The sequence below is a fragment of the Rutidosis leptorrhynchoides genome, chromosome 9 (genome assembly GCF_046630445.1).
Source record: "Rutidosis leptorrhynchoides isolate AG116_Rl617_1_P2 chromosome 9, CSIRO_AGI_Rlap_v1, whole genome shotgun sequence".
NCBI lineage: Eukaryota > Viridiplantae > Streptophyta > Magnoliopsida > Asterales > Asteraceae > Rutidosis > Rutidosis leptorrhynchoides.
In genome coordinates this window covers 162,609,110-162,681,198 of record NC_092341.1, presented here as the reverse complement: position 1 = coordinate 162,681,198, position 72,089 = coordinate 162,609,110, and positions in this window count along the sequence as shown.

Sequence of the window (72,089 nt, the reverse complement as noted above, 5' to 3'; positions counted from 1 at the left end):
GCCACTCATGTGAGTGGGAAGCAGTGTTATCAATAATTTTATAAGCATCAGTTTCGGTTTTCTTCATAATAGAACCACCAGCTGCTATATTTATGTCTTTTCTTGTAGTGATGTCGCATCCTTGGTAGAATATTTGTACTATTTGACAGATGTCTAAACCATGTTGCGGACATCCTCTTAATAACTTTCCAAATCTTGTCCACGCCTCATATAGAGTTTCATTCGGTTTCTGTGTGAACGTAACAATTTCTCCTTGAAGTCTTACGGCTTTAGATGCCGGAAAGAATTGTTTAAGAAAATTTTCAACTAATACGTCCCATGTATCGATCGCCTCTTCAGGTAACGATTCCAACCAATCTTTGGCTTCTCCCTTTAAAGTCCAGGGAAATAACATGAGATATATCTGTTCATCCTCCACTTCTCGGATTTTAAATAGAGTGCAGATCCTATTAAAGGTACGAAGATGTTCATTTGGATCTTCCTTCGGCGCACCACTAAATTGGCATTGATTAGTCACCATGTGTAGAATTTGTCCTTTGATTTCATAATCTGGCGCATTAATGTCTGGATGAGTAATTGCGTGACCTTGGCCAGTGCGTTTAGCTCTCATTCGGTCTTCCATACTTAAAGGTTCAAGATTCTCCATAATTGAATTTGTTGAATCGGAATCACTAGAGGATTCTGATTTAATGGTTCATTCCTCAACAATCTCTGTTTGAATGATTGGTGGTTCCGGAGGAAAATTTAATGGTTCAGGATCTATGAATCGTCCCTGAATATTCTCCGGATTCTCAATTGTGAGGTCGGGTTCAAAAAATGGATTATCGGAAATTTGAATTGGAGTACTTGGTCGACTGGATGACGATTCTAAAGAAAAATCAACGGCGGTAATATTTGCTAGATGTCTTGATCGAGTTACAGGTGGTGAACGTACAAAAGGTGGTGAACGTCTTGCTCGGTGCATTCACTGAATATCCTATTAGTTTTTAAAAGGAAAGAAAAAAATTATATAAGTTATCCAATTAATAGACTTTTCTGATTTTGCCCACGTTTCGAATAGCCAAAAGATGCAGCAGAGGGGCAGGATTCGTTTGGTCTCAATATAATTGAGGACTGTTTGGCTCCAATAACCCGGTCCACGTACAAATCCAACTATTACTACGAATTAGAAAATTTTGATGTCTATCAATTTAACCACTTAAAATAAATTTTCGTAATTTTAAGAAATTTAGATAAGAAGTAGAATAAAAATCTATGTCCTAAAACTAGAATGGCGAGAAATAAGAAAGAAAAAGAGCGCGTCGAAAAAGGTCGAAAAAGAAAAGATCGAAAAATAAAAGCCGTCGAAAAATAAGAAAGAAAAAAAAATGACTATAAAACTTAAAAAAAAAACTCGACTAACCCAACCTTATTACTATCACTAACTTAAAATTATAATCGCAAATTGAGATTACTAATTGGAATGATAATTGATACATAGGTAAAAGGCGTCTAAAAATATTAAAGCTTACAAGTAAAACTATATCCCAAATGGCAATATCTTAAAAAGGTACTAAAACTTAAAAAGGCGTCGCAAAATTCTAAAGCACCTAAATCTTAGTCTAAAAAAAAAGCACTTAAGGGATTTTACGGCAAGGCCTAAAAATCTAGAAATAAAAATAACTACGGCAAAAACTATGAATTAAAACTAAATACGAGCGAAAAATACAAATATTACGCTAAAAACAATTAAAAAATAAAATATAAAAATATACTAAAAGTTGTAAAAAGTACAATTTTTATAAAAATATTATTTTTATACTATTTATTTTATAAAACTATTAATTTTACAACTTAATTAAACTAATTTAACTAAATATAAAATAAATTAAAACTAAAATTAAACTAAATAATAAAATATTAAAACTTAATTAGGGTTTATTAAATAATAATAATAATAATAATACACCGTAATAAATGCAGTTTTAGGGTTGCAGTTGGCGTGTCAGACACTCTCATGCGATTGCATGAGTTTATGCCTTTGGGCTCATGCGATCGCATGAGCTGAGGTTTTGGGCCAGGTTACGGGCTGCTACTGTAGCAGGCCCGAGTGTTTTTATATTTTTTTTTTTTCTGTTTTGAATTTTCTGTTTTATATATTTATGTAAAATATTTATATAAATTAAATAAAACTTATATTTTTATAAAATAAAGATAAAGAAACTTTTATAGAACTTAAATATTTAACAAACTCTTAAAAATATTTATATTTTTGTTTTCTTTTTATATTTTCGAATATTTAAAAAGTATTTTTACAAAAGCGTATTTTTTTAATAAAAGTAAACTAAAAATAATTTTTTTTTTTTGTTTTTTTCTTTTTAGCGTTGCGCTTCCGGCTTTTAAGCTAGATGGTTTCCCCAGCATCGGCGCCAAAAATACTTGATATGCGCAGAGGTGTATATAAAATAGCTTATATTTTACAAGGAAATACTATTAAATACGATACAATTTTACACAAGATATTTATTTATTTATTGAATGGATATACTTAAACCTTGCTACAACACTTATAGGCAGTATACCTAATCATACAGTAGTGTAGTTTTTAGTAAGTCCGGTTCGTTCCACAGGGAATCTTTTAATCAAAGCTTAACGCTATATTAGTTTAATTTATAAAAATACGAATATATATATATAAGTAATATTATTATTTTAAAGGGGGGTTTTTACAGTTTAATGACCGGTTTGTCGATTTTAAAACTTTAGTCGCAGTTAAAACCAAATGTAAAATATTAAATAAATAAAAGACTTAATTTAAAGCGTAAAGTAAATAACGATAATGAAATTGCGATAAATAAAAGTGCGATAAAATAAACTTGCGATAATTAAAAAGTACGATAATTAAAAGTGCAATTAAATACAATAACAAAAAATAAAAGTGCGATAATTAGAAGTGCAATTAAATATAAAATAAAGGAAATTAAATATGAAATAAAAGAATTATGCTTATTTAAACTTCCGTAATCATGATGTTTGACGTGTTGATTTTAGTTTTATGCCCATGGGTTAATTATCCTTTGTCCTGGATTATTTAATATGTCCGTCTGGTTTTTGTCCATAACAGTCCATCAGTCATAAATATAAAGTGCGAGTGTCCTCGTCAAATTATCCTTATACCCGAAGTTAAATATTCCAACTAATTGGGGACTTAAACTGTAACAAGATTTTAATACTTTGTTTAATAATTACACCAGGATGTCGACTGAGTGTAACCCAAGGTTTTAATACTTTGTTATCAATTATGCCAAGTGTCCTTGTACATAATTTCACCCCTGTTTTAATAATTCTAGTGGCTATTAATCCATTCCCGCGTCCAGTTAAATGAACGATTATTTGTACATATAAATACCCCGCCCATCGTGTCCGATCGAGTGTAAATGGTTATTTATAGGGACGCCCAATTGTAAATATTTATATTAACATTAACAAACTATCATTTAGTTAAATAAATATAAAGCCCATTAATAGCCCATAGTCTAATTTCCACAAGTGTCGTTCTTTTGTCCAAACCCCAATTATGGTACAAAGCCCAATTACCCAATTTTAATATTTTTAGCAAAACATCATGATTACTTCGGATTAAATAAGCATAATAATAACTTAGCTACGAGACATTAAATTAAAAAGGTTGAACATAACTTACAATGATTAAAAATAGCGTAGCGTTACACGGACAGAATTTCGACTTACACCCTTACAACATTCGCTAACACACCCTTATTATTATAAATTAAAATTAAATTAAAATTATAATATAAATATAAATATTATACGTTGAATGAGGAGAAGAAAAAGATGTGTTTTGATGTTCACCAAGCTGCGAATTTTATAGGCATGTGGGCTGGAAAAGTGGCTCATGCGATCGCATGAGCTTTACCCTTCAAGGCCATGCGATCGAATGGCCAGCTGGGGAGACTCAAAAGTCTTTGTTTTTTTATGCCGACGGTTTTTAAATATAATATAATATATATATTAATTATAAGAATTAATTATATATTATATTATATTATATTCATGTGCATAGTTGACTTGAAATTTTTAGTCCGTTGCGTCGAGCGTTGAGAGTTGACTCTGGTCCCGGTTCCGGATTTTCGAACGTCCTTACGTACAATTTAATATCTTGTACTTTGCGTTTTGAATCTTGTACTCTTGTAATTTTGAGACGTTTCTTATCAATAATTGGAACCTTATTGATTGTATTTTGTACTTTTGAGCTTTTTGGTCGTTTGCGTCTTCAATTCGTCGAATCTGTCTTTTGTCTTCACCTTTTATTATTTAAACGAATATCACTTGTAAATAGAACAATTGCAACTAAAAGCTTGTCTTTCTTGAGGGATAATGCTATGAAATATATGTTCGTTTTTAGCATTATCAAGTATACATATATAATTCTTCGGGAAGAATGAGTCAATACATCTTAACTCATTATTACTAATATTCCTCGGTATTTATGAGCGTATGATGTTGATATTCAAGGTACCGAGTGTGATGTTGAGGCGCAGAATGCGGATGTTGTTGTTGAAGCTGATGTTGTTGGTGGTGATGCTGATGGTACTGGTGGTGCTGGTTATGCTGCTGTTGCTGTTGATGCTTGTAGATATTGTACCATATTCTCCAGAGCCACCACTCGAGCGCGAAGCTCGTTAACTTCTTCTATTATACTGGGATGATTGGCGGTTCAGACAAGGGGACGAATAAGATCTAGAATTCTAGATATTATATAATCGTGGCGAGCTGTTCTGGAAATGATGGTTAAAATGGTGTTTCGGATCGGTTCGCCGGTAAGGGCTTCAGGTTCTTCGCCAAGTGGTGAATTCGGTTGGTGGAAGGGATCACCTTCTTCTTGCCTCCATTGATTGAGTCGGCTACGAACCCACCCCCAATTCATCCAAAATAGATGATGGTTAATTGGTTGGTTCATTCCGGTTACGCTGCTATTGGAGCTCGAGAAATTCGATGAATCCATGTTATGTGTTTGGAATTAGGGTTTGATATGAAATGGGTGTTGAATATTGAATGATATATTTGTCTCCTTAAATATGTATATATAGCAAAAGATTTTCGTAATTTACGGAGAAATTTAGGAAAAGTGTCAGACAAAGTCTATTGGGATAGATATGATAAGATATGATTTGTCTATACTCCAATAATGGCAGTATGACGTGTCTAGATCATAAAATGATAAGTATGTAATCTAATAATCTTTCGATTAAAGACTTTCAATTCGTATACTGTGATAACCCAATGACATTTTTCCAGTTCGCAAACCGATGCATAAAGGCATAAGGCATATAGGTACGTGATATATAACAGGGAGTTATATACGTTTGAGTATGAATAGTAACAAATATATGAGTTTCAAAAATCATGGATAATATTTCATGTAATACATATGTAATACACAAAACCATGATAGATGATATAGGAATGTCGAGAATTTCATAAATCTTGGTGTCACATTTAAATACGGTGGCGTAATTGGATAGTACTTAGGAAAGTGAGCAGAGTTCTTAGATTGGCTCGACATTCTAAGATAAGTAAAGTTTCTAAAGTATAGTGTAGCATTTAATAGTTAAAGGCAACAATTAAAGGCACTATGGTCAAGGAAAGTTGTAGTCCTACATTGCTAAGGTACCTAATTGTATAAGGAACACTTAAAATGCAATCCTAGTTCTCTACAACAACACTGCTCTGATTATGTTATAATTCAGTAGGCTTATAACTACCTTTAGTGGTTTGATTATGCTATAATTCAGTAGGCTTATAACTACCTTTAGTGGTTTGATTCTTGATTAAGAATACTAATAATGAAGTGTAAGAACAAAGATGATAATGGAGAGAAAGAAAGAAATACCTTGTAAGTGTGAGAAATGGTGCAAGTTAATGCTTGCATTTATGAGTATTTATAGTCTAAAATTTCAATATAAAAATACATACTTTATGTACTAAAATTGACTATATGTATACTAGTTTATAATTTTATTTTTAGTCAACATAAGGATGTACTAGTTTATACTCTTTTGTTTATTTTTAGTCAACATAAGGATGTATTTGTTTAGGATTCTTTTTAGTCTCATTATTATTATTATTATTATTATTATTATTATTATTATTATTATTATTATTATTATTATTATTATTATTATTATTATTATTATTATTATTATTATTATTATTATTATTATTATTATTATTACATTTACTACATGATAAAAATTATATTCTTTTTTACTAATTCATTACATTGAAATATATATATATATATATATATATATATATATATATATATATATATATATATATATATATATATATATATATATATATATATATATATTCATTTCGAAATATATATTTGAAATATTTATTTAATATTTAGTTTTTTTTTCAAAATCAATTATATTTTAAAATCGTTTAAATAATAGAAATTATTATAACACGTAATGTTTTTACTTAATATATATATATATATATATATATATATATATATATATATATATATATATATATATATATATATATATATATATATATATATATATATATACATAAAATTGTTCGTGAATCGTCGGAATCATATAAAAGTTAGGTTTAAATTTAGTCGGAAATTTTCGGGTTGTCATACATATTAATTCAAACATTCCTCTAATAAGTATGTATTTAATTCTACTAATCACACAAATCCAAGTAATCACCATTAAATACTTAACGGACAATTAACGATAGTAAACGGAAAAAGTCGGGTTGTTACATTAACAGACCACAAGATTTTTATTTTCCGTTTCAATATACATCTCATATCAGGCATTTCGCACAAACTTCATAGAGATAAAATCATTCATATGGTGAACACCTGGTAATCGACATTAACAAAACGGGTCTAGAATATCCCCATCATTCTAGAACTCTCATCGGACATGATAAAATCGAAGTACTAAAGCATCCGTATCCCGGATGGGGTTTGTTATGCCCAATAGATCTATCTTTAGGATTCACGTCAATTAGGGTTTTTGTTCCCTAATTCTTATATTACCAGACTAAAAGGGTGATATTCGATTTAATAATCCAACCAAAGAATGTAGTTTCGATTACTTGTGTCTATTTCATAAAATATTCATAAAAGCAGCGCATGTATTCTCAGTCCCAAAAATATATATTGCAAAAGCATTTAAAAAGGGAGCAAATGAAACTCCCTGTACGATATTTTATTGCAACAATATGCATACAACGGAACTTAACAATGCAAGATTGACCTCAGATTCACGAACCTATATCAGTTATATATATATTAAAACATATAATCGTAATAGAACAAGTGAATTTTAGGTTATATCAAAAAATAATTGAAGTATATTTACTTTTATATATATTTTAAATAAGAAATATTTATTATTTAGTTACCATGATAAGTATTATTTTTAACATATGACATACTTGTTAAATAGTTGTTTATAATTATTATAATAAATATAATATATAGTATTATAATATATTAATGTTTTATTTGTAAGTATTAAAATTAATATGTTCATACATAATCATATTAATATCTATATATATTCATAAAAATGTTTATTTGTTATAATAATGATAATATTAATAATAATAATAATAATAATAATAATAATAATAATAATAATAATAATAATAATAATAATAATAATAAAATAATGATAATAATAATAATAGTAAAACTATTAATATTGGTGATATTGATAATAATAATAATAATAATACAGTTTTTATAATGGTAATCACGATACCAGTAATAATTAAAAATGATAATAATAATAAAAATGTTAAAAATAATAATATTTATGTTAGAAACAAAATAATAATAATAATAATAATAATAATAATAATAATAATAATAATAATAATAATAATATTATTATTATTATTATTATTCATAAAATTAATAATGATAGTAATATTCATAAAAATAATAATAATAATAATAATAATAATAATAATAATAATAATAATAATAATAATAATAATAATAATAATAATAATAATAATAATAATAATAATAATAATAATAATAATAATGATGATGATGATGATGATAAAAATAATTATAGAATACAACCTTTGAAGAAATAAGCACGTAAAAGAGACGCCATTGCCCGGACTCGAACACGAGACCTCTCGCTAACCCGAATCACACCCAAACCATTATGATGCCTAATACTTTCTGACTATAACTTGCATTTTTAATTATTTAACCCATATATTTCCATCGTCATCATACATTCGTCTTATACAATCACGATAATAATCATCATTGTGTTATTCTCTTCTCTTTTAACATCAAGATTATCATTATCATCTTCAACACTTGGCATCACCATTACCGTCATTCTCCACCATCATCATCTCGTTCATATTACCGTTCATCATCATCTCCATAATTCATAATCATCATAATCTATTCGCTATAATTTCATGTATTATATCATCATCATCTTTATCTCTATTCCATCATGGGTTTTTTTTTTTAAAAAATAAACGAAACAATGAAGCAGCTTGATCAAACAGCTCGACATAAATCTTGTTGGCTAGAAAAAAATGCTTGGGCCTAAAATGATCTCTGATGGGCCTTTAACTCTTCGTATACGGAGCATATATAAGTTTGTTGGGCCTGTGTAAATTGTTACCGCTAATCTCACCTCAATGTGTTCACTAGTACATGTTGGAATGCACTAGAGGAGTATTATGTCCATGTACGTCACCTCTTACCATATATATAATTAAAGGCATTTTTTGAGGTCCACCAATATTAAAACAAGTTGGACCGGCTGTTGGGGATGTAAATAACAATTCCATATTAGATCACATGGTATCTAAAAAGTGGTTTTTGCTCGATTAAATTAGAAATATGCAATAGCAGCTATACTTTAGTGAAAAGTAAATTTATGGCATTTTGGGTGGTTCTTGATGATCGTTTTAAAACAGAAAACAAAACAGCGGTAGCAGTAACAATTAAAGAGAGTAACTGGAGATTAATGAGGATGTTTGTTGTGGTGGTTGAGTGATGTGACAGAAACCAAATGGCAGAAACTGCTGTAGCAGTTGGCAGGGTGATTGTAAAATGGTGGAGGTGATGGAGGCGTGGTGAAAGTCTCGGTGGCTCGAAGAAAAATAGAAAAACAGAAAATAAAATCGAGCAAGTGATGTCGGTTGTGGTGGGTTATGGTGGTTCTCGGTTTTTTAATGATGGTAGCGATTCAAATTTAATAGAAAGAGAGGAGAACATTGATGGAAATGGGGTGGTGATCATCTAGTAGCAAGAAAATGAAAAGTGGTGATTTAATGAAGTGGGTGTAAGGTTATCGGACTAGTTGCAGTAGTAATCAAGAGTGGTTTGGGTTGGATTGGTAACAGAAGAATGAAACAGGAAGAAGGTGGTTGATCGACATGGTGAACCAGTTTGAAGGTGATCCGATGATGGTTGCTCGGTGGATGGAAGTGGTGAATGAATTTTGTAAGAGTGTGAAGAGGGAAGAGGTAGAAGGATAGTTAGAATGGTGATGTGTTTTGATGATTAGATAGATAACCAACTGGTAGTAATCAACAAAGAAAACAAAATTTGAAAGTGGTAATTGAAATCTCATAATCTAAAAGAGATATGGTAGTACAAATAACAGTAACATCTTTTAATAATGATGATTCTTCAATTCATTCACGGGTGAATTAATAAATTAAATAATAATATAATAATAATCTAAAGTTTGATGGATTGATATCGTGAAAGATTTAAACAAACAAACACAGTAAATTTCAATTAAATCATGTATGCACTGAATCAATTAGGTATAGTGGCAAACAAATTACTTTTCTTTTCAATCATTTAACGGATTTAATCGAATATAATTATATAATATAATAATAATTATAATATAATTTAAAATATAAACGTGTAAATTGTTAGCCGTCGTCTACTATTTCATTAACGGACTGAAATTCGTACTCTGTTGTTACTCAGTGGCGGATAAAAGTCTTTGGAAAAATTTCAAATTAAATATCTTTATTTATTCAAATTAATATTTTATAAAAAAATGATTATTAATTGTTTAAACTTAATAAATAAAAATTAAATCAACTGTCCTCACTCGATTTAGGGTAAAATATAAAAAGTGTTAAAATTTATTATTTAGCTTCTAAATATATTTTTAATGGGCCTATGATTCATATAACTCATTTTCGGATCACTGTTTATTTTAATATTATATAAATTTGAATTCAACTTGTTCAAATAACCATTGAGTGCTACAATCGTTTATTAAATAAATTCGAAATCATATATATATATATATATATATATATATATATATATATATATATATATATATATTATACTTCAATTATATATATTGATATATTTTATATAATATTTATTATAATATCCTATTTTTATTTTATTTTACATAATTAATTTTAATAACAACAACATATAATACTTCTAATTATATTTTAAATTATTATTTATATTTATATTTATATGCACACATATGTATTTACAATTAATTGCTCGTGAATCATCGAGAATGGTCGAAGGTCAATTGAATATATGCAACAGTTCAAATATTTTGAGACTCAATCTAACAGACTTTTCTTATCACGTCAAAAAATATTACACCGTATCGAGAGTTTGGTTTAAAAATAGTCGAAATTTTCCGGGTCGTCACAGTACGTACCCGTTACAGAAATTTCATCCCGAAATTTGATCGAGGTCGTCATGGCTAACAATAAAAAATGTTTTCATGACGAATATGAGTTGATAAATAGAGTTTTATCATTATTGATTAATATAGATAAAACGATTCGATTATGTGAAACGTACGAGTCAAGCTGTCACAAAAGAGTGAAATGAGAAAATAAAGTTTCGTCTTAACTTTTGACGTAGTCACGGTTGAATTCTGAAATTCAAGGGATTTGAAGGAAATCTTCGTAATCTATATAAAATCTGATACTTCCGGATTTAAGGTGAAGGTTTTTTGTATGCCCGAGAGACATATTAAATTAATGTTGCTAATGTGTTATGATCCAAGTCGGGTCATACCCATAACAAACTTACCGACAACTTACAAGTATTTAATCTTAACGATTGGATCATTGATTAAATACGCGACACTTGGACTTTAAGAAAAATGGTTTTCTGAAAAATTACTTGATGTGTGTATAAATTATGGAATAATTTATATAATATAAATTTAATTATTTATAGGCTAAATAATTAATTTTATTATGTTACATTTTATATAAAATTGGTTTTATAAATAAAATGTACATAATAATTATATGGAAGTTTTATAAAAATAGTTTTATAAAATATATCTTTTATAAAACTTATTTTATTTAACTTATGGACTAGTGGCCTTGGAGTTATGAGCAAGAGTGCTAGAGATTCCTTTTCTTGGTCAATTACAAGTCCTATTTTCCATACATGCATGTGCTTGACTCATTTTGAATGTGACTAGCAATTACACATCAATTAAGCAAAAAAAATTCTGCTCTTTTTCCCCATTGCTGGTCGAAATATTTGAGTAGTAAAAGAGGTTTCTTTTCTTTTTTTTTTGCAAGGATTTTTCAAGTGTCATAAATCCTAACCAAAGCTAGGGTGTTGGTGCATAAGTTTGGGGTATTACAACTTGAGGTTTCATACATTTTGGAGCTCCATTCATCATCATCATCATCTTCATCACTTAACTACAAGCTTGGAGTAGGTATAATTCTCTTTATTTGCTTGTAGTTTGTAAGTATGTTTCACAACTTGATCCTAATTGGGATTTAACTTTAATTGGTTAAAGATATACAAGTTTTAAATGGTAATATTTACATGCTTCCGCTTTCATTTGATTCTTAAAATGTTTTACACATATTGGAACTTGTTAAATCCCAACAATGGTATCTAGAGCCGAAGTTGTTGAAATATGCTTCGTAATGATCTTTTAAACCCACTAGATTTTTGCATTTTATGAACATGCATGATAATAGAATGCAAAAAATTTCGGTTTTGGATGGGTGCATGTTATGGCCGAATTTGGAACACCCAAAATTGGGTTTGGGTTCTTCCATTTTGGTCAAATTTTGGTTGTATGTAAATGTTCACAATCTAAGCCTTGACATTGTGTTTGGTTGCATGCTTTTTTGGTTGATTTAATTCATTCATTTGGTATGTAATATTAATTCATTCATTTGGTTTGTAATATTATTATCTTGGTTATGTAATGTATTTTATATTTGGTATGTAAAATAGATTAGATTGTATTTTCATTTTCTAGAAAAAAATGTATTAGGATATATTTTTGTAAAAATGAAGATACAAGAAGGTGACAATGAAGAACACAAGGAAGGATGCAAGATTAAGTGGGAGATTATGAAATCTCCTACTTTGTGATTTGACCCTTAACCGGTGGCATTTGTTTTCGGCTAAACAAATGTCTACCAAAATGGCTTGATTGTGAACATATTGTTTTGCATGCTTGGTTGTTTATTGTATGTTTGTATGCTACAAGTTAATCACACAAGTTAACAACAAACAAAACTAAAATTTAATTGGGTAAATTAGACGTTATTAAACACATGCAAAACGACAATTTAAATGGTTAAATTGAAATGGCAAAAGGACATTAATAAATGGTTATTAACAACACCAAAAGGATTATGATAATTCGTTATTAAAACATAATAAAATGGTTTATTCCAAAGTAATAAAATTGGCTTTATTACATGACATGAAAAATGGATTTTCAAATAAACCATACACTAAATGCATGTTAGTGTATGGTACAATAGTTTTCTTAAACTAGAATTATTGAAAACTTAAAATCCCTTATTAACAAGGCAAACAAGTTAATCGCCATCCTTCTGTGTAACACTTAAAAATATTAGGGAACTCATAATGGGATAAAGGTCACCTAACCGTTATTAGCAAACTAATACGATTAAGGTAAATTTCGCACACTTGTGGGATAAAGGTCACCTAACCACTTGTATTTTGAATTTACACGTTTACACAAGTAGGACGACTTGATTTGGGAATCATGAACTTAGGGTCACCGAAGCATGAGGAACAAATAGGCGTTGATGGGATAAATATGCCATGCAAAAGGATTGCATGATCCCATAACTTAGAAGTTGTAAAAGGATTGCAATTGTCATATAATGACTACCTAGCTAAATCAAATTACGGGATAAAGGTCACCTAATCGAAATTTGGTTTACCGTTGGATTCTAAAATTTAATAAATATCAATTGGATTTAAAGGGTATTGATTGTTAAATTAAAATTGATACTTAAACAACTTTGTTAAATTTTGTAGACGGCCGCCAATAACAACAACATTCCAAACGCACCAATAAACTTTAACAACCTATCATTGAGTTCAATCCTCGAAAAGGAAAAACTCAACCATACGAACTTCATGAATTGGTTTCGCAATCTAAGAATTGTCCTCAAACTAGAGGACAGGGCGTATGTATTGGAAGACCCCATTCTCGATCAACCGGACGAGGATGATACGGAAGGCATGGCTTATTGGGAGAAATATTGCACCGATTTGTTGCAAGTTTCTTGCCTCATGCTTGGGACTATGATACCCGAACTCCAAAAGGATTTTGAGCATCATAGTGCATATGACATGATCACACAGTTGAAGGAGATGTTCCTTCAACAAGCTCGTGTCGAGCGCTTTGAAACGGTCTGAGCGCTTCATGCATGTCGGATGGACGACTCCCAATCCGTTTCATCTTATGTCCTTAAGATGAAAAGCCTAATTGATCTAGCGAACTGTCTAAACTGCAACGTGTCAAACGAATTAGCCACTGACCTTATCCTTAATTCCTTGTCAAAGAGGTTTGACACATTTGTAATGAATTACAATATGAATGGATGGGATAAAAGCATTGGCGAATTACATGCCATGCTTAAGACGACAGAGGCAAGCATGGGTAAAAGGGCTTCACCCGTGTTTACGATCAATGAAGGCGGGTCCAAAAACAATAACACTTCTAAGCTGAAAGCGGCTAAGAGGAAAGGACCCGCCTACCTAGGCAAGGGCAAGGGAAAGGGGAAGGTGGTTACCCCAGCCAACAACAACAAGAAGCAAAAGGTTGCCGGAAAGGCTAACCCCAAGGAAGATCCGTGCTTCGGTTGCAGTGAAATGGGTCACTGGAAACGCAACTGCCCGGTCTACCTCAAGGAGTTGAAGGAAAAGAGGGATGCAGGGCAAACCTCAGGTAATGTATATATGGTATACATTGAGCTTAGTATTACTTCTTCTAATACATGGGTATTAGACACAGGATGTGGAACTCATATTTGCAATACTTTGCAGGGGTTCAAAAGAAGTGATCAAGATGCGGGAACAACAAGTCTCTTCATGGGAAATGGAGCAAGGGTGCAAGTGAAAGCTCAAGGAGACTTTGTTTTAAAGCTACCAAGTGGTTTGGAGCTTATTTTGAAAAATGTTTTGTATGCACCCGATTTATCTCGAAACATTATTTCTGTATCCCGTTTGAAACAATATGGTTTTAATCTTAACTTCATTAATGATGATATCCATGTTTCTTTAAATAATGTGTTCTATTTTAAGGCTTGGCCTTCGAATGGTATTTATGAATTGGTTCCTGATGACACATCATACAATAACTCAATGTTCCATGCAAACACCAAGAAACTCAAAAGGGATTTGAATGATTCCTACTTATGGCATTGTCGCCTTGGTCACATAAACAAGAACCGAATGCATACACTTCAAAAGAATGGACTTTTGAAATCAAATGAACTAGACTCGTTTGATGTATGTGAGTCTTGTTTACAAGGCAAAATGACTAAAGCACCTTTCAAAGGGACCTATGAAAGGGCTAAAGACTTATTAGGATTAATACATTCGGATGTATGTGGACCTTTTAAGCCCATGACTAAGAAAGGTGAAAGATACTTCGTCACTTTCATTGATGACTTCAGTCGTTTCGGATATGTCTATTTATTAAGGCACAAGGATGAAACTTTTGAAGCATTCAAAGAATATCAAAACGAAGTACAAAATCAACTCAACAAGACAATCAAGGTACTTCGTACCGATAGAGGAGGTGAATACCTAAGCGATGCTTTTCAAGATCATCTTAAAGGTTGTGGGATTATCTCACAACTTACTCCTCCTGGAACACCCCAACTTAATGGAGTTTCCGAAAGGAGGAACCGAACCCTAATGGATATGGTTCGATCTATGATGGCTAGAAGCTCGTTACCTCTATCATTTTAGGGTTATTGTCTATGCTCTGCGGCTCGTATTCTAAATATGGCCTCAACCAAGAAAGTGGAATGAACTCCTCATGAGATGTGGTTTGGAAAACCTCCATCTCTATCATACTTAAAGGTATGGGGATGTGAAGCTTATCCTAAGCGTTACGTCCCTAATAAGTTGAATGCTCGATCCATGGAGTGTATCTTCATAGGATATCCCAAGGATGATATGGGATACTATTTCTATGATCCAACCGAGCAAAATGTATTTGTTGCTCGAAAGGCTGAATTCCTTGAAACTAAGTTCCTAATGGAAGGAAATAGTGAAAGGAAGATAGATCTTGAAGAGGTTCAAGATCAAGTAGATGATACACAATTGGTTGACACTGTCACTCAACATGAAAATGTTGAGAATGATCAAATGGATGATCAAAATACACAAGACGTTCGCAGATCTGGTAGGATTAGTAATCCTCCTGAGAGATATGGGTTTCTCATGGATGGTTGCTATGTGGTTGATTTGGATGAACCAATAAACTACCAAGATGCTTTATCAAGGATTGATAAGGATAAATGGCAGGAAGCCATGAACGCTGAGATGCAATCCATGTATGACAACCAAGTTTGGGAACTTGTTGCACAACCTACTGGCTCAAGGCTAGTTGATTGTAAATGGCTTTTCAAAATGAAAACCGACATACATGGAAACTGAAAGGACCCGTTCATATACATTATAAACGATTCACAATAGTTGATTACATTGCGAGGTATTTGACCTCTATATGATACATTTTACATTTCTTTACATCAAAAATTGACAGGCATGCATACCATTTCATAATATCCACTATCCAACTATAAATTGATTTAATAATAATCTTTGATGAACTCAATGACTCGAATGCAACGTTCTTCGAAATATGCTATGAAAGACTCCAAGTAATATCTTTAAAATGAGCAAGTGCACAGCGGAAGATTTCTTTAACACCTGAGAATAAACATGCTTTAAAGTGTCAACCAAAAGGTTGGTGAGTTCATTAGTTTATCATAATCATTTATTTCCATCATTTTAATAGACCACAAGAATTTCATTTCCAGTTCTCATAAATATACATCCCATGCATAGAGACAAAAAATAATCATTCATATGGTGAACACCTTGTAACCGACATTAACTAGATACATATAAGAATATCCCCTATCATTCCGGGATCCTCCTTCGGACATGATATAATTTTGAAGTACTAAAGCATCAGGTACTTTGGATGGGGTTTGTTAGGCCCAATAGATCTATCTTTAGGATTCGCGTCAATTAGGGTGTCTGTTCCCTAATTCTTAGATTACCAGACTTTAATAAAAAGGGGCATATTCGATTTCGATAATTCAACCATAGAATGTAGTTTCAATTACTTGTGTCTATTTCGTCAAACATTTATAAAAGCGCATGTATTCTCAGTCCCAAAAATATAAAGGGTAAAAAGGTAAATGAAACTCACCATACTGTATTTCGTAGTAAAAACACATATAACGTCATTGAACAAGTGCAAGGTTGGCCTCGGATTCACGAACCTAAATTAATTATATATATTTATGTGTTGGTCAATATTTGTCTAACAAATTAGGTCAAGTTATAGTGTACCACAATCCTAATGCTCGAGACTAATATGCAAAAGTCAACAAAAGTAAATTTGACTCAAAATAATTTCCAAAAATCTATACATGATTAATATATAGTTTAAATATCGTCGTTTTATATTTTTAAATATTTTTAAAAGATTTATTAGAGTAAATAATATAATTTATTTATTAATAAATAAAATTTTATATTATATTTATATAATAAAATATACTTTTATATATATTAAGTAATAAAATTTATAGGGTTCATTTAATATTATAAAGATAATATGATAGGTATTATTAAAGTAAGTTATTACACGTAGTAAAATATGTTTGTATCAAATATTTATTTGATAAAATAATATCTATAATGATAGTAAGTAAAAGTTGTATTATTTTGTAATAATAATTATTATTATAAAAATATCAATATTTATAATTAGTAAGATGACGTTATGATAAAACGATAATTCTAATTATGATAACTTTAATATTTACGATAATTTTTAATATTATCTTTAAAATAATAATTCTATTTAAAATAATAATAATAATAATGATATTTTATAGTAACAATGACATTTCTATTAAAATGATATTTTTTGTTAAATTGATAGTTTTAATACTAACGATAATTTTAATAATAATAGTAATGATAAAAATAATAAGAACGATAATTTTATCTAAATCAATATCTTATAATATTTTAATTTCATCATGATACTCTTACCCATTATTTCCTAATCGTTTCGTTTAATAGCTTTTAATCGTCTTTTATATCGTGTTCGTAATAATGATAATAATAGTAATCAAAATAATTAGGTGTTACAAATATTTGTTTTAATTACACTAATATTAATAATGATAGTTACTATAACATTATTAACGATAATACTAATAATTATCTTAATGATAATATAGTAATAATAATAATAATAACAATAACAATAACCATTTTTAAATAATGATATATATATTAATAATGATAATAATAATAATAATAATAATAATACCAATAATAATAATAATAATAATAATAATAATAATTGGATAATAATAATAATACTAATTATAACTTTAACGATAATAACGATAGTAATAAAAAAAATAAAAATTTTTAATGATAAATCCTTTTATTGATAAAGATAATAATAATAATAATAAGATAAAACTAGAACGACGATAATAACGACGATAATAATAATCATTTTTAATAATAATACAAAAATTCGATGGACTATAACTTCAAATCCGTTCATCGAAATTATTCGATATCTAAATGAAAAGTTCTTAATTTTTCGCTAGCTTTCCAACGACATGCATATCTTATACCTTTTCTCAGTTGCATATATAACTAATTCAGGATTCAACATAACCTAACTAAAGGCAATATCAAAAGTACAAACATGCATAATCCTATATACTCGAGCACTAGTCAGGGATACACTATTAGTATGTAAAAGTTAAATTATGAGTACTCACGCATCAATATTGAGATTCAATATTGCAGGAAAGGTACGTAGACGCAACGGAGATGATAAACACTATATTGATCTCACGAGCATACCCATGAACCATACCCAATCACCTCCATAGCTATAACCCATAATTTTCTTAATCTAATCCCACTCGAAAAACAATTTCGAAATCACTAGGACAGCACTCTGACATAATATTTTATGTATACTAATAATATCTTGAAATAATACGGAGTAAATATATATATGTAAATCGATTGAGAGAGTTTAGAGAAAAATATTTTCAAGTTTCTTATGAAATAATGAAACCTATTGAATTCTATTTATAATAGATTTTTGAATTATTAAAGTGAATTATTAAAGTATGAATTATTAAAGTGAATTATTAAAGTATGAATTATTAAAGTGAATTATTAAAGTTTGAATTATTAAAGTGAATTATTATAGTATGAATTATTAAAGTGAATTATTAAAGTATGAATTATTAAAGTGAATTATTAAAGTTAAAGTAAAGTAAAAATAAAGTAAAGGTAAAGTTTAAGTATAGTAAAAGTATAAAACTATGTACGTATAATACGCGTATAAATATATATAATATTAATTTAAATCGTTATATATATTTAATAAAATAAAATATAAATATCGTTATCTTTATCATAATGGTTAAGTAATGAGTTGTCAAAAGTGGTTCTAGATATTTATAAAAGTTATATACGTTTTAATAATAAAGTTCTTTTTAAACTGAAAACGTTTTTGTACGTTTGAAACTAAATCAAATAAATATAATTATTTTGTTTTCCAAAACCAAATATATTTTTAAGAATCATTTTGTTTAAAGGTTAAAATAATGGAAATCGTTATATCATAAAATGTTTTAGAAAAGTAGAATCATATATATTCATAATAGGTTTCAAGTTTTTAAATTATAGTTTGTTGGTGAAGCATGGGATAAAGTTCAAAGGTTAAATAAACGTATGAAATCATCTTAATGAAAAATGTCGAGTTACATAACTTGTCGATCTCCAACATCTAAGTTATTTGCACTTCACGTTCTTACTTATAAATCACTTTACCATTTTCCGAATGTTGTCAAAAAGAATAGATTTCTTAAATCACAGTGGACCTCATAACATAGACCCGTAATCATATCATAATGTATCTGATAAATCAATCATTTGATATTATCTTCTAATTCCATCGATAAACATATTGAAACAAATACGTTCATGTAAAGTATTATACGTTTAATACTTTATTAATATTCTCAAGTTATAATATATATACATATATATACATATTTATTTATATATAACGGTTCGTGAATCGTCGGAATTTGGTCGAGGTTATAATGAATGTATGAACACAATTTAAAATTCTTGAGATTTAACTTAACAAACTTTGCTTATCGTGTCGGAATAATATAAAGATAAAGTTTAAATTTGGTTGGAAATTTCCGGGTTGTCACAGTACCTACCCGTTAAAGAAATTTCGTCCCGAAATTTGAGTGGAAAGGTCGCGAATGATAATAAGTATGTTTTCATGATGCATACAGGCTGAAAATTAGAGTTTTATCATCAGCGAATAATTTGGATAAACAATCCATTTATATGAAGAGTACGAATGAAGCTAACATAGAAGAGTGAAATGAGTAAGTGTAGATTCATCTTATCATTTGACGTAGATATGATTGATTTCCAGATTTCAAGGGATTTGAAGAAAATCTTTGTAATAAGATTTGATTCTCCGGTAACAAAAGGAATTAGGATCCGCTTTAAATGCGATCGTCCATTTTAATTCTTCTGTCGGAGATTTTCTTATAAATTCACCTCCTTCGTTTTCTTACAACTCACACCTTCTGTTGATGCATTTTACGCAAGTCCCTAGACATCTACCCACGTCCATTGCAGGTACAACAGTTTACAGGCTACCATGATCGTTCGTTATTATCCTATCCGTGTTTGTATGTGGTTACAGCAACTGCAGGAACGAGATTTGGATGTTTGACTATGTTAGACTTAGTCAGACGTCCGAGTGAAGCCTCACTCGTAAGGCTGACAGGCTCATACGCACGGTTGATGCTGAGCTAAGTCACAATTACAACCTAAATGAGAAGATACGAGTGATTGATCACCCGTATGGCTGATGAAGCCAACTCGTATGTGTGATGGATGAATCGTACGGGTGAGTCAACAGCAGGGGTATATAAAGTCTTATGTTCTTCATTTTAGGTTAAGCCTCTCATTTGTTACACACACTCAGATCTGGTGAGTTCCTCCGATTCTCTCTCAACCCAAATCAACCAGGTGGTGAATAATAGCTCTAGGTGTTGATCTAATCACACTTGATTTAGTTGTGGTATGACTAAATTAATCCCAAAAAGCTTAACCTATTCACTAGAGGGTTTGATTTACTTATTCCGTCATTGTGTGTGTTAAATCTGTTGATTTCTAAGTTCCTAGTCATGTTTCATCACCTTCTATTCTTTCCCCCTCAACTCATATTTTAAAGTATTCATCAATATGCTCCATCCAGTTCTGATTCTCGATATACTTATAACTTTCATATCGGTCATTCTTCTTTTTCATCTACCGTCATAAGAATCTATTTACTTCTACTATACTCTTAGGTTTATAGTGTTTCTAGTTCTCCCGTGTCTTTATATTACTATATGCATCGATATATATGGTTTATAATTTTTGGTTTATCGTTGGGCTTTATATCTTCCCTTATATTTCAAAGTCTCTGTTTCTATCTTCTATAATTATTGTCATCCACAGTTAATGCTCTCTTTTATTTGCTGCAATTTATACCCCAATTTCTATTTCGGAGTTTTGTCCTTTCGTTTCTTCTTCTTGCGATTAAGCACCGCTTGTAATGGTCCAGAATTCACAGATATGAATTTCGGAATGAACATTGTTAATGTTCTAGGAAGGAAATTGTGATGGAACGATCTTGACTTGTCAAATTACTAGAATACCTTGTAAAAGGCCGAATCATCAAGAAATATTTTCTTGATATTTTAGAGGTTAAATAGAATACAAGAGTCGTATAACATGGCACATGATGATGTTATGATCTGTGAATCATCACGTTCCATTTAGAAACTCAGCATGAATTACTGTAATATAATCACGTTAATCAAGTGTCATTATATTATACTAACTCATGCTTCAGTTTCCAACACTACTTCAAAAACATTCATATTTTAAACTCAAAGGTTTACAGAGTATAGGAACTAAACAGTTTCCTTTTTGATGTAATACAGATAGCGCAAAGAGATAAATGATTCCAGATAAGAATAGTTATGGAAATATCTTCAGAAATATGGAGGATATTTATAATGAAAGATACGATGATATCTTGGAATTTCTAATATCAGAGGATGATGAAGAATATTGTCTGTAAGGGTTTAGTGTCAGGAGCAAGGTATTCGTTAATGACTTCAGCAGACACTGAATCATTTGGATTCTTTGAAGGCAGGTTCAGTCTTTGTGATTTGTCCACAGCCTCCTTCATACTTTGCTCAATCCGTTTTCCAGTTCCAAAACTTCTCTATTTCTGAGCTTTGTTAATACACTAATCTTTATCATCAAACTTTTTACTGCTAAGGTCGTTTACAGTTTTTGTTGCTTCATCAGCATTTCGAGAACTAGTTCGCGGTTCAGAGTGTTTTTCAGAAACTTCACATTCGAAGTATGTAAGCCTTGGAAATAGACGTTATGTATAACTGTTGGCGTCAACATGCTGTGAGATTTCAAAATACTGATTGCTAATTCCCAATGATTCGTATGGCAATTCTCTTTACAAGAGGCAGATGAGTAAATGATGAGGTTTCGATAAATATAAAGATTCTTCGGAATGCCCAAGATCAGTGAAGTTGTTGGTAAGTTTATTGCTAATGTGGTGGAATATGAAAGGTTCTCCGGTAACAAAAGTGTAATCACATATATCAAAATTATGATAAGGCTACTCCGAATGAAAAAATCGAAGTTGTCTTGCTGGAGCTGTGATATAATTTGCTACTTTGCAAAGGAATTGCAAGGTTATTTTGGCTAATAAATGCCAAAAGATCTGACACAGATATGTGTTGAATTATGACTTTGGTTTCGAGAGCTTTTTAAGTACATAACTGTGGGTAATATGTGGTTGGATCATCATCTCGATTGCTCATTATTTGAAGTGTCTTCAGAGATTTTCAAAGGGTTTGAACACAGATTGTAATCGTTTGTATACATTTGATGTTCTAACACACTTTTGAAGTCAAAGTATAGCTTTGAAAGATGTAGGAATCTAAAAGTGATGGTACCGGTTATATCTCGAATTGAATTATGAGATTTTAAAATCAGAATATGTAATTGGGTTTGAATGAGTATGGTTGTTTTGATTTCTATGAAAGAATGTATATTATTGTGAAAGTAGGAAGTATAATTGATAATTTGCTTAATCTGATTTGAAGAATGTAACATATTAATTGTGAATTTATATATCTCTCTCGGGTATTACCTACCCGTTAAAAAATTTTCACAATTAATATTTTGTACATAAGAATTTTATTACAGTCTTTATGAAAATATATATGTATATATTCTCCTCAGATGTAACATAGATTTTAATGAGTTAATACTAAATTAAACTCATTCGATTTACGGTTGGAACTAGAATTGAATAATTCCTTGAAGGCTTTAGAGGTTACATAAGTATTTCTTCAATAATATTGAAATTATGAATCAATACTTCGTTATTTGTTGAGATGTGATGTTGGTTTTCGTTAAATTCTTGTAAACTTCGCAAAGTACGAATGATGTTATCTGAAAAGTTTCGGTTACATCAATGATGAAGTGTAAAATCAAATATATACTTGATTTATTAGGAATTGGAACTTGTTGAATTGAGACAGAGATTAGAGTCAACGATGGTTAAGTTGCGATTAAGGGACGTACATTATTGAATATTTGTAATATGAATTAACCGAGTAGTTAAGATTCACACACAATAGCTTAGCACGGAAAGATTTATTTTTTATTTTAAAATATATATATATATATATATATATATATATATATATATATATATATAATATAATTTCTTCAGAGGGAATGAGTTAATTCTTCATAACTTGTTGATACAATATACACGTTATTGATTCGTAATGATGTCCACAGTGATTCTTGAACTGACGGAGTTTGTGATGTTATAGGTGTTGTTGATTCTGATGTTGACTGTACTGACGATGCTGGTGACGTTGACGGTACTATTGATGCTGTTGGTAAAACAATTTTAACTTGTTAATCACACACCATTTTTGTCAGGCTTTCTACTCTTCCTTCTATCATTTTGGTTCGCTTAACTGATTTATGGTTAGGGCTAGATTAGATAATCTCTAAGACTTTAGAGATTATATAATCGCTGCGGAATGTTTCTCCAATGAAATTATGAATTAATACTTCGTCAGTTATTGTTGTTGGTACTCCATGGTATCTATGGTGCGTATGATGTTGATGCTCGTGGGACAGATTGTGAAGTTGAGGTTTACAATGCGGTTGTGGTTGGAGGTGGTAATGGTACTGTTGGCGTTGATGATGGTGGTACTGGTTATGCTGCTGGTGCTGCTGCTGGTGTTTGTAATCTCTGCACCATATTCTCCAAAGCCACTACCCGAGCGCGAAGTTCGTTGACTTCTTCTATTATTCCAGGATGATTGTCGGTCGAAACGAGCGGATAAATAAAATCTATAATTTGATGTAGTATATAATCATGACGAGATACCCTGGAAATGAGAGAGAAAATGGTGTCTCAAACAGGTTCGCCGGTAAGTGCTTCAGGTTCTTCGCCAAGAGGGCAATGTGGTGGATGGAAAGGATCGCCTTCTTCTTGTTTCCAATGATTGAGGAGGTTACGAACCCATCCCCAATTCATCCAGAATAGGTGATGACTGATTGGTTGATCCATTTCGATCACACTGCTTTCGGAGCTTGAGTGAGATTCCATTTCGGAATCCGAGTGACTTGAACTGATGACAAATTCCATTTCGTACGATTGGATAAAGGATTTTCGATATAAAATGATTTTTCAGCTATCGGGTGGTATTATATTTACATAGGATATCTATATATAGAGATCAAAAGATTTCATAGATTACGAAGGAATTTGCGGGATATGTCAGGTAAAGTTTAAGTAACAGATACGATAAGATATGATTTAGCAGATACGCTAAGATATGAATTTTGTCTATACACTACTCATGCAATTAATGTAGCAAGATGTGTCTAGACTAATAATGATAAGCAGGTAATTTCCTATGGATGATAAGCAGGTGATTTCCGACTAGAAATGATAAGCAAAACTTTTGACATGCAGACACGGTCGAAGTCCAGACTCACTAATGCATCCTAACGACTTATCAGTTAGACACACTAATGCAGAACTGGTTCGCTAAACCGCTCTGATACCAACTGAAAGGACCCGTTCATATACATTATAAACGATTCACAATAGTTGATTACATTGCGAGGTATTTGACCTCTATATGATACATTTTACAAATATTGCATTCGTTTTTAAAAGACAATCTTTCTTTACATCAAAAATTGACAGGCATGCATACCATTTCATAATATCCACTATCCAACTATAAATTGATTTAATAATAATCTTTGATGAACTCAATGACTCGAATGCAACGTTCTTCGAAATATGCTATGAAAGACTCCAAGTAATATCTTTAAAATGAGCAAATGCACAGCGGAAGATTTCTTTAGCACCTGAGAATAAACATGCTTTAAAGTGTCAACCAAAAGGTTGGTGAGTTCATTAGTTTATCATAATCATTTATTTCCATCATTTTAATAGACCACAAGAATTTCATTTCCAGTTCTCATAAATATACATCCCATGCATAGAGACAAAAAATAATTATTCATATGGTGAACACCTGGTAACCGACATTAACTAGATACATATAAGAATATCCCCTATCATTCCGGGATCCTCCTTCGGACATGATATAATTTCGAAGTACTAAAGCATCCGGTACTTTGGATGGGGTTTGTTAGGCCCAATAGATCTATCTTTAGGATTCCGTCAATTAGGGTGTCTGTTCCCTAATTCTTAGATTACCAGACTTTAATAAAAAGGGGCATATTCGATTTTGATAATTCAACCATAGAATGTAGTTTCAATTACTTGTGTCTATTTCGTCAAACATTTATAAAAGCGCATGTATTCTCAGTCCCAAAAATATAAAGGGTAAAAAGGTAAATGAAACTCACCATACTGTATTTCGTAGTAAAAACACATATAACGTCATTGAACAAGTGCAAGGTTGGCCTCAGATTCACGAACCTAAATTAATTATATATATTTATGTGTTGGTCAATATTTATTCAACACATTAGGTCAAGTCATAGTGTACCACAATCCTAATGCTCGAGACTAATATGCAAAAGTCAACAAAAGTAAATTTGACTCAAAATAATTTCCAAAAATCTATACATGATTAATATATAGTTTAAATATCGTCGTTTTATATTTTTAAATATTTTTAAAAGATTTATTAGAGTAAATAATATAATTTATTTATTAATAAATAAAATTTTATATTATATTTATATAATAAAATATACTTTTATATATATTAAGTAATAAAATTTATAGGGTTCATTTAATATTATAAAGATAATATGATAGGTATTATTAAAGTAAGTTATTACACGTAGTAAAATATGTTTGTATCAAATATTTATTTGATAAAATAATATCTATAATGATAGTAAGTAAAAGTTGTATTATTTTGTAATAATAATTATTATTATAAAAATATCAATATTTATAATTAGTAAGATGATATTATGATAAAACGATAATTCTAATTATGATAACTTTAATATTTACGATAATTTTTAATATTATCTTTAAAATAATAATTCTATTTAAAATAATAATAATAATAATGATATTTTATAGTAACAATGACATTTCTATTAAAATGATAATTTTTGTTAAATTGATAGTTTTAATACTAACGATAATTTTAATAATAATAGTAATGATAAAAATAATAAGAACGATAATTTTATCTAAATCAATATCTTATAATATTTTAATTTCATCATGATACTCTTATCTATTATTTCCTAATCGTTTCGTTTAATAGCTTTTAATCGTCTTTTATATCGTGTTCGTAATAATGATAATAATAGTAATCAAAATAATTAGGTGTTACAAATATTTGTTTTAATTACACTAATATTAATAATGATAGTTACTATAACATTATTAACGATAATACTAATAATTATCTTAATGATAATATAGTAATAATAATAATAACAATAACAATAACCATTTTTAAATAATGATATATATATTAATAATGATAATAATAATAATAATAATAATACCAATAATAATAATAATAATAATAATAATAATAATAATAATAATAATAATAATAATAATAATAATAATAATAATAATAATAATAATAATAATAATAATAATAATAATTGGATAATAATAATAATACTAATTATAACTTTAACGATAATAACGATAGTAATAAAAAAAATAAAAATTTTTAATGATAAATCCTTTTATTGATAAAGATAATAATAATAATAATAAGATAAAACTAGAACGACGATAATAACGACGATAATAATAATCATTTTTAATAATAATACAAAAATTCGATGGACTATAACTTCAAATCCGTTCATCGAAATCATTCGATATCTAAATGAAAAGTTCTTAATTTTTCGCTAGCTTTCCAACGACATGCATATCTTATACCTTTTCTCAGTTGCATATATAACTAATTCAGGATTCAACATAACCTAACTAAAGGCAATATCAAAAGTACAAACATGCATAATCCTATATACTCGAGCACTAGTCAGGGATACACTATTAGTATGTAAAAGTTAAATTATGAGTACTCACGTATCAATATTGAGATTCAATATTGCAGGAAAGGTACGTAGACGCAACGGAGATGATAAACACTATATTGATCTCACGAGCATACCCATGAACCATACCCAATCACCTCCATAGCTATAACCCATAATTTTCTTAATCCAATCCCACTCAAAAAACAATTTCGAAATCACTAGGACAGCACTCTGACGTAATATTTTATGTATACTAATAATATCTTGAAATAATACGGAGTAAATATATATATGTAAATCGATTGAGAGAGTTTAGAGAAAAATATTTTCAAGTTTCTTATGAAATAATGAAACCTATTGAATTCTATGTATAATAGATTTTTGAATTATTAAAGTGAATTATTAAAGTATGAATTATTAAAGTGAATTATTAAAGTATGAATTATTAAAGTGAATTATTAAAGTATGAATTATTAAAGTGAATTATTAAAGTATGAAATATTAAAGTGAATTATTAAAGTATGAATTATTAAAGTGAATTATTAAAGTTAAAGTAAAGTAAAAATAAAGTAAAGGTAAAGTTTAAGTATAGTAAAAGTATAAAACTATGTACGTATAATACGCGTATAAATATATATAATATTAATTTAAATCATTATATATATTTAATAAAATAAAATATAAATATCGTTATCTTTATCATACTAGTTAAGTAATGAGTTGTCAAAAGTGGTTCTAGATATTTATAAAAGTTATATACGTTTTAATAATAAAGTTCTTTTTAAACTGAAAACGTTTTTGTACGTTTGAAACTAAATCAAATAAATATAATAATTTTGTTTTCCAAAATCAAATATATTTTTAAGAATCATTTTGTTTAAAGGTTAAAATAATGGAAATCGTTATATCATAAAATGTTTTAGAAAAGTAGAATCATATATATTCATAATAGGTTTCAAGTTTTTAAATTATAGTTTGTTGGTGAAGCATGGGATAAAGTTTAAAGGTTAAATAAACGTATGAAATCATCTTAATGAAAAATGTCGAGTTACATAACTTGTCGATATCCAACATCTAAGTTATTTACACTTCACGTTCTTACTTATAAATCACTTTACCATTTTCCGAATGTTGTCAAAAAGAATAGATTTCTTAAATCACAGTGGACCTCATAACATAGACCCGTAATCATATCATAATGTATCTGATAAATCAATCATTTGATATTATCTTCTAATTCCATCGATAAACATATTGAAACAAATACGTTCATGTAAAGTATTATACGTTTAATACTTTATTAATATTCTCAAGTTATAATATATATATACATATATATACATATATATACATATTTATTTATATATAACGGTTCGTGAATCGTCGTAATTTGGTCGAGGTTATAATGAATGTATGAACACAATTTAAAATTCTTGAGATTTAACTTAACAAACTTTGCTTATCGTGTCGGAATAATATAAAGATAAAGTTTAAATTTGGTTAGAAATTTCCGGGTTGTCACAGAAACTTGGATACATATAAAGCTAGACTTGTAGCAAAAGGTTTCACTCAAACTCAAGGGGTTGACTATGATGAAACTTTTTCGCCTGTGGCAATGCTAAAGTCTATTAGGATATTACTTGTCATTGCTGCTCATTATGACTATGAAATATGACAAATGGATGTCAAGACCGCTTTCCTAAATGGACATCTTGAGAAAGATGTCTATATGGTTCAGCCGGAAGGTTTTGTTGATCCGAAATATCCTAAAAAGGTATGCAAGTTAAAGAAGTCAATCTACGGATTGAAACAATCATCTAGAATGTGGAATCATCGTTTTAATGAGGAAGCCGAGAAATTTGGCTTCATTAAAAATGGTGATGAAGCTTGTGTATATAAGAAAGCTAGTGGGAGCACTGTCATGTTCCTTGTACTATATGTGGATGATATATTGTTATTTAGGAACAATCTTCCGGCAATGCAAGGAGTTAAAACTTGGTTAAGTAAATGCTTCCATTAAGGATCTTGGAGAAGCACAATACATTTTGGGGATTGGGATCTACAGGAATAGATCCAAGAAACTGATAGGTTTGAATCAAAGTGCATACATTGAAAAGGTCTTGAAAAGGTTCAAGATGGAGAACTCTAAGAGTGGTTTAGTACCTATTCAAAGAGGAACACCTCTCAGTTCATCTCAGTGCCCCACCACGAAAGTTGAAAAAAGAGAAAATGAAGAGAGTCCCTTATGCATCTTCTATTGGGTCAATCATGTATGCAATGACATGCACTAGACCGGATATGTCATGCACCCTAAGCTTGACAAGTAGATACCAGAATAACCCAGGAAACAGTCATTGGATTGCGGTTAAAAGTATATTGAAATACCTTAGAAGAACTAAGGATATGTTTCTAATATATGGGTCTGGTGAGGAGGAACTCGCTGTAAAAGGTTACGTGGATGCGAGTTTCCAAACTGATCGAGATGATTCTCGATCACAATCCGGTTATGTCTTCACGTTAAATGGAGGTGCGGTCTCTTGGAAGAGTTCAAAATAGGATGTTGTTGCATTATCCACTACAGAGTCGGAGTACATTGCCGCCTCATTGGCAGCTCAGGAAGCTGCATGGATGAAGAAATTCATCGACAACTTAGGAGTAGTCCCTTCCATTCAGGACCCTCTTGAGATATTTTGTGACAACGAGGGTGCGATTGCTTAAATCAAGGAACCTCGTGCTCACCAAAAGACCCGTCACATTAAGCGGAGATTCAATTACATAGGGGATGAAGTTGAAAAGGGAAAGATATGTATTCGCAAAGTTCACACAGATCTTAATATAGCGGATCCTCTCACGAAGCTCTTACATGGATCAAAACATGCAGGACATATTTGTGCATTAGGGCTCCGATATTCTTGTGATTGGTCATGATCTGTTTTAAGTATTGTAACGGAACGAAATTATTCAAACTCATTAATATAATTATGGTATTAATTTATTTTGAGTTATGTTCCTATTTTGCATATTTTATCCATGAATAAGTAATTATTCTAAATTCCGTAGTCGATCACATTTGTGGGAGCAAATGTGAGATTTAGACTATTATGAACTTGGATTGGTATACATTCACAGGATGAATGTGGGGCAAGGTTGCAACCAAGGTTCATAGATATTTGTGGGATACAAATATTGGAAGACCCGCCCTCAAGATTTACTAAATGGAGCCTTTGTGGTTGATCACATGTATTCTTGAGTAAAGGCAAATATCATTGTATCCTCTGACCTGAGATGCATATTGGGTTCAGATATTTACCAAGTATTGCGCCTTGATTCTTTCCTTCGCTATTCTGAAATATGGTAGTTCACAAGGAAGAGCTCAGGTATAATGCAAGGTATATATTTTGAACGTATGTAGTCAAGATGGAATTTGTCCCTCTTATTCGTTGAGAGTCAGATGTCTAAGGCCTGATAAAGTTAAATCTAAAAGAGAGTGATCATTCTGTATCTCTTGGATTTAACATGACATCTAGGATGAAAGAATAAATGAAAAGATTCACCTATTCATATTCGAGATGGGAACTCGAAAGGGATGATGTTATTGAATGCCACATAGTCGTAACATATTGGGGGTGATGGACGGTCGTTAGGTGGTATCCGTCACTTGCATTAATTTCTTATGTTTCTCGTGCAAGTGGGAGATTGAAGGTTTTTTGTATGCCCGAGATACATATTAAATTAATGTTGCTAATGTGTTATGATCCAAGTCGGGTCATACCCATAACAAACTTACAGACACCTTACAAGTATTTAATCTTAACAATTGGATCATTGATTAAATACGCGACACTTGGACTTTAAGAAAAATGGTTTTTTGAAAAATTACTTGATGTGTGTATAAATTATGGAATAATTTATATAATATAAATTTAATTATTTATAGGCTAAATAATTAATTTTATTATGTTACATTTTATATAAAATTGGTTTTATAAATAAAATGTACATAATAATTATATGGAAGTTTTATAAAAATAGTTTTATAAAATATATCTTTTATAAAACTTATTTTATTTAACTTATGGACTAGTGGCCTTGGAGTTGTGAGCAAGAGTGCTAGAGATTCCTTTTCTTGGTCAATTACAAGTCCTATTTTCCATACATGCATGTGCTTGACTCATTTTGAATGTGACTAGCAATTACACATCAATTAAGCAAAAAAAATTCTGCTCTTTTTCCCCATTGCTGGCCGAAATATTTGAGTAGTAAAAGAGGGTTCTTTTTTTTTTTTTTTGCAAGGATATTTCAAGTGTCATAAATCCTAACCAAAGCTAGGGTGTTGGTGCATAAGTTTGGGGTATTACAACTTGAGGTTTCATACATTTTGGAGCTCCATTCATCAACATCATCTTCATCACTTAACTACATGCTTGGAGTAGGTATAATTCTCTTTATTTGCTTGTAGTTTGTAAGTATGTTTCACAACTTGATCCTAATTGGGATTTAACTTTAATTGGTTAAAGATATACAAGTTTTAAATGGTAATATTTACATGCTTCCGCTTTCATTTGATTCTTAAAATGTTTTACACATATTGGAACTTGTTAAATCCCAACATAAGGAAATTAGGGTATCTTTAATTAAATGCGGTAATCTGTCTCGATTGCTATGCTTGATATTTCGCTATAAATTAACCTCTTTCATTCCATTATTTTCACCACTCATATACTTTCTTCCTTAATCCATACTTTCAAAAATTGTGAAAATGCTTAATCCATTTCTGATCCTTGACCTCATTCTGAGTATCGCAACAATCATCCTTCAATTCCAACTCCCACTGGAGGAATCTGTTTACTTCTACTTCGTTCTTGGGGTGGTGGTTTTCATAATCCTTCCTTCCATCTGTCTTTCCATATTTATTGACATTCACGGTTAATGATCTCTCTATTTACTGTGATTTCTACTCCTATTTATACTTTAAGCTCTATGCTTTTATTTTCTCTTACTGACCTTAAGTAAAGCGATCAAGACGTCTCAGATTGTAGGTATGAAGTTCAAAAGAACATAAATAAGATTATAAGCAGAAAGGAAAGGTAATAGCACGATTTGATTTGTTAAATTACCAGAATTACTGAGGATAGAACTATCAAGAATATATTTTCTTGATATGTACAGGGGTTAATTAGAATGAAAGAGTTATGTAACATGGCACATGATGATGGTATGATCTGTGAATCATCATGTTTTATTAGAAATTCAGCATGACTTACTGTAATATATTCATGTTGGCCGGACGTCATTATATTATACTAACTCATGCTTCAATTCCCAACATTACTTCAAAATCATTCATAATTTAAACTCAAATTTTACAGAATGATAGAAACTAAATCAGTTTCTTTTATGATGTAACATAGATGACACAAAAAGATAATTAATTTTGGACAAGAATATTTATGAAAATATCCTCAAAAATATCGAAGATATTTATGATGATATTTTCAGAATTTCTATGATCGAAGGTTGATAAAGAAAGATTTTCCACAAGATTTAACATGGGTACGGAGCAAGATATTCTCTAAAGATTTCATCGGATACAGAATTATCTGGATTCTTTGAATATAGGGTTTGGTCCTTGTATTTGTCCTCGGTCTCCGTCATAGTTTGCTCAATCCGTGTTTTTTTTTTTTTGGTTCCAAATCTGAGCCTTTTCAACACACCATTCTTTAGTATCAAGCTTTTGGCCATTAAGACCATCTACATTTTGCTGCTTCATCGGCATTCAAAGTCATCATAACCGAATCATTGATTATCAATCCGAGGTGTTTCAAGAATTTCGAAGGATTTGAACGCAGATTGTAATCGTCAAGATACAAAGGATGTTTAAGATGAAATCAAGTGGCAAACTTGAAGAAATGTTTAGTTTTATATGTTATAATCAATATTTTAATTCATTTTAATTGTCCAATGTTATTAGTCCACAGTTAGTAGTCCACAATTAGGAGTTCAATAATTGATATATAGTTTAATATATAATATTCAAATTAATTAATACGTGTCGTGAATGAAATGTCCCGTTCATATTGATTATAAACGTTCCATATTAATTGATTTCGTTGCGAGGTTTTGACTTCTATATGAGACGTTTTTCAAATATTGCATTCGTTTTTAAAACAAACCATAACCTTTATTTTATCAACAAGGTTAAAAAGTCACCACCTAGATTATCCAGAAATGATAATCTAAAATATCACACTTACACACTACCAATACATATTGGTTTACAATATTAATATGTTACAACAAAGTAAATCTCGAATGCAGTTTTAAACAATATTATACAAGCATGCTGACACCAAATCTTGTCCATATTTTAGCATACAATAGCGGAAGCTCTTAATAATCACCTGAGAATAAACATGATTTAAACGTCAACAAAAATGTTGGTGAGTTATAGGTTTAACCTATATATTTATCAAATTGTAATAATTGACCACAAGATTTCATATTTCAATATACATCCCATACATAGAGATAAAAATCATTCATATGGTGAACACCTGGTAACCGACCTTAACAAGATGCATATAGAATATCCCCTATCATTCCGGGACTCCCTTCGGACATGATGAATTCGAAGTACTAAAGCATCCGGTACTTTGGATGGGGCTCGTTGGGCTCAATAGATCTATCTTTAGGATTCGCGTCAATTAGGGTATATGTTCCCTAATTCTTAGATTACCAGACTAAAAAGGGGCATATTCGGTTTAATAATCCAGCCATAGAATGTAGTTTCATTTACTTGTATCTATCTTGTAAAACATTTATAAAACTGTATGTATATTCATCCCAAAATATTAGATTTTAAAAGTGGGATATAACTCACTTTCACAGATTTTTACTTCGTCGGGAAGTAAGATTTGGCCACTGGTCGATTCACGAACCTATAACAAACATGTACATATATATCAAAGTATGTTCAAAATATATTTACAACATTTTTAATACGTTTTAATGTTTTAAGTTTATTAAGTCAGATGTCCTCGTTAGTAACCTACAACTAGTTGTCCACAGTTAGATGTACAGAAAAATAAAGCAATATATATTATCTCGAATCAATCCACGACCTCATGTATACAAGCCTCAGGCTAGATCACAACTCAAAGTATATATAATATTTTGAAATCAACCTCAACCCTGTATAGCTAACTCCAACATTACTGCATATAGAGTGTGTATGGTTGTTCCGAAATATATATATATATGGGTCGATATGATATGTCAAAACATTGTATTCGTGTCTATGGTATCCCAAGATTACATAATATATTAGAATACATGTATAATACAATAAGAGTTAGCTAGGATATGATCAATATAGATTTGTTACCAATTTTCACGTAGCTACAACATGAAAATTCTCCAATATTGTTTTACCCATAACTTCTTCGTTTTAAATCCGTTTTGAGTGATTCAAGTTGCTATGGTTTCATATTGAACTTAAGTTTATGAATCTAAACAGAAAATGTATAAGTTTATAGTCAAAAATACAGATTAAAAGTCATTTTTGTAAAGGTAGTCATTTCAGTCGAAAGAACGACCTCTAGATGACCATTTTGGAAAACATACTTCCACTTAGAGTTTAACCATGATTTTTGGATATAGTTTCATGTTCATAAGAAAAATCATTTTCCCAGAAGAAAAACTTTTAAATCAAAGTTTATCATTGTTTTTAATTAACTAACCCAAAACAGCCCGCGGTGTTACTACGACGGCGTATATCCGGTTTTACGGTGTTTTTCGTGTTTTCAGGTTTTAAATCATTAAGTTAGCATATCATATAGATATAGAACATGTGTTTAGTTAATTTTAAAAGTCAAGTTAGAAGGATTATCTTTGTTTGCAAACAAGTTTAGAATTAACTAAACTATGTTCTAGTGATTATATGTTCAAATCTTCGAATAAGATAGTTATACATATATGAATCGAATGATGTTATGAATATCATTACTACCTCAAGTTTAGTAGGTAAACCTACTGGAAATGATGAAAAAATAACTTGAGCTTCAAAGAATCTTTGATGGCTTGGAAGTTCTTGAAATAGAATCATGACACAAAAACAAGTTCAAGTAAGATTATTACTCGAATTAAGATAGTTATAATTATAGAAATTGAATCAAAGCTTGAATATGAATATTACCTTGATTTAGAAAGATAACCTACTATAAATAACAAAGGTTTCTTGATCTTAGATGATTGCTTGGAATGTATTAGGAAACTTGGAAGTAAACTTGTAAACTTGGAAGTGTTCTTGATGTGTTCTTGAGTAATTATTTTTATGATAATTATAGGTAATAACCAAAGCTTGTATTTGATGATTTTTTCTGGAAAAATAGTAACTTAGACGTTCATGGAATAGTGTGTGTGTTTTGAGAGAGAATTGGGAAGAAAATTAGAAGTGAAATGGAGTAGGTGGTGAGTGGTGAAGGTGAGTGGGGTTAAATTGAGTTCTTGTTTTTGTTTTCTTGCTCATAAGTCATGCTAGTTGTCTAATTGTTGGTTCCACGTGTTTGTTGACTATCTAGGGCTGCTAAGAGCTGAATTATTATGTGTATATACCAATAGTATATACGTTTAGGAGCTGGATATTGTACGAGTACGAATACGGTTGCATACGAGTAGAATTGTTGATGAAATTGAACGAGAATGTAATTGTAAACATTTTTGTTAAATAGAAGTACTTTGATATGTGTCTTGAAGTCTTCCAAAAGTATATTATTACAACATAATACACTACATGTATATACATTTAACTGAGTCGTTACATGTAAGTGTTGTTTTGAAACCTTTAAGTTAACGATCTTGTTAAATGTTGTTAACCCATTGTTTATAATATCTAATGAGATGTTAAATTACTACATTATCATGATATTATGATGTATTAATATATCTTAATATGATATATATACATTTAAATATCGTTACAACAATAATCGTTACATATATGACTCGTTTTGAAATCCTTAAGTTAATAGTCTTGTTTTTACATACGTAGTTCATTGTTAATACACTTAATGATATGTTTACTTATCATTTATCATATTTAAACCTAGTGTAACAATATCCTAATATGAGTCATATGTATTTAGTAAGACGTTGTTATAACGATAATCGTTATATATATCGTTTCGAGTTTCTTAATTCAATAAACTCATTTTTATGTATATTACTCATTGTTAACATACCTAATGAGATACTCACTTATCATAATATCATGTTAACTATATATATATATATATATATATATATATATATATATATATATATATATATATATATATATATATATATATATATATATATATATATATATATTTATATATATATATATATATATATATGTCATCATATAGTTTTTACAAGTTTTAACATTCGTGAATCACCGGTCAACTTGGATGGTCAATTGTCTATATGAAACCTATTTCAATTAATGAAGTCTTAACAAGTTTGATTACTTAACATGTTGGAAAAACCTAATCATATAAATATCAATTTCATTTAATATATATAAACATGGAAAAGTTCGGGTCAGTACAGTACATACCGGTTAAATAAATTTCGTCCCGAAATTTTAAGCAGTTGGAGGTGTTGACGTATCTTCTGGAAATAAGTGCGGGTATTTCTTCTTCATCTGATCTTCTCGTTCCCAGGTGAACTCAGGTCCTCTATGAGCATTCCATCAAACCTTAATAATTGGTATCTTGTTTTGCTTAAGTCTTTTAACCTCACGATCCATTATTTCGACGGGTTCTTCGATGAATTGAAGTTTTTCGTTGATTTGGATTTCGTCTAACAGAATAGTGAGATCTTCTTTAGCAAAACATTTCTCAAATTCGAGACGTGAAAAGTGTTATGTACAGCTGCGAGTTGTTGAGGTAACTCAAGTCGGTAAGCTACTGGTCCGACACGATCAATAATCTTGAATGGTCCAATATACCTTGGATTTAATCTCCCTCGTTTACCAAATCGAACAACGCCTTTCCAAGGTGCAACTTTAAGCATGACCATCTCTACAATTTCAAATTCTATATCTTTTCTTTTAATGTCATCGTAGCTCTTTTGTCGACTTTGGGCGGTTTTCAACCGTTGTTGAATTTGGATGATCTTCTCGGTAGTTTGTTGTATTATCTCCGGACCCGTAATCTGTCTATCCCCCACTTCACTCCAACAAATCGGAGACCTGCACTTTCTACCATAAAGTGCTTCAAAAGGTGTCATCTCAATGCTTGAATGATAGCTGTTGTTGTAGGAAAATTCTGCTAACGGTAGATGTCGATCCCAACTGTTTCCGAAATCAATAACAGATGCTCGTAGCATGTCTTCAAGCGATTGTATCATTCTTTCGCTCTGCCCATCAGTTTGTGGATGATAGGCAGTACTCATGTCTAGACGAGTTCCTAATGCTTGCTGTAATGTCTACCAGAATCTTGAAATAAATCTGCCATCCCTATCAGAAATAATAGAGATTGGTATACCATGTCTGGAGATGACTTCCTTCAAATACAGTCGTGCTAACTTCTCCAACTTGTCATCTTCTCTTATTGGCAGGAAGTGTGCTGATTTGGTGAAACGATCAACTATTACCCAAATAGTATCAAAACCACTTGCAGTCCTTGGCAATTTAGTGATGAAATCCATGGTAATGTTTTCCTATTTCCATTCTGGGATTTCGGGTTGTTGAAGTAGACCTGATGGTTTCTGATGCTCAACTTTGACCTTAGAACACGTCAAACATTCCCCTACATATTTAGCAACATCGACTTTCATACTCGGTCACCAAAAATGTTTCTTGAGGTCCTTGTACATCTTCCCCGTTCCAGGATGTATTGAGTATCTGGTTTTATGAGCTTCTCTAAGTACCATTTCTCTCATATCTTCAAATTTTGGTAACCAAATTCTTTCAGCCCTATACCGAGTTCCGTCTTCCCGAATATTAAGATGCTTCTCCGATCCTTTGGGTATTTCATCCTTTAAATTTCCTTCTTTTAAAACTCCTTGTTGCGCCTCCTTTATGTGAGTAGTAAGGTTATTGTGAATCATTATATTCATAGCTTTTACTCGAATGGGTTCTCTGTCCTTTCTGCTCAAGGTGTCGGCTACCACATTTGCCTTCCTCGGGTGGTAACGAATCTCAAAGTCGTAATCATTCAACAATTCAATCCACCTGCGCTGCCTCATGTTCAGTTGTTTCTGATTAAATATGTGTTGAAGACTTTTGTGGTCGGTATATATAATACTTATGTAAGTAGTGCCTCCAAGTCTTTAATGCAAAAACAACTGCGCCTAATTTCAAATCATGCGTCGTATAATTCTGCTCGTGAATCTTCAATTGTCTAGACGCATAAGCAATTACCTTCGTTGCAATAATACACAACCGAGACCTTGCTTTGAGGCGTCACAATATATCACAAAATCATCGTTCCCTTCAGGTAATGACAATATAGGTGCCGCAGTTAACTTTTTCTTTAACAATTGAAACGCTTTCTCTTGTTCATCTTTCCATTCAAATTTCCTCCCTTTATGCGTTAATGCAGTCAAGGGTTTTGCTATTCTGGAAAAATCTTGGATGAACCTTCTGTAGTAACCAGCTAATCCTAAAAATTGGCGTATATGCTTCGGAGTTTTTGGGGTTTCCCACTTTTCAATGGTTTCAATCTTTGCTGGATCCACCTGAATACCTTCTTTATTCACAATGTGACCGAGGAATTGAACTTCTTCCAACCAAAATGCACACTTTGAAAACTTAGCGTACAGTTTTTCTTTTCTCAGCAACTCTAGCACTTTTCCCAAATGTTCTTCGTGCTCCTGGTCATTTTTTGAGTAAATAAGTATGTCATCGATGAAAACAATGACAAACTTGTCAAGGTATGGTCCACACACTCGGTTCATGAGGTCCATGAACACAGCTGGTGCGTTAGTCAACCCAAACGGCATAACCATAAACTTGTAATGACCGTAACGCGTCCTAAAAGCAGTCTTTGGAATATCATCCTCCTTCACCCGCATTTGATGATACCCAGTTCAACAATCATCACTTTTCGACTTCTAAATTACTGAATTAACCCTAGGGTTATATGTCTGATTATATGTATTAAGAGATGTTATATACAATTAAATATTGACCGAATAGTAATTTTTAGTCAACAATGTACGCTTAAATAAATAATATATTATTAATTTATATAATTTGACATAATTTAACTAAGTATATAAACTTTGTATCACTTTTATTATTTAGTTAATGTATTATATATTTAACTATATAATAAATCCAATTATATATAAATGTAATAATATTTACAAACTTACTAAAACTATAGTTTAATAATTAAAATCATAATTATTATTAAAAATACAAAATACCGAATTATTTATTATTTTTCTTCAAAATTTGTATTTATTAATTAAATAAAAAAATAAAAAAATAAAATAAAATATTATTGAAAATATTCTTGAAAAAGCATTAAATCAATTTGTTTATTTATATAAAAAAAATCCTTAAAATAAATGAATAAAATAAATAAATAAATTACTTTTTAATTAAAAATTGTAATGGAAAAATTACTTTTATTATTTTATTTTGTGCATTATCCCATGACCTAACATTTAATACTTTTTAATTTTAAAATCCCATTAAGAATTAAAATTTTCTTTTTCTTTTAATTATTTTATTCTTTTTACCTAATTTTTTCAAGTACAAATACCCCTCATTTCTCATTCAAACTCACACCAAAATTTCTCTCATTCTCTCTTTTAAGAATTACTACTAGTAAGTATTCTATTCTTACTTTTTATTTTTTTTACTTTTTACTTTTTACTTTTTTACTTTTTACTTTTTACTTCGGTTATTATTTTTATCGAAACATATAAATAATGTTATAAATTATATGCAATTAAAAATAAAATAAATAACATGTATACACTATTACTATTATTAGCACCTATAACCTACTACTTATATTATAACATAAAAACATTTTGGGATATGTATTAGAGATGTATAGATCTTCGAACTTTCTTGACGAATGGTTTCTATGAGATTCTAGGCAGAGGGTTTGGATTTTCGATTTAAAGGGTCCTATGGCTCAAGCCCCTAGATTTAAATTAGCCATTCGAAGGGAAAGGGGTGATTAGAAGCTTATCTAATACGGCAAGTATCCTAAAATGGAAAACACTGATAAAAGTAGAAACTCTCTAGTCATAGAAACTTAGTAAAATAAGAAACTTTCTAAAAATAGAAACTTTATAAAAATAGTAACTTACTAGGAATAGAAACTAAGTAAAACAAACTATACTTAAACACATACTTAAACTTAAACATGGGCAAAACACTTAACTACTCTTAAATGTCAATAGGTTGACTTTCCTGCTCACTCGTTCAACTCTTTATTCCGAGAAATAACTCTTTCTCTACTTACTAAGGTGAATTCATAGCCCCTCTTTAATTGCTAGCAAACTTACTTACTTTTACTTGGGGTGAGACACATGTTGTTTTTACTTTTTACACTGTAGACACAAGTACCAAACTGTTAAATTATGCTATACCCGGCTATGTCCGACTAAGTCCCTACAGTGATATTTTTAATTGATGTGGCATGCTTAATTATTGGGGGTAGGCCTATCGGGAGTAACGTCCCCGATACATTTGACCAAGTCATTGTATTACTTAATAATGAAATTAAACCGACAAGGACAGACACAACTTGTCATGGGGCAAAACTTGAACGTTTAGTCTAAATATCACGCATTGACATAACTTTTTGATCCTGCGGGAGATCAACTTTACAAACTAAATCTTGTGGTCTAAAACAACGGTCAAACTTTTGTTAAACCTATGAACTTCACTCAACCTTTTGGTTGACACTTTTGTCTCAGGTGCTGTTTGATTCAAGCTTACTTATCTACTGCTTATGTGATGCTACTTGGACATAGGATCAAGAGATTATCGCATTTATTACTATTGCATTTAAACATTTACTTTACTCCTTTGTAACGACATTTCATTTTCCGCTGCGTACTCCATAAATTTTAACTTTCTCATTTAGTATTGTTTTCGTTATTATAATATGTTGGTATGTTTTGATATTAGTGACATTCCTTCCAGACCCTATTGGGAGGACGTTACACCCAGAACATAAATCAATCTTCGAATAAACCGATGAGCCTTGTAATTGATCAAATAAGTTTTCGATTCTCAGTAGTGGGTAGCGGTTCTTGATAGTACATTTGTTCAACTCTCGCTAGTCGATACACAACCTAAATGTACTATCTTTCTTCTTGACAAACAAAACAGGAGCTCCCCATGGTGATGTGCTTGGTCGAATGAAACCACGCTCTAAAAGTTCCTGTAACTGACTTTGTAATTCTATCATTTCACTGGGTGCGAGTCTCTATGGAGCACGAGCTATTGGTGCAGCTCCTGGTATAAGATCTATTTGAAATTCAACAAATCGATGTGGTGGTAATCCCGGTAATTCTTTCGGAAATACATCGGTAAATTCTTTTGCGACGGAAACATCACTGATGTTCTTTTATTCAGGTTTAACTTTCTCGATGTGTGCTAGAATGATGTAACAACCTTTTCTTATAAGTTTTTGCGCCTTCATACTACTAATAAGATTTAATTTCGCGTTATTCTTTTCTCCGTACACCATTAAGGGTTTTCCTTTTTCCCGTACAATGCGAATTGCATTTTTGTAACATACGATCTCTGCTCTCACCTTTTTCAACTAGTCCATGCCAATTATCACATCAAAACTTCCTAAGTCTACTGGTATCAAATCAATCTTAAATGTTTCACTAACCAGCTTAATTTCTCGATTCCGACATATATTATCTGCTGTAATTAATTTACCATTTGCTAATTCGAGTAAATATTTATTATCCAAATGCATCAGTGGACAACTTAATTTAACACAAAAATCTCTACTCATATAGCTTCTATCCGCACCCGAATCAAATAAAACATAAGCAGATGTATTGTCAATAAGAAACGTACCCGTAACAAGCTCCAGGTCTTCCTGTGCTTCTGCCGCATTAATATTGAAAACTCTTCCGCTGCTTTGCCCATTAGTATTCCCTTGGTTTGGGCAATTTCTAATAATGTGGCCCGGTTTTCCACATTTATAACAAACTACGTCAGCATTATTTGTTCCGACCTTATTTATTTCTTTATTTTTGTTGTTCTTTGATCCGTAAACCTCACATTTTTCCGCGCCATGACCACTTCTCTTACACTTGGTGCAAACTATTGGGCAAAACGCATTTAGATGGTACTCTGCACACCTGAAGCATGGTTGTTTCTGTTGTTTGTTGTTATTAAGGTTGTTGTTGATATTGTTATTGTTGTTGAAACGGTTGTTGTAATTGTTGTTGTTGTTGGGACGTTTGTTGTAGTTATTGTTGGGATTGCGGTTATTTTTGCGATTGTTGTTGCGGTTGTGGTTGTAATTGTTATTGTTGTTGTACTGGTGACTCTTGTCACCGTTTTTCTCCCACTTCCTCTTGAGTTGTTTCGTGTTGGCTTCTTCAGCCACCTGTTCTTTAATTCTCCCCTCAATCTGATTTATGAGTTTATGAGCCATTCGACTTGCCTTCTGTATGGAAGCGGGCTCATGTGAACTCACATCTTCTTGAATCCTTACTGGTAACCCTTTTACAAATCGTCGATCTTCTCTTCTTCATCTTTGAACGCTTCCGGACACAATAGGCACAACTCAGTAAATCGTCGTTCATATGTGGTAATGTCGAATCCTTGTGTTCGTAACTCTCTAAGTTCTACCTTGAGCTTATTGACCTCGTTTCTAGGACGGTAATGCTCGTTCATCAATTGCTTGAATGCCGACCAAGGTAGTGCGTAAGCAGCATTTTGTCCTACCTGTTCCAGATAGATGTTCCACCACGTTAACGCAGTACCTGTGAAGGTATGCGTAACATACTTAACTTTTTCCTCTTCAGTACACTTTCTTATGGCAAACACCGATTCGACCTTCTCGGTCCACCGTTTCAATCCAATTGGTCCTTCGATTCCATCAAATTCCAAAGGTTTGTAGGCAGTGAATTCTTTGTAGTAGCATCCTACACGATTTCTTATGAAATTAGTTCCACTGCTAGATCCAGAGTTATTGTTATTTTGCGTCGCATCCTGTACTGCGGCTATGTTTGCTGCAAGGAAAAGACGAAAATCTTCCTCGCTCATGTTCAAATTCTGACGAGTCGTCGGTGCCATTTCCTTCAAAAATAGCCAAAAGAATTGAGTTAATCATATAGAATTTAAGAGTAGTCAATAGTATTTTGTAGCATAATATGAACTTATTTATAAAAGATTTTTCTTCATATTAGCATTTTATATTTTTAATTCGGGTAGTACCTACCCGTTAAGTTCATACTTAGTAGCTATTATACAATTCAACTACTACGATTCTATATGAAAAACTTATTACAATAATATTTCGTGTTCAAACTTTTATACAATATTTTACAAATATACAATACCACTATTATACATATAGGATGAAATATAGCACATAATAACTTGCTACTCGGCAGCTATAAAAGTAATTCTAGTTAGTACGCAAGCCGTTCAGCAAAAGAAATAAAGACACGTAATTCATAAGTCCAGAAACAAGTCATGCATTCTGGTTGTACTAATATTATTTCCCATCCTTGGTTATGTAGCAGATAACCATTATGACCGTTAGCTAGGCAGCATGTTGTAACATCGTCAAATGGACGAGGGTTTCGTAATGCCTAACAGCCCCGTAACAATCTAAAAACCTTGTTTCTCACCTCAACTACCGAGTCCTTCACTTGTGGGAATGTTTTATTTAAAAGTTGCATCCCAATGTTCTTTTTCTCAATTTGATGAGAAGCGAACATTATAAACCCGTAAGCATAACATGCTTCTTTATGTTGCATGTTAGAAGCTCTTTCTAAAGAACGGAGTCCTATATTGGGATATGTTGAGTCAAAATAGGTTCGTAACCCGTAGCGTAAAATTGCATCTGGGTTTCCCGCACTAAATGCCTTAAAGAAAACTTGGCGTAACTTAAAGTCTCCCCAATGTGATATACCCCATCTTTCAAAGGAAAGCCTTTTATATACTAAGGCATGCCTGGAATGTCTTTCAAACGTTTGACAAACTAATTTTGCCGTAACTAATTGTGCTGATGAATTCTGCCCGACTCTAGACAAGATTTCATCAATCATATCTCCTGGTAGGTCTTCTAAAATATTCGGTTGTCTACCCTTAACGTCCATTTTGTTTTTATACTGTAAAATAGACAAGGATTAGATTCGAAAAAGATAATTAACAAACAATACAAGCAATTTTTACATAGAACATAAAACTACACGCACACTACAATACATATAATACACAACATGATTACAACCCTCTAATCCGAATCACTGGTTTCATCTTTTTCGGACTTGGTTCATTTTCCTAATTTTCTAGGGATATATGGTGTTCCTCTAATACGAGCGGTCATTTTCCACAATGGTTTAGAAAAACCTGGTGGTTTAGAGGTTCCCGGGTTATTGTTACATTTTAGGAAATACGGACGTTGCCGATACATATAAAGTTCATCGGGGTTGGAATCAGGTTTCTTTATTTTTATACCTTTTCCCTTATTATTTTCTTTTGCTTTATTAAATTGAGTCGAGGTAATTTCTATAACATCATCGGAATCCTCATCGGGATCTGATTCATCGAAAAATTGGTAATCTTCCCAATATTTTGCTTCCTTGGTGGAAACACCATTGACCATTTTTGACTTTTGTCCGTTGGTTGAGGATTTTCTTTTATTTAATCGATTTATTGTAGGTATCAATATTTCTTCCTCCAGAACCTATTCTTCTTCCGGTTCTTGCTCTTCTGGTTCCTCCTCTTCCGGTTTCACTTCTTCCGGTTCCTCCTCTTCCGGTTCCTCCTCTTCCGGTTCCTCTTCGGGAATTTGTGAATCTTCCCAAAATATATTCGACTCTTCATTATTATTAGGTGAGTCGATGGGATTTGTACTAGAGGTAGACATCTATCACACAATATCAAACACGTTAAGAGATTAATATATCACATAATATTTACATGTTAATAATATATAGTTTCCAACAAAAAATGTTAAGAAATCGTTTTTGAAGAAAAACACGGTCGAAGTCCAGACTCACTAATGCATCCTAACAAACTCGGTAAGACACACTAATGCAAAAATTCTGGTTCTCTAAGACCGACGCTCGGATACCAACTGAAATGTCCCGTTCATATTGATTATAAACGTTCCATATTAATTGATTTCGTTGCGAGGTTTTGACTTCTATATGAGACGTTTTTCAAAGACTGCATTCGTTTTTAAAATAAACCATAACCTTTATTTTATCAACAAGGTTAAAAAGTCACCACCTAGATTATCCAGAAATGATAATCTAAAATATCACACTTACACACTACCAATACATATTGGTTTACAATATTAATATGTTACAACAAAGTAAATCTCGAATGCAGTTTTAAACAATATTATACAAGCATGCTGACACCAAATCTTTTCCATATTTTAGCATGAAACAGCGGAAGCTCTTAATAATCACCTGAGAATAAACATGCTTTAAACGTCAACAAAAATGTTGGTGAGTTATAGGATTAACCTATATATTTATCAAATCGTAATAATAGACCACAAGATTTCATATTTCAATATACATCCCATACATAGAGATAAAAATCATTCATATGGTGAACACCTGGTAACCGACCTTAACAAGATGCATATAGAATATCCCCTATCATTCCAGGACTCCCTTCGGACATGATGAATTCGAAGTACTAAAGCATCCGGTACTTTAGATGAGGCTCGTTGGGCCCAATATATTTATCTTTAGGATTCGCGTCAATTAGGGTATCTGTTCCCTAATTCTTAGATTACCAGACTAAAAAGGGGCATATTCGGTTTAATAATCCAGCCATAGAATGTAGTTTCATTTACTTGTGTCTATTTTGTAAAACATTTATAAAACTGCATGTATATTCTCATCCCAAAATATTAGATTTTAAAAGTGAGACTATAACTCACTTTCACATATTTTTACTTCGTCGGGAAGTAAGACTTGGCCACTGGTCGATTCACGAACCTATAACAAATATGTACATATATATCAAAGTATGTTCAAAATATATTTACAACATTTTTAATACGTTTTAATGTTTTAAGTTTATTAAGTCAGCTGTCCTCGTTAGTAACCTACAACTAGTTGTCCACAGTTAGATGTACAGAAAAATAAAGCAATATATATTATCTCGAATCAATCCATGATCTCGTGCATACAAGCCTCAGGCTAGATCACAACTCAAAGTATATATAATATTTTGGAATCAACCTCAACCCTGTATAGCTAACTCCAACATTACTACATATAGAGTGTCTATGGTTGTTCAGAAATATATATATAGATGGGTCGATATGATATGTCAAAATATTGTATTCGTGTCTATGGTATCTCAAGATTACATAATATATTAGAATACATGTATAATACAATAAGAGTTAGCTAGGATATGATTAACATAGATTTGTTACCAATTTTCACGTAGCTACAACAAGAAAATTATCCAATCTTGTTTTACCCATAACTTCTTCGTTTTAAATCCGTTTTGAGTGATTCAAGTTGCTATGGTTTCATTTTGAATTTAAGTTTATGAATATAAACAAAAAAAGTATAAGTTTATAGTCATAAATACAGATTAAAAGTCATTTTTGTAAAGGTAGTCATTTCAGTCGAAAGAACGACGTCTAGATGACCATTTTGGAAAACATACTTCCACTTTAAGTTTAACCATGATTTTTGGATATAGTTTCATGTTCATAAGAAAAATCATTTTTCCAGAATAACAACTTTTAAATCAAAGTTTATCATAGTTTTTAATTAACTAACCCAAAACAGCTCGCGGTGTTACTACGACGGCGTATATCCGGTTTTACGGTGTTTTTCGTGTTTTCAGGTTTTAAATCATTAAGTTTTCATATTAAACAGATATAGAACATGTGTTTAGTTGATTTTAAAAGTCAAGTTAGAAGGATTAACTTTGTTTGCGAACAAGTTTAGAATTAACTAAATTATGTTCTAGTGATTACATGTTCAAATCTTCGAATAAGATAGTTATACATATATGAATTGAATGATGTTATGAACATCATTACTACCTCAAGTTTAGTAGGTAAACCTACTGGAAATGATGAAAAAATAACTTGAGCTTCAAAGGATCTTTGATGGCTTGGAAGTTCTTGAAATAGAATCATGACACAAAAACAAGTTCAAGTAAGATTATTACTCGAATTAAGATAGTTATAGTTATAGAAATTGAATCAAAGCTTGAATATGAATATTAACTTAATTTAGAAAGATAACCTACTGTAAATAACAAAGGTTTCTTGATCTTAGATAATTGCTTAGAATGGATTAGGAAACTTGGAAGTAAACTTGTAAACTTGAAAGTGTTCTTGATGTGTTCTTGAGTAATTGTTTTTATGATGATTATAGGTAATAACCAAAGCTTGTATTTGATGATTTTTGCTGGAAAAATAGTAACTTGGATGTTCATGGAATAGTGTGTTTGTTTTGAGAGAGAATTGGAAAGAAAATTGGAAGTGAAATGGAGTAGGTGGTGAGTGGTGAAGGTGAGTGGGGTTAAAAGGAGTTCTTGTTTTTGTTTTCTTGCTCATAAGTCATGCTAGCTGTCTAATTGTTGGTTCCACATGTTTGTTAAATATCTAGGGCTGCTAAGAGCTAAATTATTATGTGTATATACCAATAGTATATACGTCTAGGAGTTGGGTATTGTACGAGTACGAATACGGTTGCATACGAGTAGAATTGTTGATGAAATTGAACGAGAATGTAATTGTAAGCATTTTTGTTAAATAGATGTACTTTGATATGTGTCTTGAAGTCTTCCAAAAGTATATTATTACAACATAATACACTATATGTATATACATTTAACTGAGTCGTTAAGTCATCGTTAGTCGTTACATATAAGTGTTCTTTTGAAACCTTTAAGTTAACGATCTTGTTAAATGTTGTTAACCCATTGTTTATAATATCTAATGAGATGTTAAATTATTACATTATCATGATATTATGATGTATGAATATATCTTAATATGATATATATATACATTTAAATGTCATTATAACGATAATCGTTACATATATGACTCGTTTCGAAATCCTTAAGTTAGTAGTCTTGTTTTTACATATGTAGTTCATTGTTAATACACTTAATGATATGTTTACTTATCATTTATCATATTTAAACCTAGTGTAACGATATCCTAATATGATTCATATGTATTTAGTAAGACGTTGTTATAACGATAATCGATATATATATCGTTTCGAGTTTCTTAATTCAATAAACTCATTTTTATGTATATCACTCATTGTTAACATACCTAATGAGATACTCACTTATCATAATATCATGTTAACTATATATATATATATATATATATATATATATATATATATATATATATATATATATATATATATATATATATATATATATATATATATATATATATCCATATATATGTCATCATATAGTTTTTACAAGTTTTAACGTTCGTGAATCACCGATCAACTTGGGTGGTCAATTGTCTATATGAAACCTATTTCAATTAATCAAGTCTTAACAAGTTTGATTGCTTAACATGTTGGAAACACCTAATCATATAAATATCAATTTCATTTAATATAAACAAGGAAAAGTTCGGGTCACTACAGTGAACCATTATATACATGTCTCAGACTCGATCACAACTCAAAGTGTATGTATTATTTAGAATCAACCTCAACTCTGTATAGCTAACTCAAGCATTACCGCGTATAGAGTATCTATGGTTATTCCAAATAATATATATAGATGACGTCGATATGATATTTCTAAACATTGTATATGTGTCCCAACGATATTTAAAGTGCGTAAAATAAATAACAGAAATTAAATGACGATAAATAAAATTGCAAGAATTAAAATTGCGATAAATAAATTGCGATAAATAAATGTAATAAAGAATTAATAGTTAGCTAGGAACAGTTACCTAGGATTTTGTCAGCGTGGATTCATAACAAAATTTCTCATAGTTAATTTGTTTGTTTCTAACAAATTTTATTTTTTGTCCAATGTTTTCTTCATTTTGCCACTTGTTGGATTCTGATAGATCAAAATCCAAATATGAAATTGAATGAAAATGGTTATTCTGCGGTGAGTGGATTCGTATATCGGTGGATGTAGGTAGAATAGTAAATGACTGTTGAATCAGATTTGAAGAATGTATAGTGTAATTTATTAATGTGAAATCTAAATATTCCTCAGGTATTACCTACCCGTTAAAATATTTTCACCATTAACAGTTTGTACAAAAGAATTTTTAATTACAATCTTTATGAAAACATATATACATATATATTTTCTTCAGATGATATCATGGATTTAAATGAGTCAATATGATATTAAACTCATATGATTTACGGTTAGAACTAGAGTATATAATCTCTAAAACATTAGAGATTACATAATCGCCATGTCGAACGAAGATAAATGAGGTAGAACGATACGTAGAACGAAGATAATCGATGTAGAACGATATGTAGAATGAAGATCATACTCGAAGTACAGATGATGATATTAAGGCGTGTGATGCTGATGGTACAGGTGCCGATGCTGGTGGTACTGTTGGTGCCGGTGATGTTGCTGAAGCCGGTACATTTTGCACCATATTTTTCAAAGCTATTACTCTAGCGCGAAGTTCGTTGACTTCTTTTATCACGCTGAAATGATTGGCGGTTGAAACAAGCGGATGAATAGGGTTTAGAATTGGTTCGCCGGTAAGTGCTTCAGGTTCTTCGCCAAGAGGTGAATTCGGTTGGTGAAAAGGACCTCCTTCTTCTCATTTCCATCGGTTAAGTCGACTACGAAATCATCCCCAATTCATCCAGAATTAATGTTGACTGATCGGTTTATCCATTCTGGTTACACGGTCTTTGGAGCTCGAGTGGAAATCCATATCGGAATAGCTGTCGGAATCTGAGGAACTTGAACTAGTAGCGAGTTTCATCTTGCACGGTCAGATAAAGTATTTTCGATAGGAAATAGATTATAGGATTTAGTTTGGTATGCTTCAATACATAATTTACATATGTATATACAATACCAAAATCTCATAAATCACAGAGGAATCTTCGGAAGCTGTCAGACAAAGTTTATAGTAACAGATATGTTGAGATATGAATTTATCTATACACTATCTACGCAATAAGTGCAGGAAGACGTGTCTAGACTTAGGAATGATAAGCAGGAAATTTTCCACTAGGAATGATAAACAAAACTTATAATATGCAGCTAAGGTCGAAGTCCAGACTTGCTAATGCATTCTAACGACTATCAATCAGACTCACTAATGCAAGACCTGGTTCGCTAAGACCACCGCTCTAATACCAACTATGATACCCCGTCTTAATCCACCTGGACAAAGTCATCAACATCTAGTTCCATCGCGAGGTACTGTCCTAAGTATGCCATGAAAGACTCCATGTAATATCCTTAGAATGAGAAAATGCGCAGCGGAAGATTTCTTTAATACTTGAGAATAATCATGCTTTAAAGTGTCAACCAAAAGGTTGGTGAGTTCATATGTTTATCATAATCAATCATTTCCATAATTTTAATAGACCGCAAGATTTTCATTTTTCTTTTCAATATACATCTTATATCAGGCATTTCGCACAAATTGCATAGAGATAAAATCATTCATATGGTGAACACCTGGTAATCGACATTAGCAAAACGCGTCTAGAATATCCTCATCATTCCGGGACTCTCATCGGACATGATAAAATCGAAGTACTACAGCATCCGTAACCCGGATGGGGTTTGTTAGGCCCAATAGATCTATCTTTAGGATTCGCGTTAAATAGGGTTTTTGTTCCCTAATTCTTAGATTACTAGACTAAAAGGGTGATATTCGATTTGATAATCCAACCATAGAATGTAGTTTCGATTACTTGTGTCTATCTCATAAAACATTTATAAAAGCAGCGCCTGTATTCTCAGTCCCAAAAATACATATTGCAAAAGCATTTAAAAAGGGAGCAAATGAAACTCACTGTACGATATTTTGTAGCAATAATATGCATACGACAGAACTTAACAATGCAAGGTTGACCTCGGATTCACGAACCTATATCAGTTATATATATATATTAAAACATATAATCGTAATCAAACAAGTAAATTTTAGGTTATATCAAAAAATAATTTAAGTATATTTATTTTTATATATATTTTAAATAAGTAATATTTATTATTTAGTTACCATGATAAGTATTATTTTTAACATATCACATACTTGTTAAATAGTTGTTTATAATTATTATAATAAAAATAATATATAGCATTATAATATATTAATATTTTATTTGTAAGTATTAAAATTAATATGTTCATACATAATCATATTAATATCTATATATATTCATAAAAATGTTTATTTGCTTTAATAATGATAATATTAATAATAATAATAATAATAAAAATAATGATAGTAAAAATAATAATAGTAAAACTATTAATATTGGTAATATTAATAATAATAATAATAATAATAATAATAATATAGTTTTTATAATAGTAATCACGATACTAGTAATAATTAAAAATGATAATAATAATAAAAATAAAAATGTTAAAAATAATAATATTTATGTTAGAAACAATAATAATAATAATAATAATAATAATAATAATAATAATAATAATAATAATAATAATAATAATAATAATATTCATAATATTCATAATATTCATAATATTCATAAAATTAATAATGATAGTAATATTCATAATAATAAAAAAAAAAATAATAATAATAATAATAATAATAATAATAATAATAATAATAATAATAATAATAATAATAATAATATTCATAATAATAAAAATAAAAATAATAAAAATAATAATAATAATATTAATAATAATAATAATAATAATAATAATAATAATAATAATAATAATAATAATAATAATAATAATAATAATAATAATAATAATAATAATAATAATAATAATAATTATAGAATACAACCTTTGAAGAAATAAGCACTTAAAAGAGACGCCATTGCCCGGACTCGAACACGAGACCTCTCGCTAACCCGAATCACACCCAAACCATTATGCTGCCTAATACTTTCTGACTATAACTTGCGTTTTTAATTATTTAACCCATATATTTCCATCGTCATCATACATTCGTCTTATACAATCATGATAATAATCATCATCGTGTTATTCTCTTCTGTCTTAACATCATGATTATCATTATCATCTTCATCACTTGGCATCACCATTACCTTCATTCTCCACCATCATCATCTCGTTCATATTACTGGTCATCATCATCTCCATAATTCATAATCATCATAATCTATTCGCTATAATTTCATGTATTATATCATCATCATCTTTATCTCTATTCCATCATGGGTTTTTTTTTTTAAAAATAAACGAAACAATGAAGCAGCTTGATCAAACAGCTCGACATAAATCTTGTTGGCTAGAAACAAATGCATGGGCCTAAAATGATCTCTGATGGGCCTTTAACTCTTCGTATACGGAGCATATATAAGTTTGTTGGGCCTGGGTAAATTGTTACCGCTAATCTCATCTCAGTGTGTTCACTAGTACACGTTGGTATGCACTAGAGGAGTGTTATGTCCATGTACGTCACCTCTTACCATATATATAATTAAAGGCATTTTGTGAGGTCCACCAATATAAAAACAAGTTGGACCGGCTGTTGGGGACGTAAATAACAATTCCATATTAGATCACATGGTATCTAAAAAGTGGTTTTTGCTCGATTAAAATAGAAATATGAAATAGCAGCTATACTTCAGTGAAAAGTAAATTTATGGTGTTTTAGGTGGTTCTTGATGACGGTTTTAAAACAGAAAACAAAATAGCGGCAGCAGTAACAATTAAAGAGTGAAAATGGAGATTAATGAGGATGTTTGTTGTGGTGGTTGAGTGATGTGACAGAAACCAAATGGCAGAAACTGCTGTAGCAGTTGGCGGGGTGATTGTAACATGGTGGAGGTGATGGAGGCGTGGTGAAAGTCTTGGTGGCTCGAATGGATAATATTGGTGATAAAGTGATAATTTATTGGGCTCATAAGAGTGATCTAGTGATAGTTTTGTTATCGAAGAAAAACAGAAAATAAAATCGAGCAAGTGATGTCGGTTGTGGTGGGTTATGGTGGTTCTCGGTTTTTTAATGATGGTAACGATTCAAATTTAATAGAAAGAGAGGAGAACATAGGTGGAAATGGGGTGGTGATCATCTAGTAGCAAGAAAATGAAAAGTGGTGATTTAATGAAGTGGGTGTGAGGTTGTTGGACTAGTTGCAGTAGTAATCAATAGTGATTCAAGTTGGATTGGCAACCGAAGAATGAAACAGGAAGAAGGTGGTTGATCGACATGGTGAATCGGTTTGAAGGTGATCCGATGATGGTTGCTCGATGGATGGAAGTGGTGAATGAATTTTGTAAGAGTGTGAAGAGGGAAGAGGTAGAAGGATAGTTAGAATGGTGATGTGTTTTGATGATTAGATGGATAATCAACTGGTAGTAATCAACAAAGAAAACAAAATTTTAAAGTGGTAATTGAAATCTCATAATCTAAAAGAGATATGGTAGTACAAATAATAGTAACATCTTTTAATAATGATGATTCTTCAATTCATTCACGGGTGAATTAATAAATTAAATAATAACATAATAATAATCTAAAGTTTGATGGATTGATATCGTGAAAGATTTAAACAAACAAACACAATAAATTACAATTAAATCATGTATGCACTGAATCAATTAGGTACAGTGGCAAACAAATTACTTTTCTTTTCAATCATTTATCGGACTCAATCGAATATAAATATATAATACAATAATAATTATAATATAATTTAAAATATAAACGTGTAAATTGTTAGCCATCGTCTACTATTTCATTAACGGACTAAAATTCGTACTCCGTTGTTACTCAGTGGAGGATAAAAGTCTTTGGAAAAATTTCAAATTAAATATCTTTATTTATTCTAATTAATATTTTATAAAAAATGATTATTAATTGTTTAAACTTATTAAATAAAAATTAAATCAACTGTCCTCACTCGATTTAGGGTAAAATATAAAAAGTGTTAAAATTTATTATTTAGCTTCTAAATATATTTTTAATGGGCCTATGATTCATATACCTCATTTTCGGATCATTGTTTATTTTAAAATTATATAAATTTGAATTCAACTTGTTCAAATAACCATCGAGTGCTACAATCATTTATTAAATGAATTCGAAATCACACACACACACACACACACACATATATATATATACATATATATATATACATACATATATATATATATATATATATATATATATATATATATATATATATATATATATATATATATATATATAATATACTTCAATTATATATATTGATAAATTTTAAATAATATTTATTATAATATCCTATTTTTATTTTATTTTACATAATTAATTTTAATAACAACAACATATAATACTTCTAATTACATTTTCAATTATTATTTATATTTATATGCACACATATATATTTACAATTAATTGTTCGTAAATTATCAAGAATGGTCGAAGGTCAATTGAATATATGCAACAGTTCAAAGATTTTGAGACTCAACCTAACAGACTTTTCTTATCGCGTCAAAAAATATTACACCGTATTGAGAGTTTGGTATAAAAATAGTCGAAATTTTCCGGGTCATCACACCTTGTGTTGTTTCTTCGGAAATCAGTTCAACCAAATTGCGATGTGTCATGACCATAATCATCATGAAAGACACAAAACTTAGATTTATCGCGTCTGTTGTTTTCTGATAGAGGTGGCTGATATGGAAAAGTTCTGGCAATCCGCTCTTGCATCAAGATCTCTTTTGGCATTTTAGATAATGCTTGAATTATGCTGAATGAGTCATTCTCCACTTTTTTGAAGAATTGCGATCACAATTGTTGTACCCATGGTTACCGTTATCACGATTATTTCGCTGTCTATCATTAAGCGGGTAACCACCATTGTTATTTCTACTTTAGTACCCTGAGACGCGGTTATTATCGCAATAATTATCTTGGTTACCATTGCGGTAAGAATCATGATCATCGCGCCAACTTTTCTCCTTGCCCCAATTGCAAATTTGCGTAATGTTATTATCTTCCCCGCAACGAATATAATCATAAGTTTCCTACATAACCTTTGCAAAGGTTTTCGGTACATCTCTGCGCAATCGTAGCACTAATGTAAGATGTTTCTGCGGATTGATTGCATGGATGAATCCATAAATCTTTTGCTCTTCATGTAGACTAGGTATCTTTTAACACTCATAGATATAGCGTGTGAGCAAACCACCAAGTGTTTCTTTAAAACCTTGCCTTATATCATGGCACTCAATGTGCGTTTTCTTTTGCGACAAGAGATCTTGAAACTGCAGAAGAAATTTTTTGCAGAGATCAATAAAACCAATAATGCTTCGCGCATTTAAATTTTGAAACCATTCATGCGTACGTCCTTGCAGGACCATGGGAAAAACATGACATGCGACTGGCTCGTCCCAATTGTATGTGCTCACTACTCCTTCAAACCGCTGTAAAAAATCTAGCAGATTAGTCAATCCTGAGTATACACCCAATGTTACAGGCACAATTGGTGGTGTTGTGATTGGATAATCCGAAATATGCGGAATAAACTTGTCAGTCACCGAAGTGATCTTTGTTGTTGTTTTAGTGCACGTTTCTTTACAGTCTATGCAATAGTTCTCAATTATTTTTTGAATGACATAAGGCTGTTCAAACTTATGCTGCATATCTTTTGGCGCAATTTTTTGAAACATATCAGCAAGAAACAACTGCGCATTTTCTTTTTCTGCAGCTTGTGAAGTTTCGCCTTCTTCCATATAGCGTGGAATCGGTGTTCCAGGCCTTTTTCGCTTAACTCTTGTGACTTCCATAATTTTAGGATCACTTTTTGAATTATCAGAAAGTTGGCATTGCACTTTTGAATGTTTTGCATATTTTAGAATTAAAACATGCGATCCAAACGTATTGCGTTCGCGCGTATCATCATTCGCATCTTCGCAGTGACGCATCGCTAATTGTTGCGTATTCGGCAAAGTATAATTAAGTGGCCATTCATAATTATGTGGTACATGAAGATCAAGGCCTTTTTCTTGGAGCAATTGCCTTGCCTCTAAGGGCATTATTACACGCTTTGCAGTTTTAACTGCTGCGTCTTTTTCTGCATTTTTATTAATAACATTTGTAGTGCTTTCATTCGTCAAATTTTTGCCTGCGTTCCCTTAGGAATTTGTAGAAACAATTTTTGCGGTATGTTCTTCGCAGTTAACAATATTTTGTTGAGGATTGCATCGAGCCGCAATCATTTTTTTAGTCGCAGAATTTTGATGTGTACCTTCGTTAGAGGCAAAATTTCCAGATGATTTAGCGAGCAAATCTTTTGTTTTCTTGCTTATTTCAGGAGTTATTTGAAAATCAAACGCCGTCGAATTTCTAAAATCACAATCTTCTTATTATGCGTGGTCATTTGAATTCAATGTCTTTAATCAGAAGTGTACATCTGTAATTCGTAAACAAGAACATGATTTAAATTGAATTCCATATTAAATCACTAGATTATGCGAAGTAAATTTATCGAATTCAATTCTAATTCGTTTCCCACGGATGATGCAAATTGATCAATCCTAAATTAGATGTAAGGTTAGATGCCAGTTCTAATTTAGGAATTGAGTGCAATGAGGGGTGGATGGTGGTGTTAATAATGTTTTTGGGACCTTATGATCGTCTTTCACTTAGATTCAAGTGATCAATCACCATGTCCCGATCTTGATTGCATTACCTTAGCACAATTATGATTGATACTTGGGCGTAGTCACAAGTGAATCACAAAGGCCATAGCAATTGTACATAATCAACAACCTAAAATGAGAGGCCAAGCTCCCTATTTATAGGTTTGGAATATTCGCAGATTAAATATTTGCACATACTTTATAGATCCGCAGTGTTTATGCAGGATATCTTCGCAATCTCAACTTTATGTGTGCTTCCGCAACACAATAGAGAAATTTGCGGTTGTTACCTATTTGTGCTGTTCTGTTTGCACTTGTATTTTCATTGCCTTTTGTACTTAAAATATGCATATACCTATGTATATGATCACGGTTAATCACTTATTCGTTAAAGAAGAGCTACACATTTAGGTTGTGATTAGAGTAAACAATATAGAGTTCCGTGAACACTGGCCTACTCAAAAGCATAATTTGTGTCAGAAGCAACGTTCTTGAGATGTTGTAAGATGATTCAGGGTTGAGTAAGTGATCGCAAAGGAGAGACCTTTAATCCAATTAGCAGTACCTTAGGATATCTAAGATTGCACATCTGTTAATGTTGAGGCATAGCTTAGTATTAAGTAGGAGGAATGTTACTGTAGTTAAACCAACTAGGATTAAGAAAAGCTAATACTTTCCTTTAGGGATATACCACTTTATTCATGTACATAGGATTCTATCCTTAAGGTCGTTTATGTGACGACCCGGAAATTTTTGACCAAATTTAAACTTAATCTTTATATGGTTTCGACACGATAAGCAAAGTCTGTAAAGTTGAATCTCAAAATTTTTGGAACTGTTTACATGGATTCATTTGACCTTTGACTACTTCCGACGATTCACGAACAGTTGTGTGTAAATAAATAAGTAAATAAATATATATATGTAAATATAAATATAAGTGTATATATTAAGTTGAATTAATAAAATACCATTTAAGCTCGACATTAGGAAAGAAAATCATTCAATTATTCGTTTTCCTTATCAATTAAAACCTACTACAGATTTCATTCGAGTAAATTAAACCAGGAAAGTTCAAAACGAACTCATCACCTCTGTCTTTGATACTTTTTCACAAAAGATCGATTTCGAAATTAAATCTCAAAATTTAATAATGTAGTATTGTTAGGAATTCTCTGTTAAATCTTTCTGCAAAAATTGAGCTCTTAATTCATCTTACAAATCCAAATTTTGGAGTCAAAGATTTTATCTAAAAAGTCAAACTTCGTGTTCATCATAAAATTCGCTTTTGTTTTAACGTTTTTGTTAAAATTGATGATTCAGAAACTTTCTATGAATGATTTAGAATGTATTTCATGTTATAATCATGGTCTATAACGGTCTCCATTTCAAAATCAAATTTTTTTTTATTTATACAGCGATGGTAGCAGCAAGGATTTTATTTTTATTTTAATTTTTTTTTTCATTTTCTAAGCAATCAAGAACGATACCTTCTAGTTCTCTGTTTGTTTACAAGTGCTAAATGAAACCACAAATCCGTTATTTTGGTCTTGAACTTCTCTAGTCGATTTGATTATGATGAAGAAGATGATGAATATGGCAGTACATAAAACGGGTTATATATATTTCGGGGACAAATTTAAATAGAAAAACGAAATTGGCAGAATGGTTTAGGAGGTTAGCGGGTGAGCGAGAGGTCTCGGGTTCGAGTCCGGTTCATGGCAATTTTTTTTTTTAAAAAAAGCTTTAAAGGTAGTCCATTTCATTTATTATCATATTTATTATTATTATTATTTTGATTATGATTATGATTATGATTATGATTATGAGATGATTAGTATTATTATTATTATTATTATCATCATTTATATTATTAGCATTATTATTATTATTATTATTATTATTATTATTATTATTATTATTATTATTATTATTATTATTATTATTATTATCAGTATTGTTATTATGATTATTATTATTATTATTACACTTATCATTATTGTTAATATTATTATTATTATTATTATTATTATTATTATTATTATTATTATTATTATTATTATTATTATTAATATTATTATTATTATTATTATTATTATTATTATTATTATTATTATTAGTGTTATAGATATTATTAATATATTTATTATTGTTAAATTTATCATTTAAGTATTATTATGATTATTATGATTATTATTATTATGAAGATAATACAATTTATTATTATTTTTATAAATATTAATATTAGTAACATTCTATAATTATTAGTATTAGTATTATCATTATGTATTATTATTATTATTATTATTATTATGATTATCATTATCGACAATATTATCAGATCATTATAAGTATTATTAATATTATCATGAGTATCATTACTATTACATAATATTGAAATCATTATCATAACTATCATTAATAGTAAAATTAATATTTTTACAGTTATTATTATTAATATCATTATTATGATCATTAATAGAATTATTAACATTATTATCTTTATTAGTAATATTAAGTATTATCATTATTATCATTATTACCATGATTGATATTATTTTATTATTACTACTTTTAACAAACAAATGATAATTATATAAAAATAATACACATAACTTAACAATGTTAATATTTTTTATTTATTTAAAATTTATAAAATGAATTTAATTAAATAATGAAATATATAAGTTGCTAATATAAAAATTATAATAATAATAATAATATATATAATTGTTCGATCACAAATATATATATATATATATATATATATATATATATATATATATATATATATATATGAATGATATAGGTTCGTGAATCTGACGCCAACCCTACACTTGTTCATTGCCGTCATATGTATTTTTACTAAAAAATACAGTATCGTGAGTTCATTTGATTCCTTTTTACTCTTTACATTTTTGGGACTGAGAATACATGCACTGTTTTTACAACTACTTTATTAACTGCTTTTGCAATCTATATTTTTGGACTGAGATTTCATGAAATGCTTTTATAAATGTTTGACGAGATAGACACAAGCAAAACATTCCTCGAATGAATTATTATACAGACAGAGGTTCTGTTGATTATTATTGAATTAGTTGGACGTTATAATTGCCACTAATTGTTGTGAATATTTCCCCTGATTATTATTGTTTGGTAACCTAAGAATTAGAAAACGGGTATGGCCCTAATTCACGCGAATCCTAAAGGTAGCTACCGGGTTTAACACCCCCACCCAGAATGTTCACTAGACGGAAGAGCTAGTGGGCGTGGTGTTTAGTACTTCGAAGTTTATATATATTATATAGACGAGATGTTCTGTTTTGGGGATATTATTGATACGCACTATTTGTTAAGGTCGATTACCAAGCCAAGCAATGAAAGTAAAGTGAATGTTATGTATCGAGAGAATGATTTTTATACATAGGTTATGTGTATTATATTTTGTACACGAGATATGTATACGGTTACTAAGATTTATGAAAAATGGTTTTGTACACGAGAAAGGTGTACTGTATTTAAAACATATCGCATGTACATTACAGGTGGGTATAGGATTCAGGCCCATTTGTATCATGCACATTTAAATCTTGTGGTCTATCAAAATGATGAATTTTATTGTTTATGATAAACCTATGAACTCACCAACCTTTTAGTTGACACTTTTAAAACATGTTTATTCTCAGGTATGAAAGAAATCTTCCGCTGTGCATTTGCTCATTTTAGAGATATCACTTGAAGTCATTCATGACATATTTCAAAGGCATTGTATTCGAGTCATTGAGTTCATCAAGATTATTATTAAGTCAATTATAGTTGGATATATTATGAAATGGTATGCATGCCGTCAACTTTCGATAAAATGAAAGTTTGTCTTTTAAAAACGAATGCAATGTTTGTAAAATGTATCATATAGAGCTCAAATACCTCGAAATGAAATCAATTATTATGTAACATTTATAATCGATATGAACGGGGCATTTCAGTTGGTATCAGAGCGGTGGTCTTAGCGAACCAGCTCTTGCACTAGTGTGTCTAACTGATAGTTGTTTAGATGCATTAGTGAGTCTGCACTTCGACCGTGTCTGCATGTCAAAAGTTTTGCTTATCATTCCGTGTCAAAAGTTACGTGCTTATCATTCTTTAGTCTAGACATGTCTTATTGCATTTAGTGCATAGATAATGTATAGACAGATTCATATCTTAGCATATCTGTTACTATAAACTTTGTCTGACAGCTTCCGAAGATTCCTCCGTGACTTATGGGATTTTGGGTATTGCATATACATATGTAAATTATATATTGAAGCATACCAAACTAAATCCTATGATCTGTTTCCTATCGAAAATACTTTATCTGACCGTGCAAGATGAAACTCGCTACTAGTTCAAATTCCTCGGATTCCGACAACTATTCCGATATGGATTTATACTCGAGCTCCGAAGGCAGTGTAACCGGAATGGATCAACCGATCAGTCATCATAATTTCTGGATGAATTGGGGATGGATTCTTAGTCGACTTAATCAATGGAAATGCGAAGAAGGCGATCCTTTCCATCAACTAAATTCACCTCTTGGCGAAGAACCTGAAGCACTTACTCGCGAACCTATCCGAAACACCATTTTCACCCTCATTACTAGGATATCTCGCAATGATTATATAATCTTTACAATCCTAAACCTTATTCACCCCCTTATTTAAACCTCCAATCATCCCGTAGTAATATAAGAAGTCAACGAACTTCGCGCTCGAGTTGTGGCTTTGGAGTATATGGTGCAAAACTTACAAACACCGGCAGCATCACCGGAACCAACAGTACCACCAACATCAGCACTAGCCTCAGCACCAACAGCACCAGTACATCAACAACACAAGCCTCAACATCACATGCCTCAACATCACAATCTATATCTCGAGCATAATCTTCGTCTACATATTGGTTCTACTTCATTTATCTTCGTTCTACATGGCAATTATGTAATCTCTAATGTTTTAGAGATTATGTACTCTAGTTCTAACGGTAAATCAAATAAGATTAATATCATATTAACTCATTAAATCCATGATTACATCTTAAGAAAATATATATGTATATATATTTTCATAAAGATTGTAATTGAAAATTCTTTTGTACAAACTGTTAATGATGAGAATATTTTAACGGGTAGGTAATACTCGAGAAATACTTAGATTTCACATTAATAAGTTACACTGTACATTCTTTGAATATAATTCAACAGTCATTTACTATCCTACTTACATCCACAGATATACGAATCCGTTCACCACAGAATAACCATTTTCATTCAACTTCATATTTGGATTTTGACTTATTAGAATCCAACAAGTGGCATAATGAAGAAAACATTGGACAAAATAAAATTTGTTAGAAACAAACAAATTAATTATGAGAAATTCTGTTAAGAATCCACGCTAACAAAATCCTAGCTAACTGTTCCTAGCTAACTGTTAATTCTTTAATACATTTATTTATCGCAATTTATTTATCTCAATTTTAATTCTCACAATTTTATTTATCGTCATTTAATTTCTGTTATTTATTTTACGCACTTTAAATATCATCGGATAAAATCGGGACACATATACAATGTTTTAACTTATCATATCGACGTCATCTATATATATTATTTGGAATAACCATAGACACTCTATATGCGGTAATGCTTGAGTTAGCTATACAGGGTCGAGGTTGATTCTAAAATAATATATATACTTTGAGTTGTGATCGAGTCTGAGACATGTATACAATGGGTCACGATACATATTAATTAATTCTAATATTATATATTAAACTACATATGAATTATTGAATTACTAACTGTGGATTATTAACAGTGGACTACTAACATTGGACTATTAAAATAAATTAAAATATTGATTATAACATATGAAACTAAATATTTCTTCAAGTTTGCCACTTGATTTCATCTTAAACCTCATTTGTATCTCAACGATTACAATCTGCGTTCAAACCTTTCATGATTCTTGAAAACACCTCAATCGAGAGGATGAACCAACCACACTTCATCTACGGAAGAAAAGATTGATGCATATAGTTATGCACCTGAAAACACTCGGAACCTGAGTAAACGTTTAACACGTATCTGTGCTAGCTCCTTTGGCATTGTTATTACCGAAAATAACATTGCAATTCTTCTTCAAATTAGCCAATTTTGTCACAGCTCCATCAAATCAACTTCAATTTTTCATTCGAATAAACCTTATTATAAAGATTACCCCTTCATCATCGTTACCGGAGAACCGTTTATATTCCACCACATTAGAAGTAAACTTACCAGCAACTTCATTACTCATTGGCTTAAGTCTCTCCAAAGAATCATTATATTTGTTCGTTAAAACCTATTCATATACTCATCCACATCTTATAATGAGAATTACCACATCAATTACCGGGAATTAGCAATCAGTATTTTGAAATCTCGCAGCATGTCTACATAAACAGTTATATGTATACGTATAACCTTTATCTCTTAGAATTTTGATCTTCCATTCTGAAATTCTGAAAAGCACCCAGTCTGCCAATCAATACTCGGAATGTTGAAAAAGCTGAATGAAGCAGCAAAAACTGCAAACGACCTTAACAGTCGAAGGTTGATGATAAAAAATTGTATGTTGGTAAAGCTCAGAAATGTTGGAACTGGAAACGGATAGAGTAAACCATGAAGGAGGCTGTTGACAAATTGCAAAGACTAAACCTGCCTTCAAAGAATCCAAATGATTCAGTATCTGCTGAAGTCATTAATGAATAACTTGCTCCTGACTCTACACTTTTACGGACAAAACGTCATCATCATCCATCGATATTAGAAATCCTAAGATATCATCGCATCCTTCATTATAAATATCCTCGATATTACTGAAAATATTTTCATAACTATTCTTATCTGAAATCATTTATCTCTTCGCGATATCAGCATTACATCAGAAAGGAAACTGTATTAGTTTCTAAATTCTGAAAAATTCAAACTTAAAATATGAATGTTTATGAAGTAGTGTTGGGAACTGACGCATGACTTAGTATAATATAATGACACTCGATCAACGTGATTATATTACAGTAAGTCATGCTGAGTTTCTAATGAAACGTGATGATTCACAGACCATAACGTCATCATGTGCCAAGTTACATGACTCTTACATTCTATCTAATCTATAAACATATCAAGAACATATTTTCTTGATAGTCCTATCTTTTCCCTTGAGTTCTAGTAAATTGTCAAGTCAGATTGTGCTATTACCGTTCCTTTCTTAGAACATTAGTCATGTTCATTTGAAACTCCATACCTATGAATTCTGGACCATTACTTGCGGAGAGAAAGCAAAAGAATGGAAATCCGAAATAGAAATGGGAGTATAAATTGCAGCAAATAAAAGAGAGCATTTACTGTGGATGACAATGATTATAGAAGACAGAAGATGGGACTTCGAAATATAAAGGAAAATATAAAGCCCAACAACAACGCCGAAATTACAAACCGTGATATCAATGCGTATAGTAATATAAAGACTCGGGAAAATTAAAAACATTATAAATCCTAGAGCATAGTAGAAGTAGACAGATTCCTCTGGTGGTAGATGAAAAATGAGAATGATTGATACGAAAGTCAGGAATATATTCAGAATTAAAACTGGATGAAGCATATTGACTGATGATTTGGAAATATGAATTAAAGTATAGAAAATGGGAGTGGTGGAAAATAATGGAACGGAAAAAGTTTAATTTATAATGGAAATATCAGACAGAGTAATCGTGGCAGATCACCGTATTTAATTATAGAGATCTAATTTCCTTATTTACCGAAAAATCAAATCTTATATAGATTTCGAAGATTTTCTTTAAATTCCTTGAATTCTGGAAATAAACCGTGACTATGTCATCAGTTAAGACGAACCTTCATTTACTCATTTCACTCTTTTGTGATAGCTCCACTCGTACTCTTCACAAAATCAAATTTGTTTTATCTTTATTACTCAATGATGATAAAAATCAAAATTTCTAGCTCGAATGTGTCATGAAAACATACTTATTGTTAGCCATGATGATCCCAATCAAATTTCAGGACGAAATTTCTTTAACGGGTAGGTACTGTGGCGACCCGGAAATTTCTGACCAAATTTAAACTTAATCTTTATATGGTTTCGACACGATAAGCAAAGTCTGTAAAGTTGAGTCTCAAAATTTTTGGAACTGTTTACATGGATTCATTTGACCTTTGACTACTTCTGACGATTCACGAACAATTGTGTGTAAATAAATAAGTAAATAAATATATATATGTAAATATAAATATAAGTGTATATATTAAGTTGAATTAATATAATACCATTTAATCATTTGAATTAAATATGTAGAGTAATATACAAAATAATTAAGATGTTATTAAAATAAATATATATAAATATATATATGAATCCTATACACAATTAATATAACATGTATGTTGTAATAAATCTATACGCATAAATATATAGGAATTCTATGTATAAGTATTATTATATGTAATAATTCAATTATATATTGTATAATTAATAAACATTACATAAGTAATAAATTATAAAATTAATATATTAAATGTAATTACAAGTTTAATTATAGTTGTTACATTATTTTTACATTCATTATTATTATTAATAATAATATCACTACTATTGACATTATTAAAATTATAATATGAAATTTGATACATTTGATTTGTTATAGTATTATTATTATTAATATTATTGTTATCATGGTTAATACTATTATAACTAGTAGTAAAATTATAATTTTAGATATTATGATTAATATTAGTATTATTATTAGATATTTTTATTACCATTACCATTAAAAATCATTATTATAAAAGTAATACAATTTATTTTAATTATCATTAGTAATATCATTTTTAATATTATTATAAGTAGTGTTATTACTAGTATTAGTTATAATACTAGTGACATCATTTTTATTATGATTATTATTATTAAACTTATTAACATTATCATTTTTAGTATCATTATTTTAATATGAAAACAGAATACATGTAACTTGATATATTTTTTTTATATCACTTGTATTATTAGATATTATTATCATTATTATTAGGAACTATTAGTATTAGTATAAATTAATATTATTATTAGGAACTAATACCTTATATCATTATTGACATTTTTATTATCATTAATAATATTATTATTATTATCATTTTTATGATTTTAGTGGCATTATTAATTATTATTATTAATATAACAATAATAATTATTATTAATAATATATTTATTAATTATTAATATTATTTTAATTATATAAACTAGGAAAAGTCATGAACCAGTACGATTCTTGTTTAACATCACGATCGATTTTTTTTTTACTTTTATCTCAAGCCTTTGATTTTATTATAAGATCGAATTCAATCACAGTACGATAACAAATCTGTCAGCAGTCAGCGTCTGCTTTTAATTCTTTTATTTTTTTTTATAGATTCCTGTCTGCTGTGAAATTAGCTGTTGTCGATTTTCCACTATAAAACAAGTGTTTAAGCTCGACATTAGGAAAGAAAATCATTCAATTATTCGTTTTCCTTATCAATTAAAACCTACTACAGATTTCATTCAAGTGAATTAAACCAGGAAAGTTCAAAACGAACTCATCACCTCTGTTCTTGATACTTTTTCACAAAAGCTCGATTTTGAAATTAAATCTCAAAATATAATAATGTAGTATTGTTAGGAATTCTCTATTAAATCTTTCTGCAAAAATTGAGCTCTTAATTCACCTTAACAAATCCAAATTTTGGAGTCAAAGATTTTATCTAAAAAGTCAAACTTCGTGTTCATCATAAAATTCGCTTTTGTTTTCACTTTTCTGTTAAAATTGATGATTCAGAAACTTTCTATGAATGATTTAGAATGTATTTCATGTTATAATCATGGTCTATAACGGTCTCCATTTCAAAATCAATTTTATTTTTTTATTTATACAGCGACGGTAGCAGCAATGATTTTATTTTTATTTTATTTTTTTCGTTTTCTAAGCAATCAAGAATGATACCTTCTAGTTCTTTGTTTGTTTACAAGTGCTAAATGAAACCACAAATCTGTTATTTTGGTCTTGAACTTCTTTGGTCGATTTGATTATGATGAAGAAGATGATGAATATGGGAGTACATAACACGGGTTATATATATTTCGGGGACATATTTAATCAGAAAAACAAAATTGGCAGAATGGTTTAGCTCGGGTTCGAGTCCGGTTCATGGCAAAAAAAATATTTTTTTTTTAAAGCTTTAAAGGTAGTCCATTTCATTTATTATCATATTTATTATTTTTATTATTATTTTTATGATTATGATTATGATTATGATTATGAGATGATTAGTATTATTATTATTATTATTATTATTATTATTATTATTATTATTATTATTATTATTATTATTATTATTATTATTATTATTATTATTATTATTATTATTATTACGGCTCTATTGAATCGACAACAATCGTCGATTTATTGGCGAATTGACTGACTTTTAGAGCTTAAATTAAATTTCATGCATGATTAAAACCCATGGAAATTTGATTCTACCATTTTCATGGCGTCTATTATTATTTTTATTTTATTAAAAAAAAAACTTTTTCCTACTTAAAGGCCGGAGGTCCTCTCGGAAGCAATCTCTTTATCCGTCGAATAAAGAGAGGGATGACTTTCTCTACTCTCGAGAGTGTTTCACTCTGGGTGGAGAAATGACTTGTCTTTATTCTCGGATAGGGGAAGGATTGTCTACATCTCACCTCCCCCATACACCACTCATGTGGTATTGGGTTTCGTTGTTGTTGTTGTTGTATTATTATTATTATTATTATTATTATTATTATTATTATTATTATTATTATTATTATTATTATTATTATTATTATTATTATTATTATTATTATTATTATTATCATCATCATTTAAATTATTAGCATTATTAATATTATTAATATTATTATTATTATTATTATTATTATTATTATTATTATTATTATTATTATTATTATTATTATTATTATTATTATTATTATTATTGTTATTATGATTATTATTATTATTACACTTATCATTATTGGTAATATTATTATTATTATTATTATTATTATTATTATTATTATTATTATTATTATTATTATTATTATTATTATTATTATTATTATTATTATTATTATTATTATTATTATTATTATTGTTATTATTATTATTATTGTTATTATTATTATTATTATTATTATTATTATTATTATTGTTATTATTATTATTATTATTATTATTATTATTATTATTATTATTATTATTATTATTATTATTATTATTATTATAGGTATAGGTATTATTAATATATTTATTATTGTCAAATTTATCATTTAAGTATTATTATGATTATTATGATTATTATTATTATGAAGATAATACAATTTATTATTATTTTTATTAATATTAATATTAGTTACATTCTATAATTAATATTATTAGTATTATCATTATGTATTATTATTATTATTATTATTATTATTATTATTATTATTATTATTATTATTATTATTATTATTATTATCATTATCATTATTGACAATATTATCAGATCATTATAAGTATTATTAATATTATCATGAGTATCATTACTATTACATAATATTGAAATCATTATCATAACTATTATTAATAGTAAAATTAATATTTTTACAGTTATTATTATTAATATCCTTATTATTATCATTAATAGAATTATTAAGATTATTATCTTTATTAGTAATATTAAGTATTATCATTATTATCATTATTACCATCATTGATATTATTTTATTATTACTACTTTTAACAAACAAATGATAATTATATAAAAATAATACACATAACTTAACAATGTTAATATTTTTTATTTATTTAAAATTTATAAAATGAATTTAATTAAATAATGAAATATATAAGTTGCTAATATAAAAATTATAATAATAATAATAATATATATAATTGTTCGATCACAAATATATGTTTTAATATATATATATATATATATATATATATATATATATATATATATATATATATATATATATATATATATATGAATGATATAGGTTCGTGAATCTGACGCAAACCCTACACTTGTTCATTGCCGTCATATGTATTTTTATTAAAAAATACAGTATCGTGAGTTCATTTGATTCCCTTTTACTCTTTACATTTTTGGGACTGAGAATACATGCACTGTTTTTACAACTACTTTATTAACTGCTTTTGCAATCTATATTTTTGGACTGAGATTTCATGAAATGCTTTTATAAATGTTTGACGAGATAGACACAAGCAAAACATTCCTCGAATGAATTATTATACAGACAGAGGTTCTGTTGATTATTATTGAATTAGTTGGACGTTATAATTGTCACTAATTGTTGTGAATATGTCCCCTGATTATTATTGCTTGGTAACCTAAGAATTAGAAAACGGGTATGGCCCTAATTCATACGAATCCTAAAGGTAGCTACCGGGTTTAACACCCCCACCCAGAATGTTCACTAGACGGAAGAGCTACTGGGCGTGGTGTTTAGTACTTCGAAGTTTATATATATTATACAGACGAGATGTTCTGTTTTGGGGATATTATTGATGCGCACTATTTGTTAAGGTCGGTTACCAAGCCAATCAATGAAAGTAAAGTGAATGTTATGTATCGAGAGAATGATTTTATACACAGATTATGCGTATTATATTTTGTACACGAGATATGTGTACGGTTACTAAGATTTATGAAAAATGGTTTCGTATACGAGAAAGGTGTACTGTATTTAAAAGATATCGCATGTACATTACAGGTGGGTATAGGATTAGGGCCCATTTGTATTATGCACATTTAAATCTTGTGGTCTATTAAAATGATGAATTTTATTGTTTATGATAAACCTATGAACTCACCAACCTTTTGGTTGATACTTTTAAAACATGTTTATTCTCAGGTATGAAAGAAATTTTCCGCTGTGCAATTGTTCATTTTAGAGATATTACTTGGAGTCATTCATGACATACCCAATCCCACATGCGTGGGGTATGGGGGAGGTGAGACGTAGACAATCCTACCTCTATCTTTGGATAAAGAGAGGTCATTTCTCCACCCCGAGTGAAACACTCCAAGAATTAAGAAAGTCTTCCCTCTCTCTATCTGACGGATAAAGAGATTACTTCTAAGGGGACCTCCGGCCAAAAGAAGAAAAAATAATACAAGGAAAAAAAACTATAAAAGTGAGTAAAAGAAAAATAAGCAATTAAATCAAAAAGTGACTCCATGAAAATGGTAGTATCAAATGGTATGAAATGGTATGCATTATGAAATGGTATGCATTATGAAATGGTATGCATGCCGTCAACTTTCGATAAAATGAAAGTTTGTCTTTTAAAAACGAATACAATGTTTGTAAAATGTATCATATAGAGGTCAAATACCTCGCAATGAAATCAATTATTATGTAACGTTTAAAATCGATATGAACGGGGCATTTTAGTTTAAACCCTTTAAGGTTAACTTTGGGAGTAGGGATATACGTCTTAGCCAAAATCTTCAAAACCTAAAATCTTAGTGACAATTGATAAGGTTCCTAATCCGATTGGTTGAGGGTTAGTGTTCATTCTAGGAAGTTAAACTCCTGTAACAATTCTCCATCAGTATCATATTTTTCATACCTATCCCTTTTTATCTTTATAGTTTATAATACCTTAGTTAAGCTTAATCCATCACCACTTGTCACTAAGGTTAACTATTTAGGCACTTTTGTCCCACACTACTGAGCAAACATGCAAAAATACGAATCTAAGTTATACTTACCACTTACTCGTTAAAAGGAAGACAATTAGGTGAAATATAGCTAGGAAAACCCAGCTAAATATAAATAATATAACCATTACTCCCTTTTGGTAACTGATCCTGACGTTTTGTGATCTAACGACACCACATACATAATACCGTCCATTTTGGTTATATCACCTTACGCGCCGCGCAAATACGCAAGAACTAGGGGTCAGGCTTGGTGGTAATTTCTATTTTGAATTTCTGTAATAAACCGAGCCGCGCAGCCATTTACGCGTTGCACAAATGGGTCTGGTGTGCTGAATTGTTTTGTTTAAAAAAGCATGTTATCTCGTAAAGAGTTTTGGTTCGTTACAAGTGCTATCAGAGAATGGTCTAAGGGATTTAGGTGACTTGAGATAGGTGCCTAGACTTAGACTTTTGTATGCACTTATTTGTTACGGGACTTGTAGGAGTACGGGTCAGATCAGGAAATTGGTTAGTGCCTTAATGTGTAGGTGAACTGATCATATATATAGGCATATATATGCATATTTTAAGTGCAAAAAGCAATTCAAAAGCAAGTGCAAAACAGAACCACGAAAATAAACAACAAATGCGTATTGCACTATGGAATTGTGGAAGCCCGCATAAGTTAAGATTGCGAAGATGTCCCCCATAAACATTGCGGATCTGCTAACTCTGCGTGAACATTGATCCCACGGATATCCCAAACCTATAAATATGGAGCTTGGCCTCTTATTTTAGGTTGTAGATTTTGTGCAATTGCTCTGGTCTTTGTGATTAACTTATGACTACCCCCAAGTATCAATCATAATCGAGCCAAGGTAATGCAATCAAGACCGGGACATGGTGATTGATCACTTGAATTTAAGTGAAAGACGATCATAAGGTCCCAAAAATATTATCAACACCATCGTTCACCCCTC